A 57,713-nucleotide genomic window follows, 5' to 3' on the forward strand; every position below is an offset into this window, starting at 1 on the left:
CTGCCATTCATCCCGAGCCCTTTGACCAATTGTTGGAGGACAGAGCTGTGGGTACCAAGTGACCTGCCCCTGCTGCCCTCCTGCATGCTGCAAGTAAAGCAACAGGGCTTGCGATAAGTTGTGTGATGCAGAAGAGGCCCAGTGTGGTGCATGGTTAGTCCCCTCCAGTTCTTTTGGATTCCAACTCCAATCAGCACCAACCAGTATGGCCAGTGGTCAGGTAACTTCAGGAGGGCACCAGATCAGGGCAGGCTGGGCTAGAGACTAGTAGAACCAGGAAGCCCCAAGTTGAGGTCTTTTCAGAGCTCTGCAGCTCACTGGGTTATCCAGGGCCATAGTTCCATTCTCTTGGCTTAGCCTATCTTGCAAGGCTGTTGTGAGAATTACATGAGTATGCTGAACTTTGTGGTGGGGAGGAGGAATACCTCTGGTGACAGGCATGCCATGCTCCTTCTAAAGTAGTTTGCCCACTTTTGGTTCCCACACAACACTCAGCCCTCACCTGTGGCTCCTAGAAGCTGACAGCATGCTACAGCGGTCACAAGCCAGGAATGGCTTTGACTGGCCAGCTAAACCAGGTGGGGATAGCCAGTGGGCCTCAAACCACCAGTGACCTAGGGACTTCCCCTGCATGTGAAGACAGGCTCTGGCAGATGGAGTGGACAATTACCCCGCAACAACAATTCAAAATAATATTGATATCATCTTTAGAGCAAATTACAAAAACCGATTAGGACATAATTTGCAAGCCCCAATATTTTGATTGCCTAGGGGCCTCCACAGGGTTTAATTTGGCACTGGAGACCAAGAGTGGGTCCAGCAAGTGGTTTCTGCACGTGCTGAAGAGGGAAATGAGGGGCAGGTAGTGCTTGTCCACCTGGGAAGGGAGCCCACCCAGGAGAAGGAAAACTAAACCTCCTCTGCCTTGAGGGATATCTTCAGGAAAAGAAAAGGCTAAGGAGAAAACCCTCCACAAATACGGAGTGGCGTCCCTAAGGTGGTTGGACGGCACCTTATACACCTCCTTCCAGCAACTCCTGCAGCCAAGCAGGTGCCAAATATGTTGCTGTGTTTTCCTTTGGACCCCCATCAATGAGGCTGAGATCTTGTCATCTGGGCAGCCTAGGACCTCCAGACACACTGCCCAGGCTTGTGCCCCGGGGAGGTCCCTTTGGTGCTGCAAAAGCTGCTGTTTTACTTCATCCTTGGAGGCACACTCCTTTGACTCTTGAGACAGATGGATGGCAACCACCTGAACTTCGTGGAGAACGGTGGCTCGAAAATGGAAATAATCAGTGCTTTTTTCTTGGGGGGGATGCAGGGGGACGCATACCCCTAAACATTTTGTGAATCTAAGTTTGGCCTCATTGAGGCGCAGTATTTCAATATGAGTAGGAAAATGAGAGTACCCCCTAAACACTTTTTTAGAAGAAAGAAAAAAGCACTGGAAATAATAGTAGTAAACGTAGTAATATATGATTTACAGCAATATGCACTTGAAAGGACAGAGCACAGAGGAGAGGAAATGTTGAGCTCCCCTCATTCTTGCACCCTTTAAAATGGAAAAACCACACACCCACTTTTGACATAAAGATGGGTGAATAACCCAAAGTGGCTTCTATCTCAATCACATCTCCTGTCTCTGAGACTTGGACATGCCAGTGAAATTCCAGCACGGACTCCAGAGATGCTTGAGCTGTCTGAGAGCAGACATTCTGATGAAGTGCCCGGCTTCTGGAATAGTGAAGACTCTGTTGCTGTGGTGACTCTATCAACAATCGGGTCACACACTGGGAAGTAAAGGCAGTTGGGAGAAAAGAGTTTGAGCATAACAGCTTTCACTGAGCTTGTTCAGGTCAAGAACCACAGGAAGGGACAGTGGAAGGATGGCTGGTCTAGTGCTTCACGGAGGAAAGGAAAGGTGAAGCAATATGTCAGAAACTCCCTCCCGACTGTTGCAAGAAGTGACCGGTAAGGAATCCAATGGCAACTGGATGTGAAGATCTTCCCTGCCCCACCACCAGCCTTATGACATTGGTGGCAGTTTTAAATTATTTGTGTAGAGGTTTGGTTTGTTTGTTTGTTTTAATCCCCAAATGACTTGGGTCCAGATGTATGAAGGAGTAACTCAGGAAATCTGCCTGGCTCCCTTCCTACCAAGCTTATAAAAGGCTTGTGGAAGCCATCTTTTTAACAGAACTTTGGGGAGTCCTGCTTCTCTTGCTGCCTTGACTGGAGTTTAGCAAGATGTTTATGGTCTAATTTCATGGGGTTTTTTGTTATGATATTGATCTTACACTAGAGGCCACTGTAAGAACCTGCTACTGAGCTAGTCAAGAAGAGTCTAAATCAGGCGTCCCCAAACTGCGGCCCTCCAGATGTTTTGGCCTACAACTCCCATGATCCCTAGCTAACAGGACCAGTGGTTGGGGAAGATGGGAATTGTAGTCCAAAACATCTGGAGGGTTGAATTTTGGGGGTGCCTAGTCTAAATGAAGGGATGAAATATTAGTTGCATTGCAATCCAGCCTGTTTTCTTGAAGATGCATTGGTCTCAGCACCAGGGTTGGAGGGTGTGGGACACATGGATGGGATAGTTGATTTGCTCCATGAGCCCCCAACCCTCATTGGTAGGTAAGTTTGAATGTACTTTGCTTCAGGATCCCAGACAGGGCCAACCCAAGACATTTTGGTGCCTGGGCAAACCACAAAATGGCACCCCCTCATCACCAGAGAATAAAAGGTGAGTGAAGATCTACATCAGGGAGGGGGAAGAAAGATCTATGCTGGGATCTTGCCGCCCAAGGCAGACGCCTCACCTTGTCTCACGGGTGGGCCACCCCTGACCTGATCCCAGGGAGCATTTATCTCTTTCTAAGCACTCAGCCAGGTATTGAAACCAGACTCCAAGGGAGAGTGTGTTCCTTTCTCAACTGGCAACAGAAGCTTGGGTGTCCCTACTCTCATGCCTGTGACTTTTTCTTTGTATTAAATGTGGCACTGCAGATTTTAATCACTTTAATTGGTAGATTAATGAACTAAAAGCTTTCACTGATGGATTGGCCAGGTTGCAATTTTAATCAGTGAGGACTATTTTAAAGTATTTTTGAAGCTATTTAGGTTCTGACATGTTGAATAACAGAGAAAACAAAAGAAAAAAAATCCAGATGGCCTTTCCATGTAACAAAGGGTGAGGGCTTTTTGTCTATGAAATATAAAGTTCTCTCTTACTCCAATACAGGCAAAACTATTGATGTTGTGCAAACCTATTTAAATGTAATGGATCAATTAACCAATCCTTTTTTAAAAAATGCAGATAAGTAGTAAACTAAAAGTTCTTTAAGTGGTTTACAGTTCTCATTAAGGTAAACTTTCTGGGTCACATCTTGCAGAAATGCTATGACCCATGAATGAATGCTGAATCTCTGTGCAATCTGGGGTGCCCCATGGCTGACACTCTGCAGCAGCATCCTACAGTGAAGAATGGACGGTCACTGGGGCAGCCAACATCCAGAGAGTGCTTTAGAAAATGAGTTACTGGGGGTCAGTAGGCCAAAACAGGCACCCGTGTGAGATCAAATGTACATATGATGATGAAGGACTATGTGAGTGGATGGAGGAAGTTGATTTTTGCTTGCATTGTAACAAAAAGCTACCTAATTCACACTTCTCGAACCAATATGCAAACTAAACCACACCTTTTTTGAAATTTGCATCTCTTTGAATTTTGCAATGTCGTTCTCCAGCCAAATGGTACAAAAATACATAAATTTGGAGGGAGTGTGCATGAAAGTGCATATATTTCTTCTGGGCAGCAATCATACAAGAAATATGCAAAATAATTAAGCAAGTATTAGAAGTCACCCCAGAACTGGCCCTATTAAACATCTTCCAAGACAATAATGCCCACTCACAACACAAAGAGCTCATAACCCACCTACTTTCAGCAGCCAGAAGCATCATAGCCAAGACACTGGAGAGACCTGTCAGGAGTAAGCATGGGCCAATGGTACCAAACAGTATGGGAAACAGCCTTATTAGAAAAACTAACCAACAAACTGAAACTGACACGGGGACAAATAGAAGAAGACACCTTCACCCCGGTATGGCTCCCCTTTATCACATACACAGCCCAGCAAGACAACAACAAGAATCCACTGACAGAATCAATCTGGCTAGCCTGATTAAAAAAATACACACTCACACCCTGCTCACACACAAAAAGCAATTCTCACCACAGCCAACCAAGGAAAACCAACCACACCCTAAGCCACCCCAACCTCTCTCACCACCAAGGAAATACAACAAGTGAATAGTAAGAGAACCCATACAAGTAACGCTGACACAACACCCCCCCACACACACACACACTAAGTAGAATAATAGAAGCATAACCACCCACCCCCCCCCTTCCTCCCTTTCTTCTTCTTCTTCCTAATTGTTTAAACCAATTCATGAACCAATAACTTATACATTGGCCTCTAATAATGAAACATATGTTGTAGATATTGTTCCACATTTATGATGCTATTTTTGTGATATACAAATGACATGAGAAAACTTGATATAAACTTGTATAACATTATTCTTGTTTATAAAACCCAATAAATAATTAAAATTCAGACATGTTAGATCTGGAAGGCCAAGATTTAAAATTTGGCTGGCATGCATGCCTTTGGTATGAGTTTTATGAACCACATTATTAGGAAGAATTTGTACAGAGTCTGGGAGAAATATAAAAATCTGTTGGAATAGAAAACACCCTTATGGCTATCTCCCATTGAAGCAATTACAATCAAGAGAGTAAATTTGGACAGACAATGGGCAACTTACAGGGATTTGCTGGACTTTACAGGGGGACGGAGGACCCGGAGTGAAACCTAGGGAAGACTTAAGGACCGAGTCACAGATTAGTTACATCAATACTACCAGTTATATAAGCTAGATTTAAAAGGGGGGTGTTGAACCAAAGCTCACAATTTGAAAGAGAATCATTAGGTTGGCTAAGATGTATAAAGCAGAGCCTGATATATGTTGGAAATGCAAATAAATGGAGGGAACTTTTTTCATATGTGGTGGACATGTAAAAAAGTAAAAGAATATTGGGAAAGGATTTATAATCAAGCTGAAAAAAGTCTAAATTAACTTTTCCCAAAATACCAGAGTCCTTTCTATTGGGAATAATCCAGGCAGAAATACCCAAGTGTCAGAAAAGTTTATTTATGTATGCAACAACAGTGACGCGAGTAATGCTAGCCCCAAAATGGAAAGCGAGTGAAGTCCCAGGTAAAGAGGACTGGCAACTTAAGATGTTAGAATATGCAGAACTAGCAGATTTAACACAGAGAATAAGAGAACAAGAACATATTTATTGAATATATGGAAAATAATTGTACCCAGCTGAAAACATTGGCAGCATTAAGATAAATTCAACAATGGAATTTAATGTTTAAATGATGTAAAATGGAGAACTGACTTAAATGGTTAGAGTAAAATATGCAGGAATGGAAGATTTCTACATATCTTCCATTCCTGCATATTTTACTCTAACTATTTACCGTAAGTCATCGCATACAAACATGGACGTTTTACATTTATATATAGATAGATAGATATATTAAAGCTGCTTTTCTGGACAAATGTCCATCTAAAGCAGCTTATAATCGGGGGCAGGAGGAATAATACAAAATTTCAATCTTAAAACTACAATTCAGCAGCACTCCACATACAGAGACATGACCCATCTGCTCCTGCCAGGTCCTAACCACAATAATCTACTGGGGGGGATGCCTTGCCTCCACCCCTCACTCAGCAAATAATTATTCTTGCTCAGCCTGCCCTTGTTCCACCTCATTAACACATCAGGGGAGGGGGTAGTCGTTTTCTGAAAACCTAAAGATGGAACTTAATATGCCATGCTTCACACACACACACACACACACACACACACACACACACACACCAATGTTTCATCTACACTGCAACTCCTCCAAAAGCCTTTAGACCCACTGGACATATCAGCACATTTGCCAGGGGATACAGCCACAAAAGTTTGTAGTCACATCAGTAGGGATGCCATCCCCTTCACGTTTGGTACTCGGGACAAACATCCCACCTGCCCCATGGGCAAGCTGTACTGCATGTTCCCTGTCCTCATTTTGGACCCCCACCAGCCCCTCCTCCAATTCCCCAGATGCTGACATTCTATGGCCCACCTCCCTCTCTCAGGATTTCTGCTTGGTGCTGGTCTGGTCGAATGAGTATTAATAAACAGCTTTGGAATGAGTCATCTTCCTCCCCACTCCCACCGGGCAATTAACTCCAGATCTGCAGATAACGAGATCTACGGGGCTGTCATTGCCCAAGTACAAAAGGCTCTGCTGTGTTCGCTTCAAATAACACCCCCTAAGCCTCTGCGGCAGTATTAAAAATCCTGGGTTTTGAATTAGGCAGGCAAAAGTGATGGGCAGAAAAGGTGGAACAGGGACTGCAAGAGGCAGCCCATGTATTTTCTGAGAAAAGTGTCTGAACTTCCCAGAATTATTTCCCTCCTATCCTCATCTGACTTCCATTAGCAGATTCCTAGGGGGCCCAGCCATCACCCTCTCTGTTACTGTTTGGGGGGCCTCTGTACCATTGCAGCTCAGATAAAGCAAGGACTAAAGGCCAAGAAGCAATTGGCTAGTTCAATCCAGTATGGGAAATTCAGGCTCACTGCTGCTTTGGTGCTCCTTGACCCACAAGCACACAGCCAGCCCGCCAAGCTCCTTTCCCTATATGCTGCCCTCCGGCCAACAGCACAATGCTCTTCCCTGTTCCCCTAGGCTGCCTGCAGTTCCTCTTCTTCTCTCCTGCATCTTTCAGCTTGCAATCTCTTGCGGTCCTCTTTGTCATCGCTTATTCATTTAAGAGGTTTTTCCTAGTCAAACCTGGCCTTCACTGCTGGCTTTATGATGAAGTAAAGCGGAGCAGCTGAGTTCAGTTCAGTTCAATGTTAAGCAGCATTTTCAGGCAGCGGCTGCGGCAGAAGGAGGCCTTATATTTTCCTGCCTCTAATTGCTCTGCATGTGTGGCATTTTAACAGCAGAGCTCCAGGCGAGAGTACTAGGTCATTTTGACTTGTTTGCTTCTGGTCCTGAAATTTGTAAGGCAAATTACTGCTTTCTTCCCTTTCTTGCCCATCAGCTGGAAACTCTAAGACAGGCACCCCCAAACTTCGGCCCTCCAGATGTTTTGGACTACAATACCCATCATCCCTGACCACTGGTCCTGTTAGCTAGGGATCATGGGAGTTGTAGACCAAAACATCTGAAGGGCCACAGTTTGGGGATGCCTGCTCTAAGAGCACCCATTTGCCTGCACTAAGAAACATGCAGGCTTATTAGGCTGGTCCTGCATCTTTAATGATTGCTCTACCTACAGCTGTGCCACTCCAGCTGAAATCCTTTCTCCCTTTTCACAGCTTTTAAAGGTGCAGGAGCACCTTGGCTACCCTGAGGCACACATGTCACAAACGGACACACTCTGCCCTTTCTTACACAATCACAGTCCCGTGCCTTCATGCACACAGCAGCACTAGGCAACAGCATCTAGGGAATGGCCTTTGGTCTCTGGCTGGGAGGAGCTCTTCAAAACTTCAGGCATGGAGTCTGGGATTGAACAGGGGACCCTCTGCAGGCAAAGCTGGTGTTCTGCTGCGGTGCAACAGCAGTCCTCTCCTTGTTCACAGTCTGTTCTCATCTGCTTTCGAACATCGCAGTCCTGTGCCTGCCCTTTCTCTCTCTCTCTCTCTCTCTCTCTCTCTCTCTCTCTCTCTCTCTCTCTCTCTCTCTCTCTCACACACACACACACACACACACACACACACAGACACACACATCTCCCATCATTCCACCTTGGGCAAACAGATTAATGGAACAATATCATGCTGTCTGGAAAAAAGGATAATGTAATGAAAAAGGATTCACTGGTGCCATTACTAAAACAGCAATCTCTTCCAGGAGGCTCCCCTGCTGAGAAAATTAGTAGCTTCCTAATTAATTTGAAATTATATTGGTCATTAATATATCATTATATTTGCACTTGCTATGCTCCTGGCACCAGAATCAAGTCAGCAAACCGGCACCCAGCAGCACTGAGGACACGGACAAGGGATGGTTGGGCAATCCCGTGCTCTGGAAGGAGAGTCCCTTGCCCCTGTTGTCAAAAAATGTATGATTTGTTGTTAGAATGGTATACGAAAGATGAATTGACAAAAGATGTGATGATAAAATGGGCAAAAGATTTTGGGTATAATATTGAATACGATGCGTGGTTGAAATTGTGGAATCAAACATTGAAATTTACTGCATGTACTGCCCTGAAAGAGAATGTCTTGAAGATGATGTATAGATGGTATTTAACACCAGTAAAATTAGCTAAGATGTATAGGATGAGTAGTAAAACATGCTGGAAATGTAAAGAGAAGGATGGTGAATTTTATCATATGTGGTGGACATGCGAAAAAATTAAAAGATTTTGGGAAATGATATATAATGAGTTGAAAAAGATTTTTCAATACACTTTTCCCAAAAAAGGGAAAAAAAGGCTTTTTTATTGGGACATATAGGTCAGGATATTGCAAAAGGAGACCAAGTATTATTTATGTATGTGACAACTGCGGCTAGGACTTTGTTAGCCCAAAAATGGAAAATGCAGGAGTTACCGACGATTGAAGAGTGGCAGACGAAAATGATGGACTATGCGGAATTAGCAAGGCTGACTAGCAGGATCCGAAACCAGGGAGAGGCAAGGTTCCAAAAAGACTGGAGTAAATTTGTGGACTATATGGAAAGGAACTGTAGACGTTTACAGACATTTGCAGGACTGAAATCCTACGAAATGACTTTAAGTAGAGGGAGTAAAGGAACTGCGAGACAGGAGTGGATAAGAAAACCGAATGAGGGGAGGGAGGGAAGCCAAAGCTCGGCAGAGCACAGTGAATTTGAGATAATGGAATACATGTTAAAAGGAGAAAAAGTTGTGTATATTGTGTGTTGTTGTGTTTGTTGTTGAATGTTTTGTTATTGTCTAATGTGTTTATTTGAAAATTTAATAAATTGCTTTTTTATTTTTTTTAAAAAGGAGAGTCCCTTGCCCCACCAAGAACCCTCCTAGGTTTGATGCTGCTCATGCACAGTCTTGCCTCCTGGCCCAGGTGGGGCTGCTGGGCAACATCAGCCAAGAACACAGGAAGCTGCCTTTTACTGAGTCACAGGAAAATGGATGAAATGCAAGAGCTAGGACTATACAGCATTCCAGATTCTACAAGTCTAGGACTTTTGTGTTTTTTAAAGATACTGGCTGCTACAGGGCCATAGGGATGTGGGATCTGGTTCCACAGGTTCCTTCCTGCTTGTCAACCTCAGATTCATTATCCCCCCGCCTCCCCACCCCCCACCCCCCAATCACTACAATCAGGCTCAAAACCAGGAACCTAGCTCAGTTCCTTTCCTAGTGACATTGTAACATCTGGTTCAGTGCACACATCAAGGCTAGACTCTGGGGTTATGAAATAACATTTTAAAAAACCTATCCAAAATCACCACCATGATTCCAAAGTGGCCATCAAGAGGAGATGTTCGGCCAAAAGGCCTTTTTGTTATGAACCTCTGGAAGAAGCAGGCATATTTTATTTTTAAAACAGAAACATTTTTTTGAGAGTTGCAAAACTTCTCCACAGATGGAGAAATGGCATCACAGTTTCTAGTCAATCTTTTTATTGATTGATTGATTGATTGATTGATTGGGTCTCCTGGGAAGGCAGGGCAGGATATAAGTCTCATAAACAATCTTCATATATCAAAACTGCACACTCTCCAGCTCACCAGTCCCCTCCTTGGGTCCAACATTCCTTGGTGGCCTGATTTCACCCCCCACAACCTGCTAGGACCCTCTGCCAGATTGTCAAACTCCCCCTCCTCCCAGCTCCTCCCATTCTTCCTTTGGATCAGACCATCCCCTCCAAGACACCACCGCAAAACCCATGACAGGGAGCAGGGCAAGGCCACAGCAAGATTGGGGCCATTTGGATGCACAGGTGAAGTCCATCAGGTGCTCTTGGCCCTGTATTCCCACAGTCCCCACCTCACCACCCCCTGCCCTGCCCTGCCCTGCCCAAGTAAGTGTCAGAAACACAGCGGCCAGGAGGGCACCTTCACCTCACCATGAGGGCTATACTGACCACTGTGACCCAGTCCCCACTTCAAAACTTGCCTCTGCTATAAACTCAAGACAGGGTTAAACTTATTATGTACTCTCTCTCTCTTGCTTTCTCTCAAACCCTCATCAAACCACCCACTGGCGGAGGAAGAGGAGTGAGGAGGGAGTGCACCGCACTCCAGCAACACAATTCCAGCAGGGTGCCATCGGGGCTGGCCCCCCTCCCGCACTGGGCGCCCCACCCCCGCAGACAGCACACCACGCCCCCGGACGTGTGCTACACCCCTGCGGGCAGCATGCCTCACCCCCAGGACGCGTGCCAGCCCCAGCCCCGCCTGCTCCCTGGCCCCCGGTGGCGGAGCATGAAGCTCCGCCACTGAAACCACCTCCCTACCCTTTCAAGGTTGTTGGAAAGTTTGCCCAGATACCAAGTGTGCACAATGATCCACATAGCATTAAGTGGAAGAATGAGGAGGGGAGCAGCATATTGATGCTGTTGATCAGGATTTGTTGAGAAGAAGATTCAGCAGCTGGTTTCCTAAGCATGAAAGGCAGGCAGGCTGGAGCAAGAATGGTTTGATATCAGATAAGGTCTCTCCAGCCTGAGATAAGGCTGGGGGAAAGATGAAGAGGTACATGGATGGCCCCTTCTGACTTGCTGCTCCAACTTGCTGCTTTTTCGTAGGCTTCCCTATAACAGCAGCGCAGCACCATCTCCCCATCTTCTAAAGTAGGAGCTTTTTTGTGCAAATGAAGCTCTCCCTGGGGACAGAATACCGCCTCTCATTTGTCAGTGTTTCAATGGTCAAAGAAGGATTAAAATGCTTCTTTTATACCAACTGCTCACACTTGGAAGCCTTCTGTTTGGAGGCAAGACAGGAGCCTTCTCCTCTGCATTTTACATAATCAACTGTAGTTCTCTGGGCACCATTGTCTAAATAATATATCCCTTTTTGTATTACAGTTTTACTTGTTTTAATTCTTCTTCTTTTTAATTTTTGATGCTGTGCTATCTCTTTTTTAAGCAAGCTGTGAACTGCTGCAAGGATCTTGATCAAAAAGTAAGTTAAAAGTGTCCTTAAACAAAAATATTTAAAATACGTTTCTGAGGATTTGGGCTTAACTCTGTGCTTTCTCATCAGAAAATAGCTTCTGGTTCTGGTGTTTGCATTATGTATTATTGCTTTTGCTTCCACTCAAGCCAGAGGCTCCACCACCTACCTCGAGCCTCTGCTTCTCCATCTTGGAGTCATCTTAAACCCTGAAGTAGCCAAGGACTGAAAATCAGCCTCTGTAAATAAATGAAGAATGAAATCAAGGAAGCTTCCCAAAGAGGAAATGTGATATTAATGGGTGACTTCAACTACCCTTACTGTAAATGAATGCTGTAAATGAAAATTAATTATTATGCATTGCAATAGACTGAATATTACATTGAATAGAAAGTTCTTAAACCTGGATAGTTCTGTCAGTAAAGCATGAGACTCTCTTCTCAGGGTCTTGGGTCTGAGCCCCACATTGGGCAAAAATATTCCTTCATTGCAGGGGATTGGATTAGATCACCCTTCTGGTCCTTTTCAACTCTACAATTCTATGATCTGCTATTCTACTTGTGGAATATATTATAATTTTAAAAATGTAATTACTGAAACACTGTTCATGGGGGGAGGGAGTGATCTATGTTTATAGTTACTTTTGTAATACAGTGTTTTTTTTATTAAAAAAAAAAACCTCATGTAGACATATGTGTTCCAGTCATGACAAAGAGGTTAAATTTCTAGATACCCTAAAGGACTGTGCACTAGAACAGTTGGTTTTGGAAAGACCACATTTTTCCAGCAAAGCTAATCTGTAATAGGAAGCCCTTTATACAGTCATACCTTAGTTTTCAAACAGCCTAATTCTAAAACATTTTTGGCTCCCAAACGATCAAACCCCAGAAGTGACTGTTCCCGTTATCAAATGTTCTTTTGGACAGGGCTTCCGCAGCTTCCAATTGGCTGCAGGAGCTTCCTGCAGCCAATCAGAAGTTGCACTTTGGTTTTCGAATGCTTTGGAAGTCAAACGGACTTCCGGAACGGATTCTATTCAACTTCCAAGTTACGACTATATTTCTTCCTGTCCAGAAGGAACCAATGGACAGCCTGGGGTGGGTGAAGTCAATCCAGGCTGGGTTGAAGGTACTTCATAGAGAAGGCTGCCTTCTGCCATTGAACAGCTCATCCCACAGGGCAATGGATTCCAGCAACTGCCTAGGACCTCCTGTGCTATGGAGCTCGTTGAGTCTGCCCTCTGCTGATCATCAGCGAGGCCTTGGAGTCAGATTTAGGGCAACGAGACTGGTTCTGCTGCACAAAGTGCTGAGTCTAGAAGGTGCCACAGCCATTGAGTCTATGATGCAGTGAACTGAGCAAAATAGAAGGTGAGAGGCAGAGGGTGCTGAATTTTGGGCTTGCACAGGGCACCGCTGAGATCTGAAAGATCAAAGTCCACTCCTGGTGGCCTGCCTGAGCTGGGCCCAGCATTGTCCTTCCATGTGGAGCAGCCAACAAGGAAGCCAACACAACAAGGTCAACAGATTCAGTAGTGCCTCACTCTGCCTCCGAACCTCCCTTCACTGTATAAGGCCATTGCACCACAGAGACTTCCTTCCCTACTGATGAATAAGCTGCCACAAATAGGCCCTGATTAATCATGTTTGTACCTGACAGGGCTCTGAACCACACTGTTTGCCAACACCAAGCCAGAGAAGACTCCTCATTTGCCTTTGAGGTCTAATCAGGCAGAAAGATGAGGCTCAGAATGTGCTGCTAGGAGAAGCCAGGTGGCCGCCTCCAAGTCCCTAGCTGCCAGCTCACAGCGTACAACAAAGGACACCGGCTCTTCATCTGCAGGAGATAATTGCATGCTATTTTCTTCTAGCTGGTGGTTCCGGATCATTCATCCTCACCAATTAGGGAGGAAACAGAGAGGTGCTGTTGGACAGGGAGGCAGAGGCAGCAATTGCCCTTCAGGAAACTGAAGAGTCAGGCAGCAGGCTTCAGGAGGCATCAAAAGAAAGCCCATCTGCAGAGGTGTAGCAATCCCGGGTGGTACCCGGTGCTGAATTTCTTTTGTCTCCCCCCCCCCCCACGTGGCTCTGGCTCTGGTGAAAAGTGAAAAACATGAATTGGGGGATAAAACTAGAGCTTACAGAACAAAACCGACTTCGGATATGAAAACAGCATTGAAAGAACATATAAGAACAGTTGAAAAATCTCATGCAACAGGGGGGGGGAAGTTCCCCAGTGGGGGGCGCCGAGTGTAACCCCCCTCTAGGGTGGCACCCAGAGCAACCCGCCCCCATCGCCCCCCCTTGCTACACCACTGCCCATCTATACAGCATTGGGGAAATGCAGAGTGATCCTTATGTAGGAAATCACAGATTTAGAGGCTGGTGACTAGGGTGGTACATATTTGGCCCTTTTGCCCATGCAGGATGTATGTAGAGGTGTCCTCAGTGGGTATCCCTTGCTTAGAGAACTCCTCCTCACAGAAGGAGTCACCAGAACAAAAGCTCAATCAGTTCTGAAGCATTTTTATGTTGGAGGCTGCAGTGAAGCTCATATAGGGTTAGATGAGGCATGGGGTTATTTATTTATTCATTCATTCATTCATTCATTCCCCAGCCACTCTGGATGGCTCCCAATACAATATTAAAAACACAATAAAACATTAAACATTACAAACTTCCCTAAACAGGGCTGCCTTCAGGTGTCTTTTAAAAATAGGATAGCTGCTTATTTTCTTGACATCTGATGGGAGGGCGTTCCACAGGGTGGGCGCCACCACCGAGAAGGCCCTCTGCCTGGTTCCCTGTAACCTCGCAGTGAGGGAACCTCCAAAAGGCCCTCGGAGCTGGACCTCAGTGTCCGGGCAGAACGATGGGGGTGGAGATGTTCCTCCAGGTACCCTCCAGATGTTGCTAGGTTCCAGCTCCAGTCAGCCTCAGCCAGCGGTGTCACTAGCCTTCTGGCTGCCCAGGGCGGCAAACCTGAAGGCACCCCGTCGGGGGCGGGGCATCCGTCACACGCATGCGTCATGACGCACAACACATGCATGCACAGGAGGCCTCTGACACGGTGACGCGGCAAACCCCACGAGCAACCTGGTTTTTATTTGGAGGTTTTGTGTTGCATGATAGAATAGCAGGTGGTGAGCCAGAGGGTTTAGTGGGGATGGGGATGGGGTTGGGGACAGTTTGCCTATTTCTGTGTGTACCTGGTAAGTGTTGTGGGACTTTTCCTTAGTTTGCTTGGGAGGAATGGTATAGGACTAGCTGGCCCTGCCACGCGTTGCTGTGGCTCAGTCTGTTAAATGGAGCCTCAGAGTCCCCCTTCAGACCCCCCTCACCTTCAGAGTCCCCCTGTTTTATGCGTGTTATGTTTACACAGGCGCATTCCTGTGACTCCCCCCATCCTGTCCTGGTCCATAACCTATCCCACCCCCTCCCCCCAGCCCCCCCAGGCAAGCCCCACCGCCACTCGGCCTAGTCTGTAAAGCTGAGCCAAGATATACATGTAGTGGAGAGTGAAGCTTTCCTAGGTGCAGTACCAGTGTAGCCGTCGCTAGAGGACGCTGTTGTGGAATCTCTCCTGTGCTCCCAGCATGCACTTTCTTATCATTTGTGAGTTCTGAAACACGGGGTTTGGGGTTTTTTACCTGGCGTAGGTGACACATCTGTCTTTGAAAACGGTATGGGGTCACTCGAGTAGTCACACTTGACTTTGTGTCCAAATTTCAATGCTATCGGTCAAGCAGTTTTGTTGAACATTGGAGATGAAGGAACATATAACATATCCACTTTACATTTATATATATATAGATTATGTAGTGTACTTGGTTGGCAATGTAATATGCTTCTGTGTTGTGGATTCCCCATTTTCCCTCTGAGGAGGGGAGGTACAGATATTTGAGGCTTATTCTTGGTTTATTGTGTGAGAAAATAAATAAGTATACTGTAGTTTTCTGGCATTTTTGGAGTTGGGTTGGGGGAATCCAGATTGGGAGGGTTTGGAATAGGTAGGTTAGTTTGGGAGGGTGATCATTCTGATCATGGATGTGAGGGGCAAGGGGTATCGCGAAGCCCCTCCCCTCCTGAGTTCCAGCCCAGCCCAGAGCACGACTGAGAGCAGGGAAAGCTCCAGCTCAAGTGGGGAAACAGGAAGTGGGGTCCAAGGCTCTGGCAGGGTAGAAGAGCCAGCGTCCCAGGTGGGACAGGAAGGAGGAAAAAAGGGGGGCAGACCCATCCCCCCAACTCCGGAACTTCGCAGAAAGCGTCGGGGGAAGAGGATAGGGCTCCCCAAGTTGTTATGCTGGCGCAAGACGCGCCAAACGCCATTCAGAGGTTCTGATTAAAGCTGAAAAGATGTGTCTCTGTAAATAGCTCTACCTTTAGCACTGTAAATACGCAGCACCAATAAAAAGATAAAATGCAGAGCGTGTAGAGTCGTTACTCTGAAGTAGTCCCATCCGGCCACTGTGACAATGGCTATCTTGTCTGAGAGAGTGAAGTTGGTGTTGTTCCATCTCTTTAAAGGTAAAGGTAAAGGGACCCCTGACTGTTAGGTCCAGTCGCGGACGACTCTGGGGTTGCGTGCTCATCTCGCTTTATAGGCCGAGGGAGCCGGCATACAGCTTCCAGGTCATGTGGCCAGCATGACAAAGCTGCTTCTGGCGAACCAGAGCAGCACACGGAAACGCTGTTTACCTTCCTGCTGTATCTACTTGCATTTTGACATGCTTTCGAACTTCTAGGTTGGCAGGAGCTGGGACCGAGCAACGGGAGCTCACCCCGTTGCGGGGATTCGAACCGCCGACCTAATCAGCAAGCCCTAGGCTCTGTGGTTTAACCCACAGCGCCACCCACGTCCATCTCTTTAGGTCTTTGTTAATTTGCCGTCACAAGGGGTTGTAGTTGTGGAGGTATAATGTATTGAGGTTTCTGGTTATTTGTACCCCTACGTATCTGAACTTTGTGAGGCAAAGTTTTATCTTGGTGACTTTAGCTAGTTCTTTTGGGATGTGGGGAGGGGTTTTGAAGTACATAGCTTCCGACTTTGCAAAATTTACCTGTATGCCCAACACCATTGCAAATGTGTTGAGTTCTCTGATTAGGGAGGTTGCTGTGTTTATGGGGTCTGGTGTTATGTCCTGAACGGTCCTGCTTGGCTTGTGAACTTCCAATGAAATTGGGCAAGTTGCTGCGGGAAGCACAATGTCCAGCTAGAACGACCCTGTTCAAGGAAACTTTTATACCATCGTGTTGTAGAAGACCTTGACCACTTGCTAACCTGAAGGAGTATTGGGGAGTTAACTGTGGAGGTGCTGATCAATGTGAAGAGCTTAGAAGAAGAGGTAGGCAGTAACCAATTTGGAAGAGGACATCCCTACCTTAGTGGTGCAGCAACACAACAGCAAGCATATTTGCAAAGCCTAAGCAGGCTCCGGTATGGTTTCAAATGGGATGGGGGACTGCGTGTTGAAATTCCTGCATTTCAAGAGGTTGGACTAGATGGCCCTCGGGTTCCCTTCCAACTCTACAATTCCATGATTCTATGGTTCTATGCTCACTCCACTGCACAGGTTCATGCATGGACACCCTCCACCCCAACCATCCCATCTGCATCATTCTTCTGCTCCTGGATCTTGACTGAGATTTCCCTGGGTTTGTACCATCTGCTCCCACTTTGTTCCCAAACCTGCTTTCTTGATATTTAAAAGAAAGCATTTCTCTTAACTCTGTTCTGCTGTGGTTGTATGTTCTGTATTAATGACCATAATCAAGCAAAAGGCTGATGGAGGGGAGAGAGAGAAAAAAATAAAGGAAAGGGACTACCTACATACAATCTATGGCGAGAAGCTGTGGGAAGAAATGATATATTTTCTGGAGAAGATTGATGAGATTCAGTCTGATATGTTGTAAAACGATTTCTTTTGTAGATGAGGCCAACTATCAAGCCACTTGACACCTGACTGTTGCGGTAATGGTTTGAACAGTCCACTTAGCAGGTAAGTGCCTGGGAGACAAGATGCAGAAGATTCACAGATACGGTTTTCCCCTGAAGCAAAAGGCACAGCAATAATGGACTGTGACCAAAATGGATTAGCCTTGAGAGCAGACAGGGCATCATTGAGATGGGATCTGGGAATGAGGGGGCAAAACCTAGAGGTGGTAGATGGCCTCCAGCAACATGTGTGGAATCACATGTTTAAAAATGTTATCTTACATAATAAATACACCCTGCAAACAGTAAAGCCATACCTGCCAAGTTGCTGTCAGCGAAATAAGGGACCGGGCCAGAAATAGCAGACCGGAAGTAGCGCTGTCGCCATTTTGGAACTGGGCGGAGCATGCTCAGAAGTGACTTTTGATGCTGCTTTGCCCAGTTCCAAAATGGCCACCGTGCCAGAAGTCGTACTGCAGCCATTTTGGAACTGGGCAGAGCAGCATCAAAAGTCGCTTCTGAGCATGCTCCGCCCAGTTCCAAAATGGCCGCCGCGCCAGAATAAACCGGAAAAAACAAAAAAAATCCGTTTTTTCAGCTAGGAACATCTGGGAAAACGGGGATTTCCCGGGGAAAACGGGAGACTTGGCAGCTATGAGTAAAGCATGTTACAGGTTGGATCAGGAGCTTTCTCTTTGGTATGCTATTTGCACAGGGGTGATGGGGGCTGTTCTTGGGAGAGCATGCAAAAAGGGCCAGCCCTGAAATTTCTCTCTTTATTCCACAAAATGTATATACTGTTTGACTGTAGGGGAAAACCTCAAGGTGGCCTTTGTAGTCTACTCTACTACGCCAGGATTCTCTCTTATTCTGCTGCATGCAGACAAGGCTGTGTTGAGATGGTGGGCACCCTCTCAATAAATGGCAGGCTACATGTAGATAAGTGGTGCCACTGCTGGGTGCTGTTCGGTTGGCACTCACCTGTGTGACAGGGCCTTCTTGGCAAACCTTTATTGCGTTAGCATACAGCCATAGCAAAATAAACAATACAAAATGCCAGAGACAAGCAACAAAGCATAATTCAAGGCAATATTGCTGGTATAATAACATTTAAATTACCCTAAGACAATAAAACAAGATCATGGCCACTGGTCCCATCACCTCCTGGCAAATAGAAGGGGAAGAAATGGAGGCAGTGAGAGGTTTTACTTTCTTGGGCTCCTTGATCACTGCAGATGGTGACAGCAGTCACGAAATTAAAAGACGCCTGCTTCTTGGGAGAAAAGCAATGACAAACCTAGACAGCATCTTAAAAAGCAGAGACATCACCTTGCCTACAAAGGTCCGTATAGTTAAAGCTATGGTTTTCCCAGTAGTGATGTATGGAAGTGAGAGCTGGACCATAAAGAAGGCTGATTGCTGAAGAATTGATGCTTTTGAATTATGGTGCTGGAGGAGACTCTTGAGAGTCCCATGGACTGCAAGAAGATCAAACCTATCCATTCTGAAGGAAATCAGCCCTGAGTGCTCACTGGAAGGACAGATCGTGAAGCTGAGGCTCCAATACTTTGGCCACATCATGAGAAGAGAAGACTCCCTGGAAAAGACCCTGGTGTTGGGAAAGATTGAGAGCACGAGGAGAAAGGGACGACAGAGGACGAGATGGTTGGACAGTGTTCTCGAAGCTACGAACATGAGTTTGACCAAACTGCGGGAGGCAGTGCAAGACAGGAGTGCCTGGCGTGCTATGGTCCATGGGGTCACGAAGAGTCAGACACGACTAAACGACTAAACAACAACAACAACCACAAATGTAAAGCATAAAATAGCCCAAAATAGGCTCGGCACATTCAGTTAAAAATGAAATAGAGAGAATTAAAACAGGTCCAGGTCTAGGACACACTACCCTGTCAGGGTAGCCCTGAGTTTCAGAGCCTGCACTATGAAGATTGCCACCCCACGTGAAATTAGGGGATTTGCGTCCACAAGAAGCAATTTCAAACAGTCTTCCTTAGATGTAATGGTGGACGGGATCGAGAGGAGGAGCTTAGATCTTATTGGCTCATAAATGGGGCAGTAGAAAAAGAAATGTAGAAAGTCCTCTATTTCATTCATTGTGCATGGGCATAGGTGCAGAGTAATAGGGGTCTTAGAGTAAATCCCCTGCAGGAAGGCCGTGGGTATAGAATGGAAACGGGCCATAGTAAACGCTCTTCTCAAATTGGGCTCCGTCAGGTCTGTCAAGTAGTTGGCAAGTGACCTTACCACTTTCACTTTAGGAAACCACATAGAAACCGCTGTGGTGGGCCGTGCCCGGTCCATGACCTCGTCCCTTGTAAGAATCCAGGGCCTTCTTGGCAGTGGCTTCCCATTTGCAACATGACCGTCCCCTTGTGGAGGTACTTCTCTCTCCTTCTTTATGAACAGTAAGGAGCTAGCTAAAACCATTCCTGTTCACCCAGACATTTGATGGCAGAAAGAAACTGTTTAAATTTTTAGCGGTGAGGGTGTATGATTGTTTTCAAAATTGTTCTTAAGTGTTTGAATGCTTTTAATATTTTTTATGTTTTTTATGTTTTTTTAAAAAAATATTTTAAATTCTATTGTTTTACTGCTTGGTTGATTGGAGGAAGAGTAGACAGAAATTTAGCCAACTAAGGAAAAGGAAAAGATCAGAGATCCAAAGCAATTATTAACATTAAAAGTTTATTTAAAAAAAATACCTCAAATGTACTGAAATATTCCCCAACTCTCTTTTCCCCCCTCTGAAAGTTTCTTCTGGCATTTTTTAGTAGGCCAACTGGATCCTGCAATTGAGCCTACAATTTGATCCTAATAAGATGGTCTTAATTTTGCAGATTTCATGATGGCAAAAGCTCCAAATACTATGAATCAAATACCCTCCATATCATTTTAAAGCAAAGACATCACTTTGTGCTTTTTTGTGCTGTGAGGGTACTTTTGAGCATGGATTTAGCTGGTGTTAAAGAGTGACATTTTAATTGGTGGTGTTAGCAACTTGGAACATTGTTTAAATTTAATTGCTCGCTCCACTACTCAGGGGTCGCTTAGTTCAGGCAGTTATGATGAAATGCAAGATAAGGCAGTAATTTGATTTGGTCTCCTTTACAGTGGATGTGGCACAAGTCTTAGTCTTGCCGGCTTTGATTAAGTTAGCACCAAAACCTAAACACTGAAACCGAAAACTAAAATTGCATATGTAAGACTAAAGGGAACAGTTTGCTGCTTGTATCTGTGTTTGTGTATGCCAGTCCAAGGCTAAACCCATTTTCATCCAGGGTGCTGTGCTTTTGAAGGGCATCGTGGGACTGGCTGGCTGGTAGTTTATTTTAGACTTTTACTCAGCTTCCTTAAACAGGAATTGAGGAACTACTTTTCTCCTGAGGGCTAGATCTGAATATGGTCAACATTTTGGGGGCCCTATTCCAATGATTGGTGGAGCCAGAAGCAGAAATGAGAGGGGCAAATGGGGCCTGCACAAAATTGCTGTGCTATTATGGGTACAAAACAGCAGTGGCATGGGAATTAATAGTAATTCTCTCTCTCTCTCTCTCTCTCTCTCTCTCACACACACACACACACATCCAAGCCACATTCCCTCCTTCACAGTGCAGGTCGTCTGATCCACAACCAGTCACACACTTACACATGGCCCTTATCACACTGTGCGGTTGATCCTCAAAACAGTCACAGCCCACATCACCTCCATCCTGGACATGACTGAGTGGACATGCAAAGTCACAGCTTTGTTCTTGGATTCCAGAAGGCGCTGCAAGCATAGCTGAACTCCTGCTACTCTATCCATCTATCCATCATCTATTTTTTTCATTCATTCATTCATTCATTTACATATCTACCACCTGCATCCCACAGGCATCCAGTTGGCCACCCTAAGAACAGGTTGCTAGACTAGATGAAACATTGGCATGATCCAACCAGGCTGTGTGTGTGTGTGTGAGAGAGAGAGAGGGGGGGGGGGATCAAAGAAAATCTGTGACAGTGGGCATGCACATCATTTGTTTAAGAAGTATAAGTTAATGATTTGCCACTTTAAAATATTCATAATATCAATGCTGAAAACAATGCACAAGCAGCTCTTTTAATTTACAGGCCAAAAGGGAATTGAGCAGAAACAAAACATATACACAGAACCAGTGAGCAAGAACACAGACATATTCTTCTAATATGCTCCAAGTTGCTAATGAGAGGAGCGGGGGAGTCACAAGCTTATTCTGAAGGCATAGATCATTTCTCACAAATCGCCCTCCACCATCCAAGGGGATCCGTCTTCATGCTTGAAGTCTAACAATCCCATCAGGCGTGTTTTCCTTGAAACACGCCGCTATCTTAGTAATCACATCAGTAAGTAACCGCGTTCCAGCCATCCCTTCTGATGATATTTCCCCCTGATCTCTCAGAATGCATATTTATTTGCAGCCAGCCTAGAGGGGCATGGCCCCCTTTCCTCGATCAGCCGCCGTCATACGCAATGCTGAATTATTTGTTTGAAGGCCGCCCAAGTTTAATGGGCCAATTGAAAACTTATAAGAAGAGGCGCTAATTGGCTTAGCGGAAAGCAAAAAACCCAGGCAGGGTTTTCGGTGCTGGGCCCCATCATTCTTATCAATTTGCTGGAGCTGACAGCAAAGGATGATTTGAGGCATGGGTGACTATTAATCATAGCGCTTGCCGAATTCACAAATGCCAGGAAGGGCCCATCAGAAAGATCTGCAGGAAAGCGAGAAACGTTATGACTTATTTCTCTGTCAGTGAAGGTGGCGTCTAACGTCACCTGCAGAAGCGCAGGGAGAGGCAGGGGGCTGGAGTGCTTCTTTTTCCTGGCACATGAATGTTCTCGGTTCATCTGCTGCTGATACTTCTCTGTAGACAGAAACATGGGAGAAAGGAGCAGCAGTCAAATAGGTCCTCCTAGGGAACGGACCATTTAGGCATTCTCAGCAGGTTACAGCAGGAGTCCAGGGCTTCACTTAGCAGAATAAGCAGGAGTGGCCCCCAAGCACAGCAGAGGTAAAGGTAAAGGGACCCCTGACCATTAGGTCCAGTCGTGACCGACTCTGGGGGTTGCGCGCTCATCTCGCATTATTGGCCGAGGGAGCCGGCGTACAGCTTCCAGGTCATGTGGGCAGCATGACAAAGCCGCTTCTGGCAAACCAGAGCAGCACATGGAAACGACGTTTACCTTCCTGCTGTAGCGGTTCCTATTTATCTACTTGCATTTTGACGTTCTTTCGAACTGCTAGGTTGGCAGGAGCTGGGACCAAGCAACGGGAGCTCATCCCGTCACAGGGATTCGAACCGCCGACCTTCTGATCAGCAAGCCCTAGGCTCAGTGGTTTAACCACAGCACCACCTGGGTCCCATACAGCAGAGCTAGCTTTAGTTTAATTTATGGGAGGGGGCACATTGCTCAGTGGCAGAGCATATCCTGGTAGGGCTGGGAGAGTCCGCCTGTCTAAAATCCTGGAGAGGCACTGCCACTCAAGGTAGACAATGCTGAGCTAGATAGTGTCAAGGAGCCAGGTCGGCTAGAGAGCAGGCACATACACAGAAGACATGGGATGCAATTCACTTTTTATTAGCAGGGGGAAACAACACAGTAAGTTACCCAGTGAGATTGCTGGCCATGTGGGGACTTGAGCCCTGGTCTCTGAGGTCCTAGTCCGACACTCTAACCACTACACCACACTGGTGAATGACTTACACACTATTATCTAAAGTAAGTTACATCATATACATGACTTTACCATATATGGTGGGTGGCCATTAAGTCCAGAGTTGAATATTATCCAACCTGCACCACTGGGCATCCTTCACTAGAAATCAGGGCTGCGTCGTATCCTTTTAGCCCACCTTCCTGGACTATTATTTTGGCTCAGATACAGTGCCTGGATCTCAGGCTCCCTTAACCCTCTTCTTAAAATATCAAGAGCAACATGCAGAACTGGCCTCAGCAGGGCAAAATAACCAGGGCAAAATAAGGTATTGATTAAACAAAATTGTGATATATTTGGTAAGTGGAACATGGTTTCAGGGATATAAAAAGAAAACAGACAGCAGATGATAAATCATGGCCCGGTAACCTCCTGTTTAATACATAAGAGTCCACTGACTTTACTAATTCATGTTATAATAAGGGATGGTGTGTGTGTGTGTGTGTGCAGGGCAGTCTCGAGCAGGTCGCGTGCCCTGGCGCTGAGGGGCGGAGATCGCTCCGGCGCCCCCGCTCTCACAGGGCGCAGCATGGTTTCCACACGGCTTCGCTGCGCGGCGCCCAGCCTATCGGCCCGGCACCCTGACGCACCGTGCCACCGGGGGTCTACCTAGAGCTGGCCCTGTGTGTGTGTGTGTGTGTGTGTGTGTGTGTGTGTGTGTGTGTGTGTGAATCCACTTCTGTTTGGATTTAAACCTATGTAATTTGCCCTTGCTCAAATAAGTTGAAATGCAGGCCTGCAAAATTTGCACTTCTCTGAATTTTGCAATGCAGTTCTCCAGACAAACACTGTGCACAAAAATGTGTGCACATTGTGCATTAGGCTAGAGTACACAAAACACATATGTTGTTAAAAAATAACATCCAAAAAGTGCATAAGTTTAGACAATATATGGGGAAATGGCTTGCACAGACATGTACATTGGGCAAAATTGCATACCAAAAGAAGATTCAGACTAAAATGCTGGTGAATGAGGACTTCAGCTAAAAAAATAAACAACTGGTCTGGCAATGTGAACTTGAGTTTGGAAAAAATGAAAAGCAGAAAAAAACTGAAATTGACAGATTTGTCCATCACTACTTAGAATGCAAAAGGATTAGAGCTTGGCAGAAACGCAGGATCTATGCAGGATGTTGGCTCCATTTGTGTGGTGTTGCTGAATGCAAGTCAAAGACCCACAATGCAAGGACAATTGCCACTTCACAGCACATCTCATAAGCAGCATTTTCAAGGATAATGAGTTTTTTGGGGGAACACTGCCTGCATAAGCTTGCCAAAATTCCTGTACAATCTTGCCAAGGAAATAGGTGAGGGAATCACACCAAACACAATGAAGTATAGCTTTCCATTGGTTGTTACATTAATACCTTCCCAGCTCACATAGCACATAGCATTTTTTCCCCCAGAGATGAATCAGTGTCAGCAAAAGAAAGGAAAATGTCAGAAAAGTTGTCAAGAGAGGCACAGAGGAACCTCAAATAGATCTGAAATGGAAATGCTGTTCATGCTGGGGGGGGGGACACACAAGTAGTCCCTTTTTTCAAAAATAAACTTAAACTTAAACAAAACCCACCTGGAATGTTTGCACAATTCATTTTGCCTTGGCAGGCTTCTAAATACGTTTGTTCATCATTCATTGCCTGATCTCCTTCAAATTCTATAACTAATGGATTTTTTTTTTCCTCATCAGTTTGGGTATGTGGAAATCAACACTTCATGATCAAAAATCTGATTATCAGACATGACAGCTTAGCATTCTACCAGGCAAGGCACTGAATCAATTGTGGGAAGGGTTGTTTTTCTGTGGAGATCTTGCAAGTGCAAGGGAGAGAAGAGATGCTGCTAAAAGCTGCCTAAAACCCAAGCCTAAATCTGGAAGTATTTACTGCATGTGGGTGCAGGAATTTAGCAATGAGACACAGGTTCTTCTTGGGTTAAGTCAGGACCAGAATTAAATTAACTATCAGAGACTCCTTATTCTAAATTGTTTAGTTATCTCCCCTCCCTAGTTTGGGGAGGTGTGATGATGGCTCAGAGCTTGGGCATAGGCAGCCCCCAAGGGGGAACCAGAAATCAAGGGGCCAGAGCTCAGAGGTCAAGGATGAAAAAGCCGAGGGATCAAAACCAGAAAACAAGGCAGAACCAGGAAATACTATTGCTGCCGTGTCAGTGGCTCAGCCTAGACAGGATGCTTACCTTCCAAGTCCCGGACTACAGAATCCGGGACCAGCAGCCGTGTGACACCGGAAGTTGCGTCGACGTAACTTCCAGTGTCGCTTTGCCCATCTATGGGCACCAAAAATGGCCACCGCCGGCTTCAAAAGTAGCTTCTACGCATGACCGGAAGTGCGTCAACGCAACTTCCAGTGTCGCCCCGCCCATCTATGGGCACCAAAAATGGCCACCGCCGGCACCGGAAGTCGCGTCTACGCACTTCCGGTCATGCGTAGATGCGACTTTTGAAGCCGGCGGTGGCCATTTTTGTGCCCATAGAAGGGCAAATCAGAAAGAGAAAAAAATGGCCGCCGGCAGCAGAAAATAACGGAGAAAAACAGGAGACGAAGTGATACGGGGGACCACCGGGAAAAGGTAAGTAGAAACGGGGGTTTCCTGGGGAAAACGGGGTACTTGGCAGCTATGGACAGGATGTGTCTATTCCTTCCTGTTCAGGAGAGGGCAATGTCCAGCTTGGGCAGAGTGAACCCTCTCAAGCAGCTTGAAGCATTGGCCGGGCAGCCATTCAGTGAGGGGACATGGCAGCGAGGCAGGGCAGTGATGGGCTCCAGGGCCCAGAGACCTGCAGGAGCAGGCAGGGAAGGACAGGGAGCCAGGGATGGGGCCCACAAGGACACACCTGGATGGAACGGGGATCCCCGTGGAAGCCAGCGCCTGTGGAGGGCACCTGGTTCACCTGGTGCCAGGGCCCCCTAGTACCCCCCCATGCTATGCCCCTGTCTGTTGCAGAAGCCCACATACAGGGCTTGCCCTGATGTTAGGTGAATCTTGCCCCCCTTCCCTCAAGGCAAATAAGTAGCCCCTGAGATACCATTCTTGGGAAGATCTCTTCCCCCTCGCCGTGGTGCTTTGGGGTGCTCACCAATCTACCTTAATGAATCACAAGGTGTGTCCTAGAGAGAGGGCATTTCAAATGGGTTAACAGCCAACCAAACCCAAAGCACAAAGCCCCTCCCCTAGAGTGCAATGCAGAGTGGGCATGAAAATGCTTGATGTTACACCGGGGTGTGTGTGGCTAATCTCACAGTGCAATAACTGGGGAGTGGGGGTGAGGGTTGCTAACCCCCCTGACAGTAGGTAAGTCTTACAGCCTTCAATGCCCACCTTCCATTGACAGGCCTGCATGACAACATGATGAAGTACCTCCTTGCTTTCTCATCTCTTTCAGCCCTAGCAGCCAAGCAGAATGAGCTGTCTCCATTACCCACCAGGTCAGGGAGGATAAATGAGCTCTCTGTGAGAAGGTCCTGCAATTCTCTTGCCTTACCCAGAGGAATCCAGCACTGGAGGAGGAACCATAGAGCAGTGGTAGAGCATCTGCAGAAGGTCCAAGGTTCAATCCCCAGAGTCTCTAGGTAGGGCTGGGTGAGGCTCCCTGCCTGAAATCCTTGACAGCTGCTACCAGTCAGTGTAGACAAGGCTGAGCTAGATGGGCAACATGGTCTGACTCAGTATAAGGCCTGTGGTTGACTTCAGCTCCGAGAGGGAGATGTGGAGCTCTTTGTAGACGAAGCAGCTGGAGGAGACGGTTTGTGGATGTATGATGACCTGTGGCTGCTAAGCAATGACTGTGGACTCCTCTTTCTTCCAGGGCCAACGACAATTTGCTGTCTGAACTAAAGGTTAATAATTCAACAGTCAGTCAGTGACCACTTAGAAAGGGATACTGTGATTACTAAGACCCAGCATGGGTTTCTCAAAAGTCACGCCAGACCAATCTGATTTTTGGGTTCAGATTCTAGACTAGCCTTGCCCAGGAGGATATGGAGTCTATACCTTGATCACGGGTAGAGCATATGCTTTGAATGCAGAAAGTTCCACAGTCTCAAATCAAATCAAAGCTTTATTACGGTCATATACCAGCTATTAAAACTAAAAATGCTTTACAAAGCTATGGGAGTTGTCACTCGGGGTGGATATAAGAGTCTATGAGTTTGAAGGGGCTATGTTTCCATAGGGAGGTCCAGCTGGCCTTTCCCCAGGTGCTGCTCTAAGTCATCAGTTTCGTACCCGAACGGAGGAACTACTTCCCACAGTCCAATACCGAGTTTGCTATTCCATTGGCTGTCTTGTTCTGGGGGGGGGGGGTGTAGACTGGTCCTGCGGATCTGCATGCAGAATCTGGCTACTATCCGAGTTAACTTTTGCTCCTTTCCTAATAGTAGGGCATTTAGTTTGGTCTTATCTGGGAGGTCGGCCAGGCTCTCCAGAATGGGGGCGATGGTATCTCTGCATGCCTTATCGTACAGAGGGCATCTAAAAAATAGATGTTCGGGGCTGCCTACTTTCCCCAATGGGCAGGAACAGAGTCTCTGCTCGTATGGAATCTTTTCGAAGGAGCCTAACAGCACTGGTGAGGGCAATGCAGAGCTTCGGGCGAGCATGAAGGCTCGTCTTGAGTTTCTGGATTCAAGGTAAAAGAGATACGCTGCCGGGGCAGCAACGTATTTCTCGTTTTCAGCTATATTGAAATGTGGGGACCTCATGCTGTCCAGCTGTCTCTCCGTGTCCACAATTCTTTGTCTGACCTCGGATCTCGCTTGGTCTATGCCAGGCATGTCAAACCTGCGGCCCTCCAGATGTTTTGGCCTACAACTCCCATAATCCCTAGCTAGCAGAACCAGTGGTTGGGGAAGATGGGAATTGTAGTCGAAAACATCTGGAGGGCCGCAGGTTTGACATGCCTGGTCTATGCCCATGGCCAATAGGGCTTGGGGTGAGAAGCCCAGTTTCCGGAGAGTGGCCTGGACCTCAAACTGCCAGCCGGACTGAAATTGGTCTCGAAGAATCAGAGGGGCCAGACCTCGAGGGTGTGGTTGTAGGGTCAGCCATTTGTATATTGAGGTCAGTCTGATATGAGCCTCAACTCTCATTTGCCCTGTTTCTAATCTTAAAGTTCCACAGTCTGTTGCACAGGCTCTCCAGTTAAAAGGATTCCAGATTGCTGGACTGAAAAGGATTGTTTGCCTTAGCGTGAACATCTATCTCAACAAAGACAAATTGTCAAGTGTGTGGAAAAGCCTCTTTTCAAATCTGCTGCCTGTTTATTGTCTCAAGACCCTGTGCCTGGCGACCCCTTTCCCTTCCCTTGGCCCTGCATCTAAAGGAGTGACAGGAAAATGACAGATAGCTATGAAGAGAGGACCCCCACCCCATGGCTGACGCTGCTTTTCTCCATAATGGTTCCAGCTCTCCATCATAATGCAGGTTTCCCTCCTGGCTCTCAGACCTCCCTCCGAAATTTAATCCAAAATGCATTTTTAGGAGACATGATTATTTCATTACACACACACCACCTTTCCTCCAAGCATCTCAAGACAGTGTATCTAGTTCTCCCTCCCCATCATTTCATCTCCACAACAACCTTGTGAGGTTGTTTGGACTGAGAAACAGTGACTGGACCCAAAGACACCCTCTGTTTATGGTGCCAATACGAAGGGTGCAGGGTGCAAAAACAATTAACAATTAAAGCTCGACAATTTTGCGGGAATTTTACTTTTTGAAATATGGCAACCCTATGCTGCTCTCACTTGCTACAATGGGAGTCTTGGTACTCTCTCATCAAGGAGCTGTGCAGCCCATATAGACCGCTCCAGCTCACCGATGGAGGTGGGCAGGAATGTCACCTTGATATTCTTCTGACACTTCCAAACTCAGACTTGATTCTCCTGACATTTAAAAGATGGAGCTCAGCATCAGTTCAGCAGTGTGACTGTCACTGAGTCATGCCTCATGTGAGGCATGAACCACAGCCGTTTGGATTCTGCTGTCACCTACCTGCCACCTTTTCAAGCAGACATGGGAGATGATGATTCTTCTTCTTGGGCTGAGTCTGGAGCATTTAGAAAGCAACCTCCTCTGTAGAAGGGGGCATGCTGAGCTCCAAGAGATGGAAACTCCAGGCACCCACTCTGGCACATGCATCAGGTGAGGCCAGGGGAGAGGGCTTCCAAATCCACCACCCACCCCGTAGTCCTATTCTCATGGTCTCCCATCATCTGATGGTGGGAAAATGCAGATTTACCTTAGTGAATTTCAAACTTGACTTCATGCCAAGGACCCCGCTTCTCTTCCCTTTGTCATAAGTTCATGAGAAGAGCTCTTCTGGATTAGGCCAAAGGCTCATCTAGTGAAGCATCCTGTTCTCACAGTGGCCAACCAGATTGTTATGTACTGAGCTGAATCCTAGAACAATAGGATTCAGAATCAGCGGGAGCTACCCAATCCAACTCCAGGTGGAAGTGAATCCGCAACCTGATTGGCCTGCTGGAGCAGCCAATCAGGCGGCTGGCAGAAGTGAATCTGCTACCTGATTGGCCTGTAGGAGCAGCCAATCAGGCTGCAGGCAGAAGTCAATCCATAATATAATTGGCCCACAGGTGTAGCCCTGAAGTAGCCAATCACGCAAGGCCCATTGTGTAAATAATGTATATAAGCAGATGGTTTGGGGAAAAGAGCCATTCGTCTTCTCCTCTTCTCCTTGATGACTATGAGCTGAATAAAGAGCATGAAATTCACTCTTGACTCCGAGTATATTTCACTGGCGACGAGGGTGGGATCCTGCTGAGCTGACCGCCACCACGCACTGCACCGCAGCACCGCCACCTGCTGCACCGCTGCATCGCACCGTGCATCCAGGCTTCAGCTCCAGGACCCAAGGAACCCAGAATGGCAACCGACAGCAGCTTCTCGCCATTCAAACCAGCATCAGGAGACTGGGAAGGGTACGCCGCCCGTTTCAACTTCCTCCTGCAAGCGAAAGAAGTCACCAACGATGCCATGAAGAGGGCGACATTCTTCAGCGTCTGTGGAGAGGAGACGTTTGAAATCGCCCGGGCTCTCCTTGCACCTAGAGATGTCGCTACCGTCTCTTACAAAACAATAATGGAACGGCTGAAGGAGCACTTCTCACCACAGCCCTCGGTGGTAGCTTGCCGAAATGCCTTCTACGCAAAGCGGCAAGCCCCGGGGGAAACCATAACTGGGTTTGTGACCTCCCTCCGCCAAGCCGCCCGGTTATGCAACTTCTCAGAATTGGAGAACATGCTTCGTGACCGCCTCGTCGGTGGCCTGAGGGACGAGATGTTGCAACGACGCCTCTACGCCAAAAAAGACCTCACGTTCCAGATTGCTCTGGAGGAAGCCCTGGCAACCGAAGCCGCCGAGAGGTCAACGCAAGAGGCACGACCGGCCCCGCCATCCCAACCGAGGGTCTACCACGAAGACCTCACCGACGAATCCGAATCTGACAGGGAGGAAGTACACCGAGTACAGCGGCGCACTCAAGCAGCACACACACCACAGCAGCCTCGACGAGAAGGAGGGAACTGTGCAAGCTGCGGGGAGAACCACGAGAGGAGGACCTGTCGTTTCCGCAACGCAGAGTGCAGGCAGTGCAGAAAATTGGGACACATTGCCCGGGTGTGTCGGGCTCGACTCACCCGTCGACAAGCATCAGATGACCGACCCAGGAGCCCCAGGTCACACGGCACCATGCACCAAGGCAACTCGACGGAGATCACGGACTACCAGGTATTCCAGTTGCCCCATCCCAGCACAGAGAAAATTTATATAGAGGTACAGATAGAGGGAGCCCCATGCCGCATGGAGCTGGACACGGGTTCAACTCTATCCATAATCTCGGCCCGAACATTAAGGGAACTGTGCCCTAATGGGGGTCCCAAACTAAGGCCGGCCCCATTCACCCTCCGGGACTTCCAGAAACGTAAGGTCCCTACTATGGGGGTGGGGACCTTCAGGGTGCAATATCGAGGGCGAAAGCAACAATTGGACTTGCTGGTAGTTAAGGGCCCCTACGTTAGCTTACTGGGACTGGCATGGTTTGGACCTCTGGGGCTAGCCGTTACCGGGGTGAATCGCACTAGCTTACAAGTGGACGTGGACGCCATATGCAAAGAGTTTCCAGGGGTTTTCGATGGGGCATTGGGACGATATACAGGACCCCCCATTGCCCTACAGCTGGACCCCGCTGTACGACCCATCAGGCACAAGGCCCGCCGGGTCCCGTTCGCCCTGAAACCCCGCATAGACGAGGAATTGGACCGGCTCGTGGAGCAAGGAGTGCTGGAGCCGGTGCCCAACGCCCCCTGGGAAACTCCAATTGTCACACCCGTCAAGCCTAACGGTTCGGTCCGCATCTGTGCAGACTACAAATGCACCATAAACAAGGCTCTCACGGCCCATGCATACCCAGTGCCAGTGGTCAGCCATGTCCTCGCCACCCTGGCTGGGTCAAAAATCTTTGGCAAACTGGACTTGGCCCAAGCGTATCAACAGTTGCCTGTGGACGAAGCCACAGCAGAGGCTCAGACGATTGTGACGCACAGAGGGGCATTCAGAGTTAAGCGGCTGCAATTTGGCGTTAGCGTGGCACCAGGCATATTCCAGAATCTAATGGACTCTCTCCTTAAAGGGATTCCTGGCGTCACCCCCTTCTTCGATGATGTACTGATCGCCGGGCCCACACCAGAGGAATTTGAGGACCGCCTCCGCTCCGTCCTGCACCGTTTCCAGACGGCGGGCCTCAAGGTGAAGCGGGAAAAGTGTTTACTGGGAGTGCCGCAGGTGGACTTTCTGGGATTTAAGGTGGACGCAGAAGGGGTCCATCCAACCGGTGACAAGGTACGGGCCATTTGTGAGGCCCCAGCGCCCAAGAGCAAGCCCGAACTTCAGTCATTCTTGGGACTATTGAACTTTTACCATGCCTTCCTTCCCCATAAGGCAGCGGTAGCGGAGCCCCTACACAGACTCCTAGATAAAAGGGCCCCTTGGGTGTGGGGCCAGCGACAAAGGGCCGCATTCCAGGCAGTCAAGGACTTGCTCGTCTCGAACTCGGTCTTAGCACACTTCGACGAGAGGCTGCCAGTGGTGCTGGCATGCGACGCCTCTCCCTATGGCATCGGCGCTGTCCTGGGACACCAACTCCCGGATGGAAGAGAGGTGCCGGTGGCATACTTCTCCCAGACGCTTGCTGCAGCCGAACGAAACTACTCACAGATTGACAAGGAGGGTCTGGCAATCGTGAAGGGCATAAAAAAATTCCATGATTTCTTGTACGGGCGGCCCTTTACCATAGTGACTGACCACAAGCCGTTGCTTGGCCTGTTTGCCCCTGAGAAGCAGACCCCCCAAGTGTTGTCTCCACGTGTCCTCAGGTGGTCAATTTTCCTTGCTGGCTACCAGTATGCACTAATCCACCGCCCTGGGAAGGCGATGGGCCACGCAGACGCCCTCAGCAGGCTACCACTACCAGAAACAGGCCCCGACCCAGCGCCTGCGCAAGAGGTTATGACCCTGGAGCTGCTTCCCGACCGACCCATTCAGGCACAAGAAGTTGCGCACCATTCCACAAAAGATAGGGTCATCTCCTGGGTCCTGGACTGGGTGTGGCGAGGATGGCCCAGCAGCAGCCCCGGGCCAGAATTCGCTGGCTACACAAACCGCAAACATGAACTGTCGGCCCACAAGGGGTGCCTGTTATGGGGAAGCAGGGTCGTTGTTCCCCAGCCCCTCCGCAAAAGGGTCCTCACAGCCCTACACGAGACACACCCAGGGGTAGTGAGGATGAAGGCCCTTGCCAGGAGTTATGTGTGGTGGCCGGGGATTGACAGAGAGATAGAGGCCTGGGTCCAACACTGCCAGACCTGCCAAGAATCCCGCCCGGATCCCCCAAGGGCCCCAGTCCAGCCCTGGGAGTCCGCCCGACATCCATGGTCACGCTTGCACGTGGACTTCGCTGGCCCCTTCCAGGGAAAAACATTCTTCATAGTGGTGGATTCCTACACCAAATGGCTGGAGGTCGCACTGGTACCATCCACTTCTACGGCGGCAGCCATCCGGGTACTACGTAAGCTGTTTGCGACCCACGGGCTCCCTGACACCCTCGTCTCGGACAATGGAACCGCATTCACGTCAGAGGAGTTCCAGACCTTCACAGCGCAGAACGCCATCCGCCACATCCGCTCAGCACCATTCCACCCTGCCACCAATGGCCAAGCGGAGCGCATGGTGCGGACCACCAAGGACAGCCTCCGCCGCATGACACAAGGGGACTGGGAATACCGCCTTGCCGCATTTCTTCTAGCACAGCACAGCACCCCAAGCACAACGACGGGCCGGAGCCCAGCTGAATTACTAATGGGCCGGCGCCTTGCAACTAGACTGGACCGACTTCACCCCGACAGAGCTCAGGATGAGGTAGTGGTGGGGAAAGGCAGGAACCCCCGGACATTTGTGGCCCAGGACCCAGTGTATGCAAAGAATTTTGGGGCAGGCCCAGCATGGGTACCCGCCACAGTCACCAAGGTGACCGGTCCCATGTCGTACGAGGTACTAACAGAAGGGGGGCAATGTTGGCGCCGCCACTGCGACCAGCTACGGCGACGATTCCCAGGAGGAACCCGGGAGGAGAGCGGGACAGAGGGGTCCCAAGGGGACAGCAGGGCAGTGAGGCCTGTAGAGCGAGAGGGGTGGGCAGGGGAAGCAGAAGCAGTAGGCACAGAGGGGCGCCCCGAGGCTGGAAGGACACCGGAACCAGAGCTACAACCTAGTGGTTCAGTGGCGCCAGACCAGACAGCCCTGGCACAGCCAGCAGCCTCGGAACACGAGCCAGAACCAGAACCCCTGACCAAGGAACACCCCAGGCCACAACGCACACGGAGGCGGCCAGCAGACCTTGGGGACTACGAATGCAACTTCCCGGGCAGGACTGGAACTTAGAGGGGAGGGGTGTTATGTACTGAGCTGAATCCTAGAACAATAGGATTCAGAATCAGCGGGAGCTACCCAATCCAACTCCAGGTGGAAGTGAATCCGCAACCTGATTGGCCTGCTGGAGCAGCCAATCAGGCGGCTGGCAGAAGTGAATCTGCTACCTGATTGGCCTGTAGGAGCAGCCAATCAGGCTGCAGGCAGAAGTCAATCCATAATATAATTGGCCCACAGGTGTAGCCCTGAAGTAGCCAATCACGCAAGGCCCATTGTGTAAATAATGTATATAAGCAGATGGTTTGGGGAAAAGAGCCATTCGTCTTCTCCTCTTCTCCTTGATGACTATGAGCTGAATAAAGAGCATGAAATTCACTCTTGACTCCGAGTATATTTCACAGATGGTGATAGGAAGCCCACAAGCAGGGCATCATCAGCATACCTGCCAAGTTGCTGTTCGAGAAATAAGGGACCGGGCCGGAAGTAGCAGACCGGAAGTAGCACTGCCACCATTTTGGAACTGGGCGGAGCATGCTCAGAAATGACTTTTGATGCTGCTTTGCCCAGTTCCAAAATGGCCGCCGCGCCAGAAGTCGCGCTGCAGCCATTTTGGAACTGGGCAGAGCAGCATCAAAAGTTGCTTCTGAGCATGCTCCGCCCAGTTTCAAAATGGCCGTCGCGCTAGACTAAACCGGGGGAAAACAAAAAAAATCTGTTTTTTCAGCTAGGAACAGCTGGGAAAACGGGGATTTCCCAGGGAATACAGGAGACTTGGCAGCTATGATCATCAGTGGTCACTTGCTACAAAAGCTAGACTCTACCTCCACTGACAGAGGCCATGTGCTTTGGAATCAGGCGACAGGAAGACCTCTTACACTCAGGTTCTGCTTGTGGGGTTCCCATTGGCATCTGGGTTGGCCATTGTAAGAGCTTACTGGCCAAGGCTAATGGAAGATGGAGTCCAACAACATCTGGAAGGCACCAAGAAGGGGAAAAGCTGCTATCAGTAGTTCTGAGCTTTAAAAGGCCCATGACCAGACTCAGCCCAACGTAGGTTCCTATCTCCGTATGTCCCTAAGCCTCAGGGGAGGGGGTCTTGGTGGCATGCTTGTGCAAAACATGTGAGAAATGTGGTGGGGGGAGGAAACTTCAATGTCCTCTCTAGGTTTTTGTACCTTACAAAGCAAACATTGCCTCCGAGAGTCATGTTTGAGGCCTGTTCCGGGGGGGGGGGTGGCCACAGACACTGCTGAGCCTGGTAGAAAAGGAAAAAATGAGTATATAAATAAAATGATCTGCCTGCCCCTCCTGAGCTTGAAAGGCAATATGATCCCACAGATGCAACGTACTGGCAGTCTGCCTCCTCCCGCTACTGATGCAGCCTCTGCCATAATCAATGGAGCTACACAGGCCCAGGGGGACTGAGCAGCAGCATCGTCAAGCAAGGCCCAGCCAGGGATCCTTGGGAGGAGAGGAGAGAAGCTGGAGATGAGAAGGCAACCTTCAGTTGTGAGCACTAATGTCCCAGAGCCACAGTGGGCTCATGGCTCATGGCCTAATCCATGGGTTACTGATCAGAACATCCTGGTGCAAGCCAGTTTGTGGGGTGTTTAACACTCTGTCTCAATACTCAAGGCATTACTTCAGGCAAATTCTTCATTACCATACAGATTTCTGGCCCCACCTCCTGTGCCTGTTTACTCAGGAGGTACCACATTTCTCCAAGTAAATATGCTTAGGACTGCAGACTTAATTGTGGCTCTTCCCTCTCAGCCATTCAGGGGCGTAGGCGGGGGGGCAGGAGGGGGCAGCTGCCCCCCCAGAAGCAAAAAATTAATGTATTTTACAGACCATAACCAGCACTTTTCCCCTCCAAAAACTGAAGTGGAAAGGGCTTTGCTTTAGCAAGAGCAGCTAAGTCTCCGCTTGCGGGGGGGGGGGGAACACAGCTGTAAGAAAAACACATCAAATAAATAAAGCAAAGTGGCTACCAGTAGTTAAGCAGTTAAGACAATGGAGCAGATATCCCCCAGGCAATATTCGATAGGTGACCACTTCACCCTATTGTTCTTCAGTGGGAGTTGTTAATGAGCATTCAGGAATCGCATTAAGAGTTCTATTGGCGATTTAATGAGGGTGCAGAGGATTCAATTTGACTAAGGTGGCTCTGCAAGGCTAAAAGGAAGTGAATAAGAAATGGGGGCCTGTAGCTTTGACAGACACAGTGATGTTTATAAAAAGCAGTGGTGTTCCAGTCTGCCCCTCCTCCTGCATCTGTATACTGTAAATCAGGGGTGGCCACCTCCCAAGAGACTCTGATCTACTCACAGAGTTTAAAACTGGGAATGATCTACCTCCTTGTGGGGGGTTCAGGTCAAAGCTGTTGAGTTTTTTTAAGGAAGGGAAGCCCTGTTTTGGGGGGTTTAGGTCAAACTTGTTGAGCTTCTTTTAGGAAGGAGGGAGGCCCATTTTTGTTTAGGGCTTCAGGTCATAGTTCAACTTTTTTTTAGGGAGGAGGAAAATTTTGGGTGAGCTTTTTTTAGGGGTGCCAGTGACCTACCAGTGATCTACCACAGGCATCCAGTGATCTACTGGTAGATCACAATCTACCTGTTGGACGTGCCTGCTGTAAATCAAGCAGAGAGAAAGCTGCTTACAAGGCTCCTGTAAAGGCGTACCTGTATCTTCCTCTTGCTGCAGAGTTCCAGCATCACAGCGTCACCCAGAGGCACCCACAAATATGAGTTATCCCTCTCTCTATTTCTTCCTTCCTTCCCTCCCTCTTCCATCCTTAATAAAATACGGGGGGGGATAAGCCCCACATAGAAAGCCCATCAACATGGGGGGATTACTTTTTCAGATACGGTATTTACCAGTAATTGGGGCGGGGAGGCACCTAGGCCTCTAGGAGTTGGCTGCTATGCCTAGGAGTAGGACAATTCAAGAAAGCAGAATGATGCATATGCTATGGTAATATATCAATAGAATCATAGAATTGTAGTCAGAAGGGACCACAAGGGTCATCTAGGCCAACCCCCTGCAATGCAGGAATTTTTTCCTAAGGTGGGGCTTGAACCCACGACATGGTTGAAATATTATGCTGATATGCAGCAACGCCTCGGAGCCGTCGTGGCTGCGGCCGTGCCTTGCCTCACCCTCACCCGCCCTGCCACCCCCTCTCGCCTGCCCGACCCTCCCGTCCTCTCCAGCCAAGCAGGGTAGCCGCCAACGCTGCCAGCCCCAGAAGCACAAGGTGGCCGCTGCCGCCGCCGCCACAATGTCCTTGGGCTCGCTGGCCCTGTAGCCCCGCCCACATTCCCAATTTGTGGCCCCTCCCCTCCCATGCCTTGGTCCCCGCCCCTGAACGACCATGGCTCCCCCCCCCCCGTTTTGATCCTGGCTACGCCCCTTCTACTGGTGTTAAACAGGGATGCATTTTGGCGTCTTAATTTTTATATTAATGACATAGTTAAAGAACTGGAGGGCCTGCAGTTTGCCCCTGCCACAATTCTTGATCAGAAACTCTGTTTTAATGTACGCCGACGACCTAGTACTTGTATCTAGAACCCAGTTGGGCCTGAGGCGATTGCTTGCAAAAATAAGCTCATATTGCACGAGGAATGCCTTATCCATAAATTACGATAAAACGCAGGTCATTGCATTTGGGAAGCGCCCTAAAAAGCATGTTTGGCACCTGGACAAACACATCATAAACCAAGTAAAGACGTTCAAATACCTGGGACTGGTTTATTCAGAAATGGCATCTTGGAATGCACAGCTGTCCAATATTAAATTGCAAGCCTTTAAATCGGTAAAAGCTATTTTGAAATTTGCTGCTTGCAATGGGGGAAACCTAGTCAATCCAGCTCTATCGGTGTACAAAGCAAAATCAATGGCCCAGATTTTAAATGGTGCAGAGGTTTGGGGCACTTCAAACGTTTCTGGTCTGGAACCCCCACAGAACTATTTTTTATTATTTAATGTTTCAACTGGTATATTAAAGTGTTTCCATAGCTTTGTGCTGATTAGGTCATGTTTTGATAATGTAAATGTCCTAAGTTTTCTACCAAATTTGTATGTATTTTACTGAATTACATTGTATACATTGCAGCAGCCTTTGGCTATAAGCAATAAACATGATACCTACAGCAACCATTGGAGGGGCCGGCACAGCCAATCCTGGCCCCTCCACCAACCAATTTATTAACCAATGCCTAACTGCAACCTTACAAGTTGTGACGAATTGTAGGCGTAGTAGGCGCAGCAGGCGAAAACCAAGTGGCACCAGCCAATCAGCCAAATGGAAAAATTCCTACCAGGCCCCTGCCCCAAAAGCAGACAACCCCATGGCAGGCATAGCAAGGTCAAACGCAACAGCTTCAATAAAAACCCAGAGCTGGAGCAAGAAGGCATCTTCAAATATTAAATAAATGCAAGGAGTGAAACACCATTTTCAGAACCAAGGTGTCCGTGATTTAAAATCGTTTTTGAGTCTAGAGGTCTCCAAAACACCCCCCAATAAATCACACTTCACACAAAAATGTAAGTTTGAGGTTTTTGGCATAATTTTGGCCACAACTTTATTTGAAATACAAAATGTGAGTGGTTGCTTAGGAAATGAAAGAGCTGATAAAAAAATGTAAATCTATGAGTAGACACAGGAAAGATATCCAGAAGAGGAGGAAGCTAATGGGAACAAGGACACAAATGCTAGAAAACACAGAAAAGAGGCCTCCATGTGACTCCCTGCAACAGGGAATAGTAAACTATCAGATCCAGGTCCACGCAGATCTCTACACCCACCCACCCACACCCCAATGGTGGGGGGGGAGCGATCTGCGTGGATCTGGATCTGATGCTATTCCATGTTGCAGGGAGTCACATGTATAATAGTATGTTTTGGAACTTGAGGTGGGCTTGGAGATGCACAGCTTTCCTCTATATCCACGACGCAGGATACGTTTCGAATGTCAAGATATTGTAGATGGCTTTCCGGTATATCCACGATGCAGGATTTGTTTCGAGTGTCAAGATCTTCTGCCTGGCTCTCCGGTATCTCTACGATGCAGGATTGGTTTCGAGTGTCAAGATCTTCTGCCTGGCTTTCCGGTATCTCTACGATGCAGGATTCGTTTCAAGTGTCAAGATCTAGTAGATGGCTTTCCGGTATCTCTACGATGCAGGATTGGTTTCGAGTGTCAAGATCTTCTGCCTGGCTTTCCGGTATCTCTACGATGCAGGATTCGTTTCAAGTGTCAAGATCTAGTAGATGGCTTTCCGGTATCTCTACGATGCAGGATTGGTTTCGAGTGTCAAGATCTTCTGCCTGGCTTTCCTGTATATCCACTATGCAGGATTGGTTTCGAGTGTCAAGATCTAGTAGATGGCTTTCCGGTATCTCTACGATGCAGGATTGGTTTCGAGTGTCAAGATCTTCTGCCTGGCTTTCCTGTATCTCAACTATGGAGGATTTCTCTTTAATTATCAGATCCAGCAGAGAACCACACTTTGAACAAGGAGTTAGACTCTTGCTTTTTACTGAATTTCTTGGGGTAATCACTGCTGCAATTTCTATTCGATATGGATCTGTTGTGGTGGTCCTGATGCAAAATCTCTCCATCCCAACCAATGCTGCACTCAGCAGCTGGAAACCCGCAGCGATATAGCCAAGATATATAGAAGGTCCAATATGCTGCTGGCTGGGAATTGGAGGCAATTCAAAAGTTTCTGGGAAGTCAATTTTCCCATTCTGCAAGACAGAAGACATGTTCCATATCACAGAAATCAGGACAAGGATCCCTGCAGGTATGTTCAGGAACGCTCCAAGCCTAAAAAAGGTTAAGAGGAAATCCTCGTGTTTTCCAGGCTCGAACACATTGCACAAGGCAAATGAGATTAATACTAGGGCGGCTGAACTCATAGTGGAAGCTAAGACCATTAAGTCCTGAGCAATAAAAATTTCCCTTGGGAGGGTTGGATATCGCTCAGTGAGACCTTCACAATGCCATAAAGAGTTGCCGTCGTCGGAAGGGTTTCTCCAAAAACAGACATTCCAGATTCCAATCCAGATGTTTTCAGAGCCGTTCTCTCCACGCCACACTCTCCAGTTGACACTGGCTGTGGTTGCAATGCACAGAATGCAGGCCAAAATACTCATCAAGAACCCACAGAGCTGGAGGCAAGAAACTACGCTCAGCAATCTCCCCACCAGGGAGCCTTCTCTCACCCGCAGGGGGGGGTTTGGAGAATAGAGGACCCAGGGAGACTTTGGCAGACATCCTGGAAACAAAAGAGAAGACAACATACAGTGAGGGAGGGAATAACAAGCATGTCTAGTCATTGAAGGACATCCTCCCTTCCTGGCCAGAAAGAAGCAGCAAAAGAAAGAGTTCCCCTGCTCTCTCCCACCCCCTGGTTAGGTATAGACATCTGATCCAGAGAAGCCGACACACATACTTTCTTACAGCACACTGCTCCTGATTGAATATACTGTTGCATTGTTCCTGTGAAAATGGCCCTAACCACAGCAACCTGTTGTGGATGGGAATCTGCTCATGATTTCGCTGTTTTGCTATTTGCTACTGCAGCTATCCTTTCCCACAGAGCAGAAACACACCTGATGGCATAGTGAGGAATGTTTAATCCCTACACTTACGTGAAATGCGTTCCTCAGCTAGAGTCTAGCGGGCCAGGAATAGAGCAGGTATTTGCTAGGTGCTCCTGAGCCTCAAAAAGACTCAGCTGCTGGCCACTGGGCTGACGTTCACCTGAGCAACTGGCCACAGCAGCAACTGCTCTGCAGAATTCTCAGGTCAGTTAGAGACCAGTTAGAATCCTGACAGCAAGACAAATCATAACTCCACGGTACTGGTCATTTGGAACAGCAGGAAAGTGGGAAATGGGAGGGAACTCAGTTCCCTTCTTTCCGAATGCAGAGTGTCTGCCCGAACCTCCCGTCCTCTCCAGCCAAGCAGGGTAGCTGCCAATGCTGGCAGCCGCAGAAGCACAAGGTGGCCGCCGCCGCCGCAATGTCCTCGGGCCCGCTGGCCCTGTAGCCCCGCTCACATTCCCACTTTGTGGCCCCTCCCCTCCCATGCCTTGGCCCCGCCCCTGAACGATCATGGCTGCCCCCCTCCCTAGTTTTGATCCTGGCTACGCCCCTGCAGCCATTCCCAAACTGTGCATTGAGTGACAAGACTGCACCACCAGAGTGCTACTAGTGGGGTGCCACAAATGCATTGATTAAATAATTAAAGGCTTCTGTGACATACCCTTCCAAGTGTCCCTATTTTCCAGGGACAGTCTCAGAATTTCAGAAGCTGTCATGGTTTCTGATTTGTTCCAGAATGTCCCGGTTTTGGTTTTCTCCCCCTTTCACGTCTCAGAGAACAATTAAAAGTGCTGTGCAAAACCAGAGTCTTCTTTGCACTGAAAATGAAATTCCTGCACCAAATGAAGAAAATGGTGAAGCTGGCCTACAAAGCCCTTCCTGGAATTTAGAAGGTAAATGTCACCAATCCACTTTAAATCCTTTAATTGCAATGCTTCAGTAGCCAGCCAGCCATTTTTTTACGAAACGTGTGTAGTGTTTATCGTAAATGGAGCCTTACACTGCCTACTGAGACTGAGGCCGGCCCTACGTATAGGCTGGGTGGCGCAGGGCACCATGGCGCCGGCCTGCCAGGAGGGCGCCACGAGCTGCGCCCGCCCGCTGGCCGCCCGGTCCGTCGGTCCGCTGCGCAGCTGCGCGCTGCGCCCACCGCGCTAGGAAACAGGGCGGGAGGGTGCCGAGGAGATCGCGCTGTGCCTGCCCGCCTGCCCACCGCGCTGGGAAATGGGGCGGGAGGGCGCCGGAGAGATCCGGCGCACCATGGCGCGAGGGGCGCTTAAGACGGCCCTGTACTGAGAAGTATGTCCCACTGTGTTCAACGGAGCTTAGTCCCAGGTAACTGGGTAAAGATTGGGCAGCCTTACACTACATTTCTAAGCATTTTTACTCAGAAGTAATTCCCACTGAGTTCAATAGGATTTCCTCCCTCGTATGTTCCTGATCATTTTTACAGTTTCTGTTACTGTTGTTGTTTTATACCACCTTTTTCCTTCACAGGAACTCAAGGCAGCTGACAGCAAAATTTCATTTCATTCCATTTATCCGTTGAAGGTGTTGTACATGAGTCCTTCCCTCGCACATTTTTCTTTACAACAACCCTGTGAGGTAGGTTCAGTGGAGAGGTTGCGATTAGACTGCAATCTAAAAGCAACTACTTTTAGAGTATTGAAAAAGTAGGTAGGACCCTCAGCTGGAGGCAGTCAGCCCACTTTGGCCCTGCATGAGACCTTCTTCTGAGCCTGCACCTTGACTGGAAGAAAGGAAGCTGCCTTATATTGTGTCCAGGGCCGGAGCGTCCATTTAGGCAAACTTTGCCATCGCCTAGGGCGCTAAAATGGAGGGGGCGCTGGCAGCAGCTCTCTGGGGTTTCAGGCAGGGGCATAGCTGTCAAGTTTCCCCTTTTCTCATGAGGAAGCCTATTCAGCTTAAGGGAATTTCCCTTTTAAAAAGGGAGAACTTGACAGCTATGGGCAGGGGTCTCTCCAAATCCTCCCTGGAGATGGCAGGGGTTGGACCTGAGACGACCTGTTTGAGAAGAAGATGCTCTACCAACCACTGAGCTCTGGCCTCCTTCCCCTCCTGGCTGGAAGGAGACCAGCCCAGAGCAAAATTGCAGCAGCCAGGCTTTTTGGAGGACGGGTGGTTCTGTTGCTTTGTGGTTTTGCTGCTTTTTTTTTTTTTTGCTCTTCTGGGTCCCTTGCCTTCACTCCTCTCCAGTACCCTTCATGCTCCTCTGTTGAAATAGTGATGACCACAACAACTCCCAGTTAGGAAGATTTACAAAGGCTGAGCTGGCGTGAGGAAAGCAGGGGAGTTGATACGAAATAATTAGCATCCAAGTTCATTACAGATGAGCCTGGTGCTCTGCAGTCCAGCTGGCTGATCTAGGCTCCATCCTTAATGAACCACACAGGGAGAAGCCAGCTTGGTAAATTAGACCTGGCTGATGATCCAATTATATCTGCGCTTGCAGAGGCACCAGAACCCACCAATGGCATTGAGAAGGGCAGCCTCCATGCTACAAAAAAAACCCTCTTATAGATGGCAAGAGGGAGTATGCACCTCCCAAAGGTAAAATGTGCTCCCATGAATATCCATCTTGTGAGATTTGCACTCTGCCTAAGACTGAGCGCACTCCATACATTTAAAGTGCATTTCCTGTCCCCTGAGAATCCTGGGAACCGAAGTTTGTTAAGAGGGCTCAGTGGCAGGGGGAATGGGCTTTAGCTATAGGATGTGTAGATTCCCCCCCCACACACTCCTCCACAATGAAACCAGAGTGGGGTAAATAGTGTCAATGGCATTTGTTCTACAGAGGCAAATCAGGAGTAGGAAGCCATGTTGCCAGTTATTGGAAACCACAGGACAGGCTAGGGCTCTTGTGTTCGAATCCTGCTTGTGGAACAGGATGCTAGACTAAATGGGCCATTGGCCGGATCCAGCAGGCTCTTCTTATATTCTTATGTCTGTGGCTTTCTAGAGCAAAACAAATTGCAAGCCCTGGTCTGGATGTAATGCTAAGCCAAATAATGGCTTAACCCATCTTAGTCAGCAGCATAAGGAGAAGTGCGCAGGGGGTCACCTTTGCTCCAGGAACCCACATGCACTCTAAGCCATGGTTTGGCTTAGCTTTGTGTTGTTATTTTTTATTTTAAAAATCCTTTGCCGAGGTCCCAGGGCACAAGGGCCTTTGACCACCCTGCTTGCAAGTACAGCATTTTGGCTGAATGGCGCTCATGGAAAGTCGGATAGGCATCATGTGTGCCTTTCGCTGATCTTCAAGGCAGCATGTCCCTGTTGCTACTCAGAGAAAGATGCTTCATTCCCAGAGCAAAGCAAACTCTTTTAATTGCCTGTCACAGCAGTTTGGCTGCAGTGTCACCTGCAGAAGCATCAGATACTTTGAAAGACTGTGAGAAAATATCTGCAGCAATAAGGCTATGGTTTCAGATACACACACACACTCCATCCTTCTCTTCCCTGTTTGAAATCTCCAAAAGCTCCCTAGGAACGTAGAGAAATGATGGGCAGGGAGGAGAGGGAGGGAGGGAGGGAGGGAGGGAGGGAGGGAGATGAACATCCTGTGAGACATAGAAAACTGTTTGCATGGATGGCATAGAGGTGACTTAGCCTGGTGTTTATACCCCTGGGAGTCCCATTTGCTTGCAATAGCAACACTCCACCTGCCGCGATGACTTAAGCCCCGAGACCTCCCTGCTGTGTTTACTATGCAGGCTTCCCACCCTGGTAGGAAACAGCAGGGCTGAAAGAGACTTTCTTTTCATTATAAGTCTGCAATTACCTTCCCCAAACCACAGCATGACTGTGTTCCCTGCCTGTGCAAATCAGACTGGTTCCCTGCCTGCACGAATCCAGCCTTCCTCTAGAAAACACAGCTTCAGAGCCGAGGAGGCAAGCAGCGAGTGCCCACCTAATGAAGGAAGAAGAGCCAAGGAGAGGGCTGCCCATTGCTGGGCGCTGACCCTCTCTGGCTGACCCATCTGTTCCCCTGCCTGAGGGGCCCAAGCCCTTCCCCGCCCCTGCCCAAGGCAAGGTTCCATTCAAGGGCAGGCATGGCTAAACTACACAACCACCCAGACATGCAGGAATAGCTCCCAGAATTTCACAGATGGAAAAAGGTGCACTTGACTTCCGTGGATGTTATACCCTGAGCTTCAGCCCCCCAGGATCCCTGCCGGGGAGGCCTCCACCACTACATATTGCCAGAGGTGCTTCCCCACCTGCTGTACGAAATTCACCCAGAACTTTAGCATGTCCTGACTATATTCTGAAGCTGATGTAATGGGAACCTGGCTCTTCACACCCAGCCTGCTTCTTTGGTTCTTTGCTGTTAGACTGAATAGCCCAGCTCTTTCAATCACTTTGGCATGAATGGGCAGCCTGGGGGCCACAGAGGGACTTCAGCATCACCTCCTATGGCTGCGAGGGATCCATTCAGATGCCTGGCAAGAGGAATCCGAAACCGAACCACACTGAGCAGCCTGCTGGGTACAGAGGAAGAGGGAAGTAGAGGAGGAGGAAAGAAAAGGGTGCCGGAAGGGGACAGAGAGAGAAGGAGAAGGGGTGGCTTTGCACCCCCCCCCCCGCCCGGTGGCTTCTCCTCAACCGCTGCCAGCGATGTCCCCGACAGATTATACCAAAGAGAATTCAGCCCTCAGCATTTCCTTAAGAATCATAATGGCGTGGGTCTCTCCCACACTTCTCTTCCTGTCCTTTTCACGCTTCTCGGACAGTCTTGTGAGTCTACGAGATTCTGGAGAGGGCACTCCCTGTATCCCTGTGTCTGTGTCACTGTCTGAGCTGACAAGTTGCATTCTTTCACTCTGGCTCTCCCTTTCATTTTCCCTGTGTCCAGAGATCTGGTTATGGCTGCTCCCTGCTGCTTCTCCCTCCCCTCTGCATCCCACTCTTCTCTCTTCTCTCTCAATGCCTGCCTTCTCTTTCCCTGTCACTGAAGGACCGGAGCTGTCAAGAATTTACAAGTTTAGAAACATTTTGTTTTTTGTTTTTTTAAAATAAAATGTGGGAAGGGGTGAGGTGTTTGGGGCTTTTATCACAATGAAGCGTTATATAAATGTTGTGAAATAAGTAAATGAAAAATTAACCCTCTAGATTTAAGGTTACCAGATTTTTTTTCAATGGATTCTGTATATGGAATGATTTGTAAATCTGGGGGCCGTCCCCAGGAAACGGGGACGTCTGGTAACTTATACCATTATTTATACTTCTAGTTACAGGTAGGTAGCCGTGTTGGTCTGAGTCGAAACAAAATAAAAAAAATTCCTTCAGTAGCACCTTAAAGACCAACTAAGTTTTTATTTTGGTATGAGCTTTCGTGTGCATGCACACTTCGTCAGATATGTTTCAGTGTATCTGAGGAAGTGTGCATGCACACGAAAGCTCATACCAAAATAAAAACTTAGTTGATTATTTATACTGTAATGGTATAAATAATAATTATTATTATTATTATTATTATTATTATTATTATTATTATTATTATTATTATTATTATTTAACCTTACTCTAGAATGCAAGCAGGACCTGTAGCAAGAGGTGGTTGTGCGGAGTCCTCTTGTTTGGAGTCCTGGCCAGCCATGTCTCCACCAGAAGCCTCCATCCTATTTCTCCAGCATTCTGTGCCCATTTAGGAGGCATCATCCTCACGCATTGGGCTCTTTGGGGTTGTTCCCCCCCCCCCAGTTATCCCCAACCTGCTGATACCTGCCTTATGCATGCAGATGGTGGAGTTTTGAGCGCGTAAGTTTCCACACTCAGAGAATGAGCTCTTTATTTTTCTGTTGGAAGCCGCCCAGAGTGGCTGGGGAAACCCAGCCAGAAGGGCGGGGTATAAATAATAAATTACTATTATTATTAATCTCACAATTTGATCTCAAAATGGATCTTTTGGTGGTTGTTATAGAAGGGTGCCTAGAAACACCCTCAAATGGAACTCCAGGCAATGAGTCTTGAGTAGCAGAAACCCCACCTACCCACCCCCTTCATTTATTCAACTTTTTAAAAATAATTTTATTTATAATTTTCGTTAATATACATTTCAGTAGTAGTTTGACAGTAAATCAAACATTTCAAAACTTGACTTCCTTCCTCCTCTTTCTGCGATTCATTAATTTTTTATCATCATTCCCTGCATATATTAAATTATATTAAATCATTCTTTTATTCATCTATTTTCATATACCTATATTTTGAAAACTGCAAGTTATTACAATAGCCCTGCCAACGTTTTTATCTGTTTGCAATTTGTTTGTAAATATTCAATATACCATTTCCACTCCTTTATAAAAAGTTTGTTATCCTGAATTCTTATTCTTCCAGTAAGTTTTGCCATCTCTGCATAGTCCATAAGTTTTTGTATCCATTCTTCTTTCGTCAAGATTCCTTCAACTTTCCTATCTGGGGCAAATAACATTCTCGCAACTGTGGTTGCACATAAATTCATTTATTCAATTTTTGAATCCCTTATCTTGATGTTAAGAAAGTCAGGTTACGCATATCTGTTTCCTGCCCATTGGCAGCTCTTTCCTCCTTGCACTGCACTTCTTCAAAAAGAGAGATGTTTTTACAAATGTGCTTGTTTCCTTTTCCTTTTATACCAGTCTAATAAATTCTGTTCTATACTCAGCCTCACTTTTGATTGCTCCTGTCTCCGAATCTGAACTCAAAAGGGATTAATTGGATGTCATAAATCCCCTCCACTGGTGATGGGCTCTGCTGACCGACAGTTAAATAAATAATAACCACTAAGTACATCTTAATGTTGTTCATTTAAGCCTCCAAGATGGCTCCGTAAACTAACAAGCAAGCTGAGAACAGTTTCCAAAGGTTTGCAAACGCCTGTGAATTGGGTTAAACGGCAGCATCACAACAGCCGCTGCAGTGCAAAGGTGAAAGAAGAGGAGCAAAAATAAACTCCCTCCACCCCCCCCCCCAAAAAAACCCAACCTCAATAAACTGAAGAAAGGCTTTCGTTTCGTGGGGCTGCTATTGAGCAGAGGTCTATGACAGCAGGAAAGAACCGTAGGCCTCCGATGCAATCTTCCTCATCTCTGATCGGGATGGGGGAGGGGGGAGGATTCAATTCAAGGCACGTGTAAAGGAAGCACAATATGACGCACACCTTTCGAAAGAATACGGAGATCAAAAAGCAGCCAGCCTTCAGAATTCACACTTTTGCAATGCCGAGTTGTGTACGGTACAGACAATGCATATACTGGGCTAATGTAGGCATATAAATGAATATAATGGTGAAAATAGCATACTAAAATGTTAGGGGATGTTGCTTTGCAAAAATGTATAGATTAGGAGCACTTCACAGCAAAATGCTGACAAATTTTCATCAGGAGTTTGTTTTTAATTGCAAAATGACATGGAAATGTGGAGAACTGAATTTAAGATTTTGTGTGTGTGCATGAGAGAGAGAGAGAGGTGAAATGAACAGACTTTCCCATTCCTCCTCTCCAGTTTTATTTTGCTTTAAAGTGTCAGGATGGTACCATGGTTAATGGTATCAAAAGCCGCTGAGAGATCAAATAAGAACAGCAGTCTCATTCACCTTTAAATAAAGGGAGAACACAGCTGATTCAGTTCAATAGGCAGGACTGAACCTGGACAGAAATGGGTCAAAATAATTGGTTCCATCCAAGACTGTTTGCAACTGTCCCACCATGACCCTCTCAAGAACCTTCCGTGTGTGTGTGTGTGTGTGTGTGTGTGTGTGTGTGTGTGTGTGTGTGTGCAGTAGTTGTCACAAACCAGTGGGTCCATGGTGAACTTTGTCCTGGAGTGGTCAAATTCCCACCTCTTTCAAGATGACCAGAACCACTCCCTCCCTCAAGGATGTGCATTGACCACACCCTGGATTCACCTGATCCTACCCCCTTAGCATGGATTCATGAGCCAAGAGGGGCAGGGAGCTAGAGAACATGTGCTTCGGAGCAGGGCCTTTTTCCAGCCAGAAATCACTGGAACTCCATTCTGGCCCCTCTCAGATGGGTGTCATTGCCCCTATAAGAGAACAAGGGAGGCATTCATGCTGAGATCTGGCACCTCCTTTTCTAGAAGAATAACATGGTTGGGAGCGTCATTGAAAGCATATTGTCCACATCACCTTCTTGCATCAAGTGAAACTGACGTCACAGCGGACATTTCACTGGGCACTTCATTGGAAACTGCAGTAAATGCCGTGTCAAAATAGCGGCATTACCCTCACAGTGGGCTTCCAGAGGGTCCCAAACTCCATTCCCTGAAGTACAAAGACAGATAGTCTGACCTGGCAAAAGGCAGGATCCCAGGTGTCATCCAAAGAAGGAAGTGTTCCCTTATCAGGTGTTTGGTTGACCCAGTTGGTATATATATTTGAGAGCCAGAATCTTCTCATTCACAAATTATTCCCAGTTGCATCTGCCCATGTGAGTTCCAGCCCAGTCATGCAGACATTGTGGCATCTATCAAATTTCTACGACACAATGTGACATGACGATGTGAAGGAAGAGAAATCACATCAGGATGCCACGTCCCATTAACACTGCACTGATAGCATGATGGCCCCATAGACTTCACTTTTAGCTGCCTTTCCTTCAACTCCAAGCACTTGGATGAGACTGGAGGCTAACATGGGAACAATATCCAGTAATATCATTTTTTTTCCTCCAAGAATTAAGAGCATAAGAAGACCTCTGCTGAATCAGGGCAATGGCCCTGCTCACACAGTGGCCATCCAGATGTCTCTGGCGGATCCTGCAAGGAGGACCTGAGCGCAACAGCCCTCTCCCCACTTGTGATTCTCAGCAACTGGGATTCAGAGGAAGACTGCCTCCCAACAGTGGAGGCAGAACACAGCCATCAGGGATGGTAGCCATTGCCGGAGGGAACAATACCCCCTCTCCTCCCACTCCACAATGCTCTGGGGATTCTCTTGACCCGTTCCCAAAGGCAGTTTCAGAGAGCGGGTGGAGAAGAGAGGAGGGAAGCCCCATTGTGCATGACTGGTTAAGGGAATTCCATCCATAACAGATAAATTCTTGGCTCCACAGGATTAGGGATGTCTCAATGCATTCTGCAAAGGACACGCTAGCATCTCCCTCATTCCTAGTACAGATTCTGGTTGAACTGGCTGCTGAGTCTCATTTCCACTCTGGCAATGGAACAGCATCCTCTGCTGCACTAGCAAGCAGTAGACTAGCTTAGGGGGTACAGGAGGGGAGTTGTGTAGAGCACACAGAGATCTCTCCTCTACCACCTTGCTACCATTCTCCTCCCATCTGCATTTCCCACTTCAGATGGCCGCCCTACTTGATGTAATGATAGGGCCGGCCCTACATATGGTAGGGAAAACAGTTAATCAGTGTGGAATCTCTATTAATTAACTTTAAGGTTTTTGCAGGTCCATTTTTAAACAAAGGAGTCAGGTAAGTCTGGGTTGGACACCCATCACCACCACTTTCGTGGGACCTAAAGTCAAGTGAGCAGAGGTTCTTATCTTGTGTGTTTGGTAGTGGGACTATACACAAAAAAATAAACTTTGCCATGGTTTTGCCTTTTGGAATGATTCTTCTAGTTCTGGGTTAGTCTTCATGGGTTGTAGAATCGCCCCTCAGTATAATGAAGGTGTCAGGGGAGCCTCCCTGGGGAGAGCTTTTCACAAGCCGGGAGCCACTACAGAAAAGGCCCGTTCTCGTGTTGCCACCATCTGGACCTGTCTTGGATGAGATGTGAAGAAGGGCCTCAAGATCTTGACTTCAGGCTCTTTGATCTTAAAATAATCCTGCATCACAGAAGGGCCTTTACAGCTCCTAGGCTTCAAACTATTTTGTGGGACAATATAATAGCAGCACATGTGTGCAGGTGGGTAGGGATGTCCAGTTGATGTCTGTCAGCTTCACCTCTACTGCCCACGCAGACCTCCAGAGAAGTATTTTTTCTGGTTTCTCCAGGATAAGATCCCAAGTCACCCTGTTGAGCAGATTGGTATTAACAGTTGGGAAACAAGGCTATTACTGGTGATGGCTGCTAATTTTCATTGTAAAGAAAATTAGGGAGGCTCTATGCCAGGAAGGCAAGGGGTTAAACCACAGAGCCTAGGGCTTGCTGATCAGAAGGTTGGCGGTTCAAATCCCCACAACAGGGTGAGCTCCCTTTGTTTGGTCCCAGCTCCTGCCCACCTAGCACTTCGAAAGCACGTCAAAGTGCAAGTAGATAAATAGGTACTGCTACAGCGGGAAGGTAAATGGCATTTCCATGCGCTGCTCTGGTTCGCCAGAAGCGGCTTTGTCATGCTGGCCACATGACCTGGAAGCTGTACGCCGGCTCCCTCGGCCAATAATGCGAGTTGAGCGCCGCAACCCCAGAGTTGGTCATGACTGGACCTAATGGTCTGGGCTCCCTTTACCTTTACGCCAGGAAGGGGCATTTTAGGCTAAGTGGGTTGCCAAAATTATTTTATTTGTTGTTTTATCAAATTCCTCAATTTGTGTAACATGTATATTCTTCTATAGCCCAGATGGGCTAGTCTTCTAAGAAATAAATTGAAATGGGAAATTTAAATTTACTTTGGGGGCTCTCCTGTGTTCTGGGAATCAAAACAAAAAAAACTTTCATGGTGCTTAATCAGGGTAACAAGTTTGGAAAACAGGCTGAAGCCAAAACAAAACCCACCAGTTCCAAGTTTCTGCAGCAGCTTCTGTTTGGGGTAATGGAGAGTCACACCCACTCTGATTAAAATTTGCATCCAGAGCAAGCAGCAAAACAAAAACAAAAACAAATTGGGGTTCATTGCACAAGCCTGCCCACTACTCCCTTTCCGGGCATGCTGGATCAATATGACATCACTTCCCCTCGGCTGTTTTCTGGCCTTCTTCCCAGGGCCGCAGTCCAGCTTCGCTGAGCTGTGGGCTCTGCAGTGCAGAGATCAGAGAAAGGCCTTGAAAGTTGTTTGGTTGACAGCCACCGTAACCCTTTCTGACCACATCAGATCAGCAGCCTTCACTTCCCTGGAAAGATCATTTACAGAATTTCTTCTGGTTTTCATCCAAGCCCCCACCCCCCCAAGGAACAGACTGTCACATCAATCACTGGACCGTGGCTGGTCACAAGCCATTAGGAAAGAAAACTCTCGGTTGGTGAAGAGCAAGACCTTGGCTCGCACACATTTGTGAAAAGTTGGGCATACATCCCAGAAATGTGGACATCTGCATTAATTGAATGCCATCCAATATGGCTATTGTTTAACATTAATTCCAGAGCTGCGGGGGGTGGTTCCAGAAATGTGTACAGTACGGTTGTGACTATGCCACGCAACACAGGACACATCCAGCGCTCCATAAGACTAGGGGCACCAACTCTATGGGGGCAAGGTGTCTTTGGGGGCCCCAGTATCTGTTGGGAAGGGGTGGAGGAGGCTGAGCACGAAACAGAACATTGCTTCAATGGCTGGCTCCTCCTGGGTGCAAGAGAGGAGGAGCCGCTGGCCACTGAAGTTGTGTTGCACTGGGCTCCACGCTCTGCCTCCTCTCGACAATACAACATCGTGCACACAACACATGCCAGGCGCATGATGACACACATGCGCAACATCTCCATCCTTCTCCCTGCTGAGTTCTACAATATCAAGTGAGTCTCAGAGGACAAAGGAGGATAAAGGCACACACTTGTAAGAGGGCAGGCAGGCAGGCAGGATCTGACTGAGGGCAGATTGGGGTTGGTTGGGCAGTGCCCCCATTTGCCCCAATGGACAAGTCTCCACTGAAGCACCAGAGTTATCTTTAAATTTGACCTAATATAGGGTGAACTGAGAAAGACATTCAATTACACACACACACACACACACACACACACACACACACACACACACACCAAAGAAGCAGCCCTGCACTGAGCTGGAAGTTGTGTACCATCCATCCCTCGCAGGGGTCCTCAAACTTTTTTAGCAGGGGGCTGGTCCACCTTGTGAGGGGCCGGACTATATGGGGGGGGTGAACGAGGGACAATGAGCGGCGCACGAAAGGGCTCAGGAGAAGGGCTGGCACCAACAAAGCCCAGCCCCCTCCCTCCTCTAGGCAGGGCAGGGAGAACCCAGGAGGAGGGAGGGAGGAGGTGCTGCCGCTGCCATGTGAGGGAGAGGGAAAGAACATGTATGCTGGTGATCCATGCGGCGATACCCAAACCGTCCACAAGCCAGATTTAGGAGGCAATTGGGCCTGATCCAGCCCATGGGCCTTAGTATTCCGACCCATGCTTCAGTGAGCTTCATAACAAAGGTTATTGAAACCTCAAAGAAGCAAAAGCCATTTCTCAAGAATGGATGTGACCATACAAACAAAATAATTTTCTTTTAAGATGTATGAGGCTTTAAAGACTATTGGGGTGGGGAGGTGTCATATCCTTAGTGTTGCCAAGACAGACTGAATAGCAGTAGTGAACTGGTGTAGAATGAAATGAAGGATAACTACGGTAAGATTTACCGGTAAATGAGGTAAATCAGGAAAGGAATTTTCAATATGACACAGAATGCAGCCAGGTTCTTGGATGCACCTAAAGTGGTTGTTTGGATCCTTCTTGTTTTGTTAGGCTAAAAACTTATTTTATATCTCATTATATAGGAAAGATCCTATAATAAGAAAATCAAGAACACCAGGCACCATTTACTTTAGAGTTTTGAAGGTGATTTGCTTACATTATCTTGCCACTAAGGATGGGGAATACAGTGGTACCTCTACTTACGAATTTAATGCATTCCGAACACACATTTGTAAGTCGAAAAAAATTGTAAGTCGAATCCCATAGGAATGCATTGGGAGAAAAAATTCGTAAGTCGAAGCAACCCTATCTAAAAATTTGTAAGTAGAAAAAATCCTATCTAAACCGCATCAAAGATGGTGGACGGAGCTCCATTTGTAAGTAGAAACATTCGTAAGTAGAGTTATTTGTAAGTAGAGGTACCACTGTAAGTTCAATTCACCCACCCCACCCCCTCACTTTACCATCTGAATGCAGACTGAATGGGGAACTTCCTTCGTCCTGCTGCTTTTCTCCACTTCAGGAGTCATTGATGGGATCAACACCCAATGCAGAGCCACAGCCCAGTTGCCTTCTACCAGCAAAGACACCAACTGGTAGGAATTAGGGCAGGAGCAGCCCATTATGTGGAGCCACAAATGGCTGCCTTCTCTGTGGGGGGAGACTTTGGGCTTACAGGAGTCTTGGATTTTAAAACGCACTACAAAATCTGCTCGGGGGGAAGAGTGTTCAGGAATTTCTGCCTTAGGCCAGCCGCCAACCTATTTGCCACAAAACTATGTGAAATCATACTGCTCTTCTAAAGCAGCTCTTTCCATTCTTTAAAGATTGTTTTCTGGGAGTTAGCTTGAGCAAGGGGAGTATTTTTCATTTGTGTTTAATTATTGTTCTCCCGGAAAGCTGGTTCAATTTGTCTCTCGTAGCCTAGCAGAAACACAGATTGTATATATAGCCTTTTAACGTATAACATAAACATTGGGTTGTCTTCTAAAGATATGTTAAGTCTTTAAGAGAGTCTTGCTGCTGAGCTTGCCAACCTTGTTACCAGTAACTGCCCTCAAGAGGCCTTGATGGCAGCATGATGTGCTGATATTAGCAGGATGGTACATAGCTCATTTCCATGCTCTGAATAGCCTCACCTGTATATTTCTGCAGGTCAAGAGGCTCAAAAGCAGGCCAGGCCAGTTTTATCCCAATCAGTTGGCAACTCTACTTTGCATGTTGCATGCAGACAAGTGCAGGGGAAATCTGTGAAGGTCTGAAGTCAAGCAGCCAGAAAACAATGGATTAGAAGAAACCAACCAAACAACTGCAAAGACTGAGAGTGGTCACTTATCAGAGAACATATGAAGAAGCTGCCCTATTTCAGGTCAGGCTATTTATCCATCTAGCACAGGTACGGGGAACCTGTGGCCCTCCAGATATGGCTGGACTCCAGCTCACATCAAACCCAGCCAGCAAGGCCAATGGCCAGGGGTGATGGGCTCTGTAGGTCCCCCACCCCTCCTCTAGGGACTAGATTCCCGCCCAGGTGTGGAGAACCTTTGGCCCATCAGATGTTGTTGAATGACAATTCCCACCATCCCTGATCATTGACCATGATGGCTGGACTGATGGGAGTTGAAGGTCAACAGTTCTCCACACCTGTTCCAACCCATTTTCACATTATCTGCTCTTCGGTCCATAAAAAAATAGGTAATTGGGAGCTTGTTGTTGTTGTTTAGTCGTTTAGTCGTGTCCGACTCTTCGTGACCCCATGGACCAGAGCACGCCAGGCACTCCTGTCTTCCACTGCCTCCCGCAGTTTGGTCAAACTCATGTTCGTAGCTTCGAGAACACTGTCCAACCATCTCGTCCTCTGTTGTCCCCTTCTCCTAGTGCCCTCAATCTTTCCCAACATCAGGGTCTTTTCCAAGGATTCTTCTCTTCTCATGAGGTGGCCAAAGTATTGGGAGCTATCACAGATAAAATCTGTGATGAATATGGAAAACTTGTGTTCTGCTACTGAGCTAGAACTCCTTCTCCTTTGACCTAACACCTATCATTTACTGCTGTTACATCTCCCGGACTAAATCTAAATGAACTAAGGAAGCCCTAGTACTTTAGTACAACTAAAATGAAATCCACAGTTCCAGGATGAATCTTACACTCAAGAGTTTGCCATTTTCTCAAAGCACACCCCTTTTATACATCATCATAAGGAAAATGAAAGCACAAATGATATTTCACCTTAATCCTGTGGACAGAGGTCACAATCCTGTAATAACTCTTGAGGTGGTGGTTCTACATCTTCTAGACTTTTCAATGTGGATTTGACATATGATGGAGAACCCTTTGGATCAGGGGTCCTCAAACTTTTTCAGCAGGGGGCCACTGGACTATATTTTTGGGCGGAGGAAATGAACGAGGGACGATGAACAGTGTGCTCAGCCAACTGCGGCTCCTGTGTCTTGCAAGCGGCAGGGGCTGGCGGTGGCGGGACGATGAGCGGCACGTGAAAGGGCTCTGGAGAGGGGCTGGCAGGGGGGGGAGAAGCCAGGAGGGAGGGAGGGAGGAGGCGCCTCTGCCGTGTGAGAGAGAGGGAGAGGACACACGAGCTGGCGATCCACGTAGCGATTCCCGGACCGCCCAAGGGCTGGATCAGGCCCAATTGCCTTCTAAATCCAGCCCGTGGGCGGTCTGGGAATCACAGTTTCGAGGCTTGTTTGGACACACTAAATTACAAGCCTGGGCTAGGATGCCACACTAAGCCAAAACACAGATTAACTCCAGCTTACCTCTCCTTCCTCTTAGCCAAAAATGCAAGAAGGGCTTTCACACTCGCCAGAAGCTCGGCCCTGCCCTCGCTGGTCCTGGAAGGATCTTACAAAAAAGTCCCATACGCACCTGTTCATTGGGGGAAATAGGAAGCCCAGAGCACCTATTTTTTAGATGTCCCTTCTATGAAGAGACACGTAGGGAGATCCTTGATTCCACGCTGGTGAGGCTAGCTGACCTCACGGAAAAGCAAATACACATCCTGCTCCTGTTAGGCAAAGATGAGAAGACAACCCGAATGGTCGCCAGATTCTGTGTTCAGATCGGCAGACATAGACCTTCCCCTGAGCCAAACTAGTTCGTTTGAAAGTCCTTAAACTCAGTTCCCTAAGCGATCCAGGGCCTGTTCTCTGCGGCAGCTTCTCTTAAAGTTTTAAGTACCTTTACACCCATTGTATTTATAAACATTAATTTCATCATTGTATAAAGTTTTATATGTATGTTTTGTCCTTTGGGATTGTTTTAAAAGCTGGTCTCCGACCATAATAAATTATTCATTCATTCATTCATTACAGATTAACACAGGGCAGGGCAGGGCAGGAGCAAAAGCACCAGGAAGGAGCAGAGTTTACTCTAAGCCATTATTTGGTTTAGCATTGTGTGTCAATGTGGACACTGCAAGCACTGTAGGCAATACTTTGGAGATGTTTTGTTGCTGTTAGAGAGACAATAGTGGCCATCTAGGATGCAAACCAGAGGGGATCTTCTCCTTCCCAACCTCCATGGAAATCAATGAGCTATGCAAAAAGCACAGCTCTCCCTCCATTTCAGTGGGGATTGTGCTCCCTATTTGATACTGAGAAAGGCTTAACTAGCTATCTTTGACTGAGGAAAGGTTAATCCTGATTTAGTCAGCCCACAAGGTAGAATTAGCTGAAGACTGTACTGTGTTGCAGAAAGGAAGGTCATGCTCAAGCTCTGCTTCAGGAGTTACCCATTTGCCAATACTTAATCCTGGCCATCTCACCAACTTTTTATCAAAGATGCTACCCGCATTTCTCTTTCTCCTCCTTTCATCCTGGGCTCACCATGCTCATTTGGGGTAAATTTGCTTCCACTCCTCTAATTTCACCTGCCTGTCACTCCGCAGCTGGGAGATTAATACAGAAAAAGAAAGAAATCAATGAGTTGCCATGGATACAAACTTCCATCCAATGCTCCAATATCCTTTCCCCAAGAAATTTAGATTGTGAGGGGAACTGCGGCGGTGATATTGGGCAAGGTACATTTCCCCTGCCCCCACCAACTGTTTGGGGTGAACACCCTATGCCTGCAATACTGCAAATGCATCTGCCCTGCAAGATACTCCAAAGTGAGATGTTTGATGTAGTGAACAGACTTGCACTTTACCTGTAAAAAAACTCAGTGGGCCCTTCGGCAAGACACACATCAGCTCAGTTGCGCCTGTAAAAACAAGAACAGCTACTCTCTATTTACTAGCAGGAAGCACCTGTTGTTCAGAAATTCTGAGAGATTGAAGATTTAAAAGGGGATAAGGTCATTTGTTAGCTGTGCACATTGACCCCCATATCAGGCCAACCCAAGGAACACCTGACCTGGATCTGGCCCCAAATCAATTGGGGAGCGGGGCTAGTTTTAAAATTTATACAGTCTGGAGGGAGCAGGGAAAGGAGATGCTGTATCTCGTCCCCACCAACCACACTGCAGAGATGAGTCTCCAACTATTCGCGAGAATGCCACAGGAAAGAGGTGAGTTTTCAGAAAGACTTGATTTAAGACACCCCAATGCAAGTAGCCAAGTGAATGCAATAATGATCTCACTGAGTGCCCGTGGGGTGTAATGGTTTTGGCAACTTCCTCCCCACA

The 57,713-nt window shown here is 47.6% G+C and overlaps 1 long non-coding RNA gene and 1 pseudogene across 1 annotated transcript; one reads left to right on the plus strand and one right to left on the minus strand.

The window, feature by feature from the left end:
- The first annotated feature begins 1,819 nt into the window (after positions 1-1,819).
- Positions 1,820-19,978, plus strand: LOC148686701 (uncharacterized). The gene is made up of 4 exons (XR_015948577.1): positions 1,820-1,971; positions 11,226-11,261; positions 17,182-17,250; positions 18,422-19,978. It is a non-coding gene; the product is annotated as an uncharacterized LOC148686701 (long non-coding RNA).
- Positions 19,979-38,759: 18,781 nt separating this feature from the next.
- On the minus strand, positions 38,760-40,240 carry LOC148686702 (claudin-2-like; annotated as a pseudogene).
- Positions 40,241-57,713: the final 17,473 nt, after the last annotated feature.

The sequence above is a fragment of the Zootoca vivipara genome, chromosome 2 (genome assembly GCF_965207765.1).
Source record: "Zootoca vivipara chromosome 2, rZooViv2.hap1.1, whole genome shotgun sequence".
Classification (NCBI taxonomy): domain Eukaryota; kingdom Metazoa; phylum Chordata; class Lepidosauria; order Squamata; family Lacertidae; genus Zootoca; species Zootoca vivipara.